Raw genomic sequence first — 63,503 nt, forward strand, 5'->3', positions numbered from 1 at the left:
TTAAAAGCACCACCGATTATCCAACACAATATCTACAAACATATATGAATGTCTTTCAGATTTTTGTTTTGGGAAATTAAAATATAGATAAAAACAAAATTATTTAAATGGTAAAAAAGAAAGAATTCTTACTACGGCACGAAGAATTTTGTGTACCCTTGCAGAACGCAATTTGATCAATACTAATAAATATAATATTATATAAATTATATATATATCTATATGTATTGATCTTATAAAAAAGGAAGAAATGCCTACTTTCATCATATTCACCGATACATACTATATTTACAGTTTACATTCACAGTGTTTGCATTTTCCTCTTCATTTAACGATCGCTTATATGGCAGCCACATGATACAGTCGTTCGATTTTCATAAAATTAAAACCGAAATTCTGGAATAATACAAATGACTCAATTATATAATAATATGTAGAAAACTTAATAAGCTATAATTTTTATTTTACAAATTTTCCGATCGTTCCTACTTCCGACTTATATACGAGTGGAGTATAAAGGAGACAAACTGCACAGTTTTATTCAGATATGTAGCTTTAAAAATGAGAGAATATAGTTTGCTAGATCAACTAGGCTGTTGATTCTGCATAGTCAACATAAAAAACAAAAGTCGATAGAGGCGTTTGCATAAGCAGCGGTATAAAATATGCAATATAAAATAAGTTTTATAAATGAGTCAAGAGCTTACTTTTGCAATCGAATTGTCTTCAGGAAAAAGTAACTAAAAGAAATTACGGAAGCTAGTTCAAACCCAAAGCTTTGTCGCTCTTACATATATGTATCTTAATTTTGATTTTTGGCTGTATGCTCGTTGTGGTCCATGTCGGCCATGTGCTTCTGGGCTTATGGGGAGCAAAAAGCTGACGCACAGATACATACATATGTACATATGTGGTTAGAACGCTTGCGGATAAGAGAAATGCGCTTAGTTTGTGTTATGTAGGCTTTAGGCATTTTGTTTATGGCTGGAATGCTCTTAAATCATCAAACTTCCGTCCTTTCGTTCTCTTCTATGGCCCGTGTGGGCGGTCCAGACTGCGAGCTTCTGCCTGAGACGGGCCACTATTTCATGTTCCGGAAATTGAAACATTTTTTTGACTATGTGAGTGTTTCTAAATCAAACTAACTTATTTTTTTATTAAGATACATTATGGGAAATCTCACAGAAGTCCACATATTATATATATTATATATAAAAGCATAACGACTTAAAATGTTATTTTTCTTCGTTAACCCTCTACCGCATTCAAAGCCATATATGCCTTTTCATTTTAAATCATTTTTGGTTCTGATAAAATAGCACATACGATTAACCTATTATTATTTAAATATTATATTTTAACTATTTAATTTCTTTCTATAATAAACTGTTCGAATTGCATTTTTTGAAATTTTTTGGATTGCCTTATCGCAAGTTTTAATAAATTTGGTGCATGCGTTTCAATTTGTTCTAAACTTAAAATTAAGTTATCTCCATGAAATTTGACAAAAAAATAATAATATAATATAATAATATAAAATGGCTATACCTCAAATTTGATGAAAATCTGTTGAAAACTTAAAAAAGTTATAATTTTTAATTAATAATTAATTAATTAAAAATTAATTAATTTCTCGATCGTTCCTATGGGAGCTGTATGATATAGTAGTCCGATTTTCATAAAATTTTACACAAAATTGACTGACATGGCTAGATCGACTCGGATGTTGATCCTGATCAAGAATATATATACTTTATATGGTCGGAGGTGCCTCCTTCACTGCGATGCAAACTTCTGACTGAAATTATAATTCCCTGCAAGGGTATAAAAATTGGGAAACCATAACTTTTTTCGTTCAAAACAATTCAAAATTCATTTTGTTTAGAAAATAGAATAAAATGTATAAATAATATAGTAAAGCAGAATACACGAATCAAATCAGCAATTTAAATCAGGCAGATAAACAATCAGAAAAAAGCAAAGAAAACTAGCTTAATGCATGACGTATGGTCAGTTTTTGATGATTTAAACATTCTAAGCCTTCAAGCTTTAGCTTCCGGAAGTCTGTTAATGTTATGTTTCACTATCTATTCCCCCTATTGGAACCCAACTTCATTCATTTCTCTAGTAGCATCTTTTCAGAAATATTTTTCTTGTAGTTAGTAATTAATTACTGAATAATTTGAAACCACTCACCAGTTCCGCTGCAGATTTAATCATTGCGGAGGTAGCTTCAGTCCTAGTTTCCTCACTTTTCTGCGATGAGCAGCAAAATCTTGTTCATCAGGTCGTTGGCCACTGTATCTTGTAAGGTGTTCAGTCGGGCTGAGAGAAAGTCGCCGAACTTTATGTAGAGCATCTCTCTGGGACTGGGCACCTGGCGAGACTGCGAATGCATGCGCCCGAGTCCTCGGCCCCCGACCGCGCCTACTCCAGTGTAGCTGCTGCCAGCCGAGAGCCGGCCATCGATGCCCATCATGTCTGCGTCCACTGCAGGCGAGCAGTGTCCAGTGCCATCTTCATCTTCATCGAAGTCATCTAGATCCTCGTCCAGATCTCCGGCGTCAGCGTCGATCAGTTCGTTGTTGGCATTGATGATCAGGTGGGGCGGCGACGTTGCATACACCGTTGAGTTCTTGGACAGGGGTATCTGCAGACGAGCCTTGAGCTGTTGCTTGGTCTGGGGCCGAATAGTAGCTAGCTTTTTTCTAGCCACCTCTGGAACGTTTTCGGAAGCATCCCCATTTTCTCCACCCACTGGGGAGCCCGGTTCATCCTTAATATAAATGGAAGGCGATGAGCTGCAGGAGCGCGAGCTGGACAATACTTGGGCGGGCGAGGCGTGATGTACAGACGTTGCCGTGGGCGTAATCATGCGTTGGGGACTACCTGGAGGCTGGCTCTGGCTCTGGAGCGCGCTTATGGAGGTCAGCGTCACGTCCGGCTGCAGCTGAAGCGCCTGAAGGTGTTGAGCCTGCTGCTGAAGAGCGGTGGGCAACTGGCTGAGGCTAAGACCCGGCTTGGGAATGTTCGCAGCAGTCGGGTTGCTCTTTGCCGTTGACTTGTGACTTTGGACCGAGACCTGTGACTGTGGCTGATTATTCGGGTTGTTGGGGTCGCTGGGTGCAAAGTACTGATACTCATCCAGAGCCGTGGTATTGCTGTTATTGTTGCTGCTATTGCGACTCATATTATTGTTGTTGCCCGATGAGGCGGGAGCGGTATCTAAGGATCCTGGTTTGATGCGCTCTCGGGATCTGAAAGGAGCAATGTAGAAATTGTTGTTAAGACAAACGTTTATTGACACCCTGAGGATTAGGTATGCCATTGTTTCAAAAGAACAATTTCTTAATAAAAAAAATTGTTTTGCAGGTTATCTTATCTTAAATGGATAAGGTTTTAAGGAATAATTTCTTAATAAAAAAAATTGTTTTGCAGGTTATGTTATCTTAAATGGATAAGGTTTTAAGGTGTAGTCTGTCTCAGGGTCTGCGGATTTTATTTTCTTTTCCAATATATACTAATACTGATATTGAAGCTATTGGGAAATATAGACGAAACCAGATTATGACATCAAAAAGGCCGCAAAAAACTAAGTGATTTGAATAACATTTTGTGGAATGTAAATTAAAAAATTATAGAAGATTGCTATTACTCACTATAAAAATAAATAGATTTTCATAAATTAAAATTTAAAAATTATGTTAAAAATTGTATCATCATCAAAAACTGTTTAAAAAAAAATTCATTAATTAAATAACTATAGATCTAAAATTTTATGAAATTTATGGGTTGCTGGCTTAATTCCCTATGAGTACCGTAAAAAAATAAAAATAAACACGCTGGTAAATTTTACTTAGGGAACTGTAAATATTTACTTTGTTACTTTTAATTGGTACTAATGTAAAAATTAAGAAGTCTTTAATTAATATACTCTATATTGGTTTAGTACTATGATTCCATAAATTCTTTTAAGAAAATAAAATAAATGCATTTAAGGTTGAAAAGATGACTAAACTAAAAATCTAATAGTGATGTTACTTGCGCTCCCGAATGACCTCCTTTAAGAAGCCCATTGCGTCGTAGTACTCCCATTTGGACTTGAAGCGCGTGGTGCCCAGCATCTTCTCATGGTTCAACTCGCGACGGAAGATCTCGCGAAGCGATGTAAAGGTGCGCTGCACCCGTTCACCATTTACGTTAAAGAGTCGCCCCAGCTCATTCCACTTGATGGCCTTCTTTTTATCGGAGCGCTTGTAGTGGGGCAGGCGGCAATCCCAGAGGATGGGATTCAAGCGCACTAGCTCGATGAGTCGGCGCTTCTCGATGTTGTGCCGTGAGAAGGCCATGTCGTGCGGAATGGAATGGCTCCTGCAAGTCAGTTGTCCTGCTAACTCGGTTTCGCTCTTACGGTTTGTTGGCCAAGCCGCTGTTGCCACTACCAAAGGTGCCACTGCGCATGTCCCTCCTGCCCAAGATGTTGAGTGTTGGCCCTCTGCTGCTGTACGTTTGATGCTGCTGGATGCTGCAAGGAAGTGAAGTGATGTGAGAAAATCGTTAATATAATTTTATGCCTTGATGGTCGTGCGACTGTTGCATACATTTCGGCGCTAGTTGGTCAAGGGTTGGGGGCTGTTTCGGTGGGCAGCCAACCCCACATAGCGGCAGGTAGAAAGTTCACTGACCCCTGTGGTTTTAGGTGGGGCGCGCTAGTATTTATTTCTCAAATCACAAATGCGAATAAAATTCCATTACTTCTGCGGGAGACGATAAGCAGTAGCAGGGGACAATGCAAACATGAAACTGATTATGGGTGCTGCCTGCGGCCGATCCCCATGCCATCGCCAACAAATGCGAATCGTATACACTTCCTTTGTATACAAGTGCGAGTTCGCTTAAGTAGCTGTTAGCTAAACAAGAATCGCATGGCATAAACAATGCCGTTCTGGGAAGCCCAGTAATTCTGACTCGGCGAGAAAGTACATATGTATGTATTTATTTATTGTCCGTCCGATCGTGCGAGTGATTTTGTGTGGCATGGAAGGTAAAGGGGTTTTCGGTCCTACCATGACGCAACTATGTACATACATACTTATGTATGTATGTTTATAAGGATCTCTATTGTGAAAACGGTCTTGCTATTGCTATCAATTCCTAAAGCTGGCTTCTTTGAGAGCGGACTGAGAGAGCTAAAAATTTTAAACGTCCCCAACAAAGCTGTCGAGACCACCTTGTGTAGTTGAATCATAGATCCTACCAAACTCTCCCTCACTCTTTCTCTCTCTTTTAGTTCAGCCCCTTCCAATTGGACCGACTGAAGGGCACCGTTTCAGCAACACACTCGCGTCTAAAAATAAAAGCCAGCGTCGCTTTGACACTCTAATACCAACATCTGGGAAATCCAATGATTCGCTCGATTTTTAGCACTAAACTTCAGTGGCTGTAATACTGTTTTGTTGGCCATGCATTCGCTAAACAAACCTTTATATTGACGCCTGCGGCGGTACTAAAACCACATTTTTTCACTGTTTTGTTTACGCTGCTTGTTGCTGCTGACTGCCGCTGCCTGCACTGCTCTTTATTAACAATATGAGCAGAACAGTCGAGGAATTTATATCAATTTATTTCAATTAACAACAAACGGTGCTGCTGTTGTGCGTCGCAGTTGCTGCCACTTATTGGGGATGCGACGCTGTTGTTGCCCTTTGTTATGTACGTATGTATGTATGTGTGTATTGTGGTGATATGGTGTGTTGTGTGTAGCTCGGAGGCCTTGCAACAACTAACTATTGGCTGTCACGGCGGACACTCAACGAAATTTCAAACGGATGCTCGGCAAAAAGGCAAATTTTACCACTCACACAGTTGTCAGTTGTGAGTGTGTCCGTATACACATTATTTAAGCGGGCGGACGCGGCGAGAGAGGCAACAACAATAGCGACAACAACACCAACAAGCCAGCCCGAAAACACAAATTTATTGCATTGAGAGCAAAAGTTTAACTACGACCATCTAACTAATCGCACGTTTGCCGCGTTATTAACATTTTGGTACTTCAGTTGCCACTTGTCACCTCCATTGGCCCATTGGCAGCTTCCTGGCGGAGAGCAGTGCGCCGTTGTTCTTCTCGTCGATTTTCACAATTGTAAACGAACTTAATTTTCTTGCAAATTGGCAGCGCGCAGCAGCCGCCGCTCGCAAGAGAGTCAGTCGCCAGAGTCGGCAGAGCGGCAGAGAGTAACAGCGGCAGCTTTGCTCTCGCCTTCCACCGCGTGCCCAAAGAGTATGAAAGTATGAGTATGGTATAAAAAAGAGAGGATGCGATGCCATTCCGCCTTCGCTGATGTAAACAATTGCTATGGCTGCTGCGCTGCTGAGCTGCTGCCACAGAGTAAGCGCTATTGGAGAGAACTCCTCGCTTATCGCCACTCAAGCAAGTAGCAAGTGAGTAATACTGATAACAATGTTGTGGCAAGTACGTGTGAGCACTATCTTTGATTATTCACTCGCTTCAAGCTCCCAAGCAGCAGCACAGATAAAGCCCACTCTTGGCAGCATTCACGACATGGCCAAGCAGAGGGCGAGGCGGAGCAACAATTGGAAGTGAAGCAACAGCTGAACGCGACAAAACAGCTCACAAGGGTTGGATGTTAGGTAGGATTTTGGTAGCAAGCAAGGCTAACAATTGTCTGGTGGTGGCGAGGAAGAGAGGCTGCAGAGACTTGCTCGCTCACTACCGTTAACAATGGTCGGCTGCCGAGCTCTCTGCGCTCTCTTTTCTCATCTCGTGTTGATGCTTCTGCTAACGCTGATGCGGACATTTAACAATGCGAACAAACACAAACAGAGGCGGATGACACACACGCACACAGAATTAAATTTGCAACTGCCTGCAATGAACTTTGTTTCCCTGTTGTGGCTGTTCTTGTTTGCTCGTTGTTGCCTCCCAGTTGGTCATTTGAAAAATAAGCTTTAAAAACGCTCTCGCATTTATCAATCACTGTCCGATTTGATGCGACTTATCAATACGCGCGGTCCATAGCTCAAATTAAATCAGTTGTGTACATACACATGTGTACATAGAGGCGTACTGCGATGTAAATGTGTGACAAATACACATTCGTACATACCAATTCGAGAGGCATCAAGAATAAAATCGAGCTAGCCGATAAGATCTGCGAGAATTCCAGTTGTTATTTGGCACCTTTTCCGTAGGATAACTAGTGATGGTCGTACACATATGATCATATAAATACTCACACATAACATCTCCGGTTTTATTCAATTAAATTTCAATTTTGGTTATGGATAGCCACACGAATTATACCAAAATATTATACCCTGCAAGGCTATAAATACATGCATATGTACATAATTTGTATGGTAAGAAAATGTTCGATTTTCGGTATTTTGTACATGCTTACGAAAGTTAATGTTAAGTCTTAGTATAATTAGTCTATAAGCAGGTTATTTCGGAATATTTAATTGCATATGCATCTGTGCCGATCATCGCTAATCGTGCATCGTGCTTTCGCGATTTATGAGATTTGTGGCAATCAGAAATATCCCCTTCTTTTCATCGTGAGACCAATATCTTCCATCAAGTTAGCAGGGAAATTTCGGAACATTAACAATTTGGTAAAACTAAATAAATTTGTTAAAAATTTTTTTTGTTCTTTCTAAATTAAATTAATTTATGTGGCTTGATAATTTAATATTAGGAAACCTAAATGTTTCCGAATTGATTTTAATCACAATTTTCCGATAAAAATTTATTTAATATTAATTTTATTTTAGTAAAAACCTTGTTTTGTTAAAACATTTTAAAATTTATTTCATCATGACAACGACCCCATGCAAACGGCACATAATAAATATTATATATTATATTTAACTATATCAACGAAGTAATGTATTTTTTTATTATGTTTACAGTTTTAGTTTATATTTTCCCCTAATAGTAGTCCGATATGTCCCGTTCGGGCTTACGGATAGCTTTCAAACTGAGGGACTAGTTCGCGCAGAAACGGACGGACTGTTGATATTTGCGCTTATATAAAAGTCTTATGCAAAGCTATTTTTTTCGCTTTTTTTACTCTTCTATATACTCTTACTCCTATATACTCCTATATAAGTAAGTCGGAACGGGCTGGATCCGACGACTATATCATATAGCTGCCATAGGACTGATCGGACAATTTTTACAAAAAAAAATTTATAACATTTTCAGTTTTCAACAGAATTTAATCAAATTTGAGATATATGTACATACATATGTACATAGCTATTTTATATTGCTTTACAATTTTGTGTAATATTTTATGAAAATGGGACTACTATATCCTACAGCTCCCATAGGAACGATCGAGAAATTAATACAACTAAAATTAATAACTCTCAGTTTCAACAGATTTTCATCAAATATGTTTATACTATTCTAAAATTTTGTGTAAAATTTCATGAAAATCGAACGACTATATCATACATATATCATATATATGTATGTACGTACATATGTGCATATGTACATACATATGTAGGTAGGTGCCATACAAACGATCGTAAGATATAGAGGAATAATGCAATTCTGTGAATGTAAAACTGTAAATATAATACATATGAATAGGTGAATGAAATGAAAGCAGGTATTACTTCTTTCTTTTTTTAACATAAATACATACATATATGTTTGTATATAATTTATATTGTATTGATTCCTAGTCTTCGAAATTCTATCTGCAAGGGTATATAAACATCGGCGTGCCGAAGTTAGCTTCCTTTCTTGTTTTTTTTTTTTTCAATTTGCAGATCGTTCCTATGGCAGCTGTGTACATGTAATACATACATACTTACATAGTTGGTATCTTCATATCTTTACCTCGTTCGGATTATTTGCATGTTTCATCTTGCAACGGATGCCGTTCCGCGATTAATTTGGCTTAGCGGTAATCGGATTCTGACATACTTGTAAGCAATCGATCGAGACTGCATCTTAATGCGACTTTAATGAAAACAATTGGTGAACGAAAAAATTCAGCAATTTATTTTTTGACAAATTAAAAAACAATTGATATATGTACATATGTACATAGGTCGCGAAATTCGCAATAAATCTGACCTAAAGGCAGCGCTACAAGAGGAGTGGAACAAAATGGACCAATCATATTTGGAAACTTTAGTTTCATCCATCCCAAGACGACTTAAGGAAGTGATTAAAATGAAGGGATACCCCACAAAATTTTAAATTTAATTTAAACTGTTAAATTAACTAATAAGCTAACCTTTATAGCGGTGACTTTTGTGGAATAAAAAGTTACGAATTTTTTAGTTTTTTGTAATTTGTAAGTAAACTAAAAGAAAATGTTGTAATTTATATTTTTTTAAATATTAAGGAAACTAAAACAAACAACATGTCATTTCTATTTTTCCAATTAAAGTTTAATAAAGGGGTATTTTTTAAGTTTAGTTAAATTTGTCTGCTGTATCATCACTTTAGTGGCACTCAAAAGACCATATTTTAAATATTTTATAAGTTCATGCTGACCTCGGTATTCCTAAGTTTAAAATAGGAAGGTTAAAATAGGACTATACAGATTAGATCCCTTTTTAGTAAAAAAAAAGATAATAATTGAAGATACAACATTTCATTTTGTTTCTGTGGCAGCTATGTTATGTTTATGATTATAATCATCCATTTTCAAAAAGTTAAAACTGAAATTCTAATGTAATAAAATATGGTCATTACTAAAATAAGATGAACATATTTTTGAAACTGTATAAGTTATAAATTGTTTTCAAAATAATTTAAGATCGTTCCTATTGCAGCTACTGCCGGCACCCTCTTATATACTAGTAGGAGTATATAAAAGACTAACTGCAAAATTTCTTAATAATAGCTTCAAAACAAAGAGACTAGCGGAAAAACCATTTAAATTTTTTTTATATATACATATATAATAAAATTATGTAAGCTTTTAATATGAGTAAAAAAAACCAGAAAGAAAGCTAACTTCGGCTCGCCGAAGTTTTTATACCCTTGAAGATAGCACTTCTATGAATAGGAATCCATACAATATAAATTATGTATATTTGTGTTAAAAAAACAATGAAGTAATACCTGCTTTCATTTCATTTACCTATACATATTATATTTGCATTTTTACATTCACAGATTTGCATTTTTCCTCTTCATCGTTTTTCCACCGATCGTTTGTATGGCACCTAAAAGATATAGTCGTCCGATTTTCATGAAATTTTACACAAAATTTAAGACTAATATAAAATGGCTATACCTTAAATTTGATGAAAATCAGTTGAAAACTGAAGAAGTTATAATCTTTAATTTTATTAATTTCTTTTATTTCTTATAAAATGGCTATGTATCAAATTTGATGAAAATCTGTTGAAAACTGAAAATGTTATACTTTTTAATTGAATTAATTTCTCGATCGTTCCTATGGGAGCTATATGTTATAGTAGTCCGATTTTCATAAAATTTTATGCAAAAATGTAGAGTATAGTAAAATGGGTCTATTTCAAATTTGATCCAATTCTATTGAAAACTGAAAAAGTTAAAATTTTTTTTGTAAAACTTTTCCGATCATTCCTATGGCAGCTATGATATAGTAATCTGATCCGGCCCGTTCCGACATACATACATATATACGAGTGAGAGTATATAGAAGGATAACTACGAAGTTTCATTCAGAAAGCTTCAAAACTGAGAGACTAGTTTGCGTAGAAACGGACAGACGGACAGTCGGACATGGCTAGAACGACTCGGCTGTTGATCATGATCAAGAATATACATATGTACATACATACATATGTACATACATATATACATACTTTATATGGTCGGAGGTGCCTCCTTCATTGCGTTGCAAACTTCTGACTGAAATTATAATACCTTGAAAGGGTATAATAACATATTTCACAACGTAAAATAACAAAAACAAAATAACCGTACGTTTTCAGCTGTCAAATAATTCTTTGCAAAATCCAAACACGAGTTAAAGAGATTCCTAGAATTAAGCAACGCAAAGTTAATTACGAGGAAAATGAAAGCGTGCTACTTTACTTCTTAGTGGTCTTTACTTTTATTTTCTTGAAGAATTTCGTTGGGAACAGTTTGCGTTTGATCGAGTCCAATATTTTAACCATGCCCGACAAACGAATTGACTATAAAAACATACAATTGGTTTATTTTAACCTTACAAAGGCAAATCGGCCTCGGAACTTTCAGAAATGTTTACTTTTAAGTTAAGAACAATTTATTATATAATAAAACGAGCTGAAAAGGAAAATAGACTCCACCTGAACAATTCTACAGGCAGATCACCAAAGCTCTCCAGACGCGATCAGTAATTGACACACCTGCGCAAAGCCTAGATTTAAATCCCATTGAAAAATTGTGGTCTTTATTAAAAAAGAAGGTGGATAAACGGGCTCCAACAAACAAGATGGCTTTAATAAAAGCCATACAGGAGGAATGGGAGAAAATCTCAGACTATTACGACTTGAACGGGCTAATAAAGTCTGTGTTACGTCGCCTGCATGCCGTAATAGATGGAAAGGGACTCCACACAAAATATTAACGCCGCAGCTACATGCGTTATACAGTCGAATCCCGATAATTCGTACCCCGCTAAATCGAAAATCGCGATAATTCGTAAAAAATTCTGTCCCCTTGAAAAAAAACTCGGTAATTCGTAAAAATTACATACATTTTGGTCCCCTCGTTAATTCGTAGTATTTGGCGAAAAGCAAAGAATATTGAATCTCTTATAAATCCTACTTTTGATTCGAAACCTCTTATAAATCGTAATGCGATGCGAAATTTTTTGTAGTTAAAGCGACTTTAGGTTTTGCTGACAGCAGAACGGAGAAGAAATTTTATAGAATTTACAAACCTGAGCATTAATTCCTAAACTTAAACATTATTTTTTGAATCATGATGTGCCAAATAGTGTGTTTGACAACCTAATAGGTTTAGAAAACGCAATGAAAAAAATAAAAGAAAAAAACACGAAGCAATCAAAAATTACCAAATATTTTGGTTTTTTTTATAATTTAATGTTTCTGCTTAATTTTGTTTGTTAATTTTTTGCTTAATTTTCCTTTAATTTAAAAAACGTACAAATGAATGTACATATTTATACTGTTTGCTTAATTTTAATAAAGTTAAATACATATGTATGTATACATGATGTGAAATGTAAAAACCCCGTTTATTCGACTCTTTCATTTTTGAGCCCCGTTAAATAGAAATCTCGATAAATCGAATTCCCGTCTAATTCTTAAAAAAAAAGTGATCCCCTTGCCACTTCGAATTATCGGGACTCGACTGTAGTTTTAAAGTTATCGTTATTAAACTACAACGTCTTTGCAAATTGCAAAGAATTAATTGACAGCATACAAATTGCAATGTTTTTTTTTTTACTATGTTTTAAGATGGAATATTTAAGTTTTTTATTTTATATTCATAGATTAAAGTTATCCTAGTAATATTATAAAAGAAATTTTGAAAAATTCTATTATTTGTTAATAAGTTTTCAGTTTAAGCCCAAAATTGCAACGGATTTTTCGTTTTGCCAAGAATTACTTGACAAACTATACTTTGTCTGGCCGAAACGATATTAGTAGTTGTTATATGCATGTATGTATGTATGTATGTCTTTAAATTTTCTGACCCCACCTCATATTTGACAAAAACAAAAAATGTAATCATACATTTCATAATTTGCAATGATTTCAAATCTGCATCCCAAATAATTTTGTGACCATTCAAAGTTGAACGTTTTTTTCTTTTTTTGCAAAAAAAAAATAAAGGAAGCTAACTTTGGAACGTCGGAATTTATATACATATGTACATACCCTTGCACATAGAACTTAGATCACTAGGAATTAATACAATATAAATTATATAAATAAAAAAGTTATAATTTGTAATTGTATTAATTTCTTGATCCTTCCTATGGCTCAGCTATATGATATAGTAATCTGATCCGGCCCATTCCGTCATATATAGCAGACTAACTGCTAAGTTTCATTTAGATTTCTTAAAAACTGAGAGACTAGTTTGCGTAGAAACGGACTGACGGACATGGCAAGATCGACTCGGCGGTTGATGCTGATCAAGAATATATTTTCTATTTATGGTAGGAGTTGAATCCTTCATTGCGTTCCAACTTCTGACTGAAATTATAAAACCCTGCAACCCTGTATGTATAATATATGCATTTTCCAACTGTCAAGCGCCGTTTACATTTTTCGATTCTTATTTTGTTCTGAAGCTGTTTTTTGCAACGTAAAATGAAAAAATGCGCCACTGTGCGTCGGCAACAAGAAATTTTGTTTTGTTGCCAGACTGTTTTATTACCAAGCAGTCGGCTTTTTTTTATTATTTATTTATAATTTTTATATTCATTGTATGTACAGGAGAAAATTGAATAACTTTTTCAGTTGTTGACATATATTAATTTAATTTAAACGATTTTGTATTATCCTAGAATATTGGTTTAAAATTTATGAAAATCAATCGAGAAACTAATACATCAAAAATTATAACTTTGATGTCTTTAAAAATATTTCGATTATATCATAGAAACGATTCTTTATGGAGAGGAAAATGCGGAACTGTGATTGTAAAACTGTAAGTGTTGAACTGAAAATTTAGTATCTATAGATAAATGTAACGGAAATAGGCATTACTTCATTATTTTTAAAATAAATAAATATTATTTTTTTGATCTTATTGCAATCTCAACGGCATAAAGCTTTAGCATGTATAAGTTAGCTACCTTTCTTGTTACAGTCCTTTTTGACCAATTATGGCCGTGGAAAAATTGCATCATGATCCGTGATCATACGCGGTCAGCAGAATGATCTTACAAAATCCATTATGTGGTTCTGCTGAACGCCACCATTTCCTTATTGTATTTACAAGGTCCATAACACAGTCACGTTTATTCTTTGTTTCACCAATTTTATTATCACTATCACTATTTTTATTAGTAATATTTATTACGTCATCTACAATGTCCATTTCTATTATTATTGTTTCCATATCCTTCTTTTGTGTTTGTATGTGTGTTTGCGGCTGCATAATTCAACCTCTCAGAATTTTTATTATTATTTTTTTTTATTTTAGTCAGTAAGTTAGTTAATTAGTTTAGTTAGTTTTTAATCTATTGCTGCAGTATTGTTGTTTATTTATTTTGCGATTTGGTTTATTATATTTACACTTGAATTAGGTAGCGCTCATCTTTAGTGAAATTCCCTGACACGCATTTTTAATCTGCTCACTTAAAAAATACAGAAACGTAGTCACAATTAATTACATTTTCTTCTGACACTTAAATGACAATCGTTCAGTGTTACCAGAACCGCATGCAAATGAAAAGAAAAATACTGTTACTATGTATCAAGTAGGCTTAACGATTCACAGGTGGCGCTATTGGCTATTGTTGTGAACATTTGTACATATGTATATAAGTATGTGGTAGGACCTGCAATGTGGGTCGAGAAAGCGCCATCTACTGGTTATTCTTTAGGGAAAAGGCAAAGCAAATATAAATAGAGGAAAATGTAAGCCTTACTGATGTAATTATAGTTTTACTAAAATTAATTCATTAATAAAAGATAAGAAGGTTATTTCGGTGTGCCTTGCAGATTGCAATTAGATTATTTATAATATATATCAGTACTAAAAAACAACGAAATTATTCCTACTTTCATTACAGTCTCCTATATCTATTATGATATTTACAGTTTTACAGTAACAGTTTGGCATGTTCCCTTACATTTAACGATACTGTCTATGGAAACTATTCGACATAGTCTTCCAATTTTCATAAAATTAAAACCGAAATTTTAGAATATTATATTATATTATATTTACAGTTTTACAGTAACAGTTTGGCATGTTCCCTTACATTCTATGGAAACTATTCGACATAGTCTCCCAATTTTCATAAAATTAAAACCAAAATTTTAGAATATTATACAATGGTATATCTCAAATGTGATGAAAATATGTTGAAAACTGAAATTGTAATAGTTAATAGGACTACTATATCATATAGCTCTCATAGAAACGATCGAGAAATTAATACAATTAAATATAAATATATATAATTTATATTGTATGGATTCCTAGTCATCGAAGTTCTACCTGCACGGGTATATAAACTTCGGCGTGCCGAAGTTAGCTTCCTTTCTTGTTTTTTTCCTTGCTGTCCCACCGTCATATTTCTGGCCCCTATCTGCCCGGCTTAGGCCACCGGGGTTGTTGTGTTTTGGGATTCATTATGGTTTTGTTTAATCTTAACCTAGAATTCAATAGCCTTTTCGTTTGTTTATTTCAATTTCGTGCATTTTTCTATTCATGTAGACTTACCGCTATTTAAGGAACAACGATTTTTGAGATACACAAACTTCGAAAATGCAACATAATGTTAGGCTCCAAAATACCTTTTACATATATATATTTTTTGAATTTCAAAACCGATGTTTGATTCCAGGTATAAGCTACCTAACGGGTGTTTTCTATAAATCTTTCAGAGATCTTTACAAAAATTTTTAAAAAATTTTTCGGTGCAATGGCAGCTATATGATATAGTCTTCCGATCCGATGGGCAACTTGTATAGCTGAGGAAATTTAAACAACATTAAATACAGTTTTGTTTAGTAGGATTTGGCATTTTTAAGGTATTTCATTATTTTTAAATACTATAAAAACTAAAAAAAAAAATAAGAAAGGAAGCTAACTTTGGCACGCCGAATTTTATATATCCTTGCAGATAGAACTTCGATGACTAGGAATCCATACAATATAAATTATATATATTACTGTTATAAAACAATGAAGTAATACCTGCTTTCATATCATCCACCTATACATATTATATTTAAAGTTTTACATTCACAGATTTGCATTTTTCCTCTATATCTAACTATCGTTTGTATGTGATATAATCGTCCGGTTTTCATAAAATTTGACACAAAATTTATGACTAATGGCTAAAATGGCTCTCTGCCAAATGTGATCGTTTGATCAATTTCTCGGTCGTTCCTATGGGAGCTATATGATATAGTAGTCCGATTGTCATAAAATTGTAAAGTAATATACAATGGCTATATCTCAAATTTGATTAAATTCTGTTGAAAACTGAAAATATTTTAATTTTTTTGTAAGTATTTTCCGATCATTCCTATTGCAGCTATATGATATAGTCGTCCAATGCGGCCTGTTCCTACATATATACGAGTGAGAGTATATAGAAGACCAACTACAAAGATAGATTTAAATCTGAGACAGTAATTTGCGCAGAAACGGACAGACGGACAGAAAAACAGACGGACATGCATTGGTCCTGATCAAGAATATATATACTTTTTATGGTCGGAGGTGCCTCCTTCAGTGCGTTGCAAACTTCTGACTGAAATTATAATACCCTGCGAGGGTATATAAATACAGGCTTTTTTAGTGCAAATAAATTGAAATTAATACACGCCCAAGCCATGATACTACCGCTTCCGTGTTGACTGTAGGTTTCTCCTTGGGAGCTCTGTACTTGGTTGAAGCCAAACATTCTGAATTCCGTCCCTCTGCAGCTAAAACAAAGGTAGCCAATTTTGTTTAAATTTAATATAGACTCCAAAATAATTTTGAGTCTAATTTTAAGCTTTCCGAAATTTTATAAATTAAAAAAAAACGACATATTTTTTGTTGGCATGTTTTCATAAAAAAAAGAAACAGTCACCGAAAAGAGCATCTAAAATTTTGACATATAGAACTGCAATGACATCCATTTGGTGAAATGGGAAAATATTAATGATACTGCTAAACTTTGGATCATTTCTTAAAGTGGCATCTGATGCCCTACAAATTTTGTCCAACTGAGAAGTTTATCGGGTATTTGGTCAACTTAATTTGGTCAAATCTGAGCTAAGAAACTTAATGCTTCAGCGGACAACTAATAGCATTCTTAGCATAAGGTGCTAAATTTAGTAAATATATAGACTGGGAAGATGCTGCTTTTATTATGAATTTCCTCCTAAATAATTAAGAATGATCGCGAAAACGGTGGTACTCAACAGGAATTAGAAAATTCTTTTTAACAGTTCTTAATATAAGAAAATATTATTTGATCATAATCCATCCATATTTAATGGACTTCTTTTGACGATAGTTTAAATATATTTTTTTGATTCAAATGTTCTTGTCGGTGAAAGTTTGACCGTTCACTGCAAAATATTAACAATATGGAAGTTGCCAAAGTTAAAAGTTTGCCCTAGAAACTTGTCGGTGTGTTCTGGAACATTCTTGCTCATGCATGCGCCGAATAGTTAATATTAAATATTAAATATTAAATAAAATATTAAATATTTAATTAGTATTTTTAACATGGCTACACTAAAAAATGGTCAGATTAATCAAGATAAAACGAATTTTGCATTTCCCAAAGTAAATTTCCAAATAAACGATTGCAAACTCGCGTAAACGCAATTCGTGTTATATTGATGAAAAAAAGTCGTAAAAAATACAAGTTTCGTTTTGATTCCAATCTCTTATACAGATGCATTTAGCTTTGACTTGTGCATTCTAAAATCACGCAGAGAATGCAGAGTCGAAATGAAGTCCAAAAGGCCTTATGCGATTACCAATATCCGTACAGTTTTAATTTGAATTATCGCTTTCTAAACTGTGTCGTGCGAATTTACTTTAAATGGAATAAAAAAACACGCAAATTTTCCAAAAACTATTTTTAAGAGGCATCAGTGGCTAGACGTTAAAAATTGTTTTCATTAAAACATTGCCTCTGGACCAAAGAAATTGGTGTTTGAATTGGTCGAGCCCAAAAGTCACTTCCGTTTTTTATCCTGTGCGAATAACCTTTTAATTAACTTAAAAATGACACATCAACCAAAATCCATTTTTGGACAAATAAAAGAGCTAATAAAGCGCTATATGTTAAGCCTTATTTCCGAAAAAAAACGTTTCTTTTGAACTTTTACTTTGCGTACGAATGTTTTTGAAAATGCCTGTACGATCTTTGTTGGCAAACTAATTCAAGAATCTCAAATTTTCCGTATTCTAATTCAGTTTAATATAGTGTCATTTAAATCTGCCGCAATCTGCGACAATCTAAAAAGTAAAAAAAATTGTTCATTCGACAATATTTTCTTTCTTGATTAGCTGTTATCGCAGGGGAACGATTTTTACATTTCCCAAAAGTTACATTACTGTTTTTCTACAAAAAATATATTTAACTGTATTTAAAACGAAATTTGTCAGCCGGTTTTTAAATCAATAAATGTTAATTTTTATGTTACATTTGCCGATACACCTACGCAAGTAATTTTATAAATAAACAAAACAAGAGAGCCTTATTTTCCGAGCTTAAAAAATCTTTATATCAATTTTTTTCAACTACAGCAAGCTATTTTAAGCGAAACTCTTATCAATTTTCTTACCTTCTTGAATTACCTTAGAAGAATTTGATCAGTTACATCAGGTTAAAAGTTAAATTCTAAACATACATAAGTATGTATTGAGAGCCTTGGAAATATGCTAAATACCAGTTTGGCTTATTTGGCCATCGTACTTTTAATTAAACGTAAAAATGCATATTTAGTAAGCTCTATTATTATTTTTCACAGACTAAGAACTTTTCCTACCTGAAAGTTACTATAGGAATATCCATTCAACTTTAACTAGTTGATAACTTTTGTTCGGACGGACAGCTACCAAAAGCCAAGAGCTCAATTACGTAATTTTATTTTTGGAGCACAAAAAATGCTTTATTTACTCTTTTCTCGCTCCCGCTGCCATTGGGGCTGGTCCCGGGTTGTCAGCCAAGGACCAAGAACCAAGGGCAGGACCAGAACAGCCACAATATTGTAATTTGGCTTCCAGTCAGCAAGAAAAACCCAGAAAAAAAAACAAAGAAATCAGCGGAAAAATCTACTTTGTGCAAATAAATGCAAAATAATATTACGAAAAGTTGACCGTAAAAAGATGCCGGCCCAGTCGAGCAAGCGGAGATTGCAAGGAGTCAGTGCACTCCGACTGGATGGTCCTCCTGCTCTCCTCCTTCGAACTCCTCCTCCCCCTCCAGCTGTGCCTAAGGGAACGCACTTCATTTCTAAATGGAATTTGGTCCTTTTGGCGAGGGCCAGAAGTTTTTTGCTTGCTTTTGCCTGTTACTTGGCCATTGATTTCAATTTCATTTCGCCTATTTGCCTTGGCTTCGCGTGGCTCCGGCCTTTTCCCAAGGATATTATTTAATGTGCAATTCGTAAAATATGCAAATTTTTTGTTTCTAAATTGGCAACTTGAAAAATATGCTTCAGGTCTCAATTGAATTTTCGTGAATAAATTTTATTATTCCATATGCAGCGACTTCTGATGGTCTAAGTATTAGGGGAAGCTAAGAGGAGTGCCGGCTATGGGCCGATTCTACTCCCACGTGTACTTTCAGGATCAATTTGGCTCAATGTGGCTAAGTCAGAGAATCTAGTGGCGGTGGCGGTATCGCAGGCGACGCACGGTCTTGTAACGGTATCCGTCCTTGGCCAATTCGGTTCCCTCCTCGGCGGCCTTTGGCTCGGCCTCGGCAGGAGCAGGAGCGGCGGCCTCGGCGGGTGGCAGGTATTCGCCATTGGGAGCGCTCTCGGCGGCGGCAGCAGCCTCCTCAGCGGCGGCTTCGCGACGATGACGGCGCAGCTTCAGGCGACGCACAGTCTTGTAGCGGTACCCATCGTCTCCCAGGATGGTCTTCAGCTCGGGGGCCAGGGCAACCTCTACGGGCGGCAGGTACTCGTTGCTGGGCTCGGCGATCTCGGAGACATCACGGCGGTGGCGTGCGCGGAACTTGAGCTTGCGCACAGTCTTGTAGCGATAGCCATCATCGGCCACCTTGGTGTCCCCTATGGCGGCGGCATCCACTGGCGGCAGGTACTCCTGGCTGGGGGCGTTGTCCACGGGTGGCAGATACTCCTGGCTGGGCACCTCACGGCGGTGGCGCAGCTTTAGCCGGCGCACGGTTTTGTAACGGTAGCCGTTCTCGGAGAGCTGGGCGGCCTCCGCCTCTCCAACCGGCGGCAAGTACTCAGCGGACGGCTCCAAGGCGGCAGGATCTGCCGATTGGGAGGCGACAAGGGCCACGAGGCAAAGGGTGAGGGCGCCGATGAAAAGTTTCTGCATAAAAGTCAATCAATGAGTCCTTTTTATTAGCAATATGAACCTTAACAATGAACCTTAATTATTAATAAGAGCAGAGTTTGGTCACTTGTTTTAGTTTTTAAAGGTGGCGAATGCATTGCAATGCAAACTCCAATGCTAACTTAAAGGATATTCAGATTGATTTGAGACCATACCCTTTTTGGTTTTGTGCTACGCATAACTTACCATTCTGAAGCTATTAACTATTCTGGCAGGGACTCGTAAAATTCTCGAGCTGACCAAATGTGCTGCTGTGTCGAAGGTATTGAACCCAATGATACCTTGCTTCAACTTGGCTCGCACATTTATAGCCAGACTCCGTTCGGCCGAAATCAGGTTTTCATTACCAATCTCGGTGGTAGCTTGAACTCCGCACAGAATGAAATCAGAAGCAAGACAAGTACACATCAGACCTCCGAGATCCGACTCAAATAACCACTTGAACGATGACGGTGGCGAAGACTCTAGCCGGCTGGCCAAATTTGTTGGGTTGTGAGCTGATCGTGAAAGTCCGCCTACGATCCCCTATTGGCCACGCTCTCGAAAGTATAATTTTGTATTTTTGTATATGGTTTTCGCTGTGAAGGGTCTTGCCCAATTGGGAGGAAGCTTTGATTGGGGATAGAAACATTCTGATGGCAATAAGCCAGAGCAACTTATTTAATATTGATACAAACTTTTCGCTTAAAGATTCATCATCCATGGTCAGTATTTCGATCACTTATCTTGGCCACTTAGCGAGTTCTCAGCTTGAGCATCTCAATGAAGCACTTTAGATATTCTCTGACCTTGGGCACTGCTACAATTTCGGCAAATCTGTTTCCCGCTTTCTCGAGAGCCTCTTGAGGTGCTTTTGATCGAGGGTCCATTTTAATAATAGAAATGTTGAACATGTTGGTTGTCTTTGGAGTTACCTAAGCGAAGCGATGACGGAATATTTCGCCAGTTGCGCGAAGATCCTCGTTCAGAGTATATTTTTGGCAGCTTTAGAACTATTTATAAAGCACATCGCCACGACGACTGATAGGAAACACAAGCATTTTGGGAACTGGTGCATCTGTTGTACTACAACAGTCGACAAGCCCAGTCAACAGGCAAACACAAATGATGACAACGACAATTGGCCGTAACAATAACATGCAATTTGGCCAAAAATTATACATTAAGCAGGTTTCTGGCATTCATTTGTCTCTGTGCCACCGTCCTCTCCTTCGCAATTATTTGATTGCCGGATAAAGCGAAATTGTTTGCGCTCCGCATAAGGACAATGCCTGCGGCGTTCGCTCTGCAATGAGAAGGACGGACACTTTCATAGGATATGAGGTGCATTAAAATGAAATTAAATGGATGCGGCTACATTGTTGTTGCCTCTGTTGATACTGTCATTGCTGTAAAAAGCGATGCTCCTGCTGAATATTTTATCACCAGTCATCATATGTGACGAGGGAAGGTAGCTCTGCCATTTCGCCTCTCAAAGGCAATTTTAAGCGCTTTAAGGGTTTTCCTGCAGTAAGTAATAAAAAAGAAAATTATATTTTTCGTTGTTCTCTTAAAGTCTAAGAACATTTTGTAACTATTTATATTAAGCAGTTTCATAGAAATTTTAAAGAGAGCTCTCAGTTTAACTCAGTTTTAACTTTGTTGTCCAATAATAAATTGAGAAATAAATGCAATTTTAAATCTACTGAAGCAGATCGTTTCATCTATAGCGACTTGCTAGATTGCCTATGTGTTCGGCAGCAGGGCGTTGTGGGTTGCACAGGACTATGTAGGTATGTATGTACCTACTTTTGCCTTTGACAACGCTGCCAGTCATGATAATATGTCATTATATTAAAAGCCTTGCAAACACAGCCTCAGACCCACTCAACGTGGCGGCGCCTGGGCTGGAAATTTCATTAGCGTTTCTGCTTCGTGGCCGTGTTGTGTTTGCCCATAAAACTAAGACGCCACTGGGAATTCAAAAACATACATACACGTGTATGAATGTGCTTATGTCTGTGCCCATCCTTCAGCGAGTCTGTGTGTGTGTGAGCGTTCAAGTGTTCCCAGTTCCCGGTAAAGTAGGCAATTAATTTGTTAATTGGCGTGAATATTGTTAGCAAAATTGATGGCAGTTGACGAACAGGACCCACTGCAGAACGAGCTATTTCCGGACCAAATTGAGTTTTCGCACTGGACAGCCGAGCAACAGAGTAATTTGGTCAGCTGAGTGGATTGCGAACAGTCGAGGTCAACATTGGATTAATAAATGGCTGGGCTTTAGTAGTTATTGAATTCCGTCCCGATTTGCGTTTGCCATCAGCGTCCGTTCTAGGGAAATCTGTTCTTCACTCATATGCACAACATAATTCATTTTAAGGTCCTTTTGTCCCTGATGCAAAATTGGTCAGCCCTTCTCAACCCCTTTATAAAGTTAAAACATGTTCATATTTTGTGTTTCGATTTTATACTTGCCACATGTCGGCTATTCTTTTATGACTGCCCATTGAGCCAATTTTATGAGCTTTTGATCTTATCATTATGGCTACCAAAAAATAAACAGCCTTTACCACACGGTTCATTTATTCCGTCGATTTGATTTATTTACCATGACCATGCTTACCGCTCGCATATTTTTGAATAACGCGAATGTTGCCCGGCTTCATTGCGTATGATAAATTTGGTTAAGTAGCTCGATGAAACAATGCGTTGGGCCGTAAATAAAATGTACTTTAACTGCATCTCCAAGTGAATCCTTTTTAATTCATGCATCATCAGGTGCCTGCTGTCCGTAAAATGTTGTTATTTTCTTTATGTTTTGAGTAAACTAAAAAAAAAAGTAAGTATCTATGTTGCTAAGCACTTGTATATGTTTCTGGACTTGGGGGGCAAGAAACGGTATCCAGATAACCTAATTGTGTAAATGCCACGTTTTGTCTGGTTATCCTTCATCTATGTATTTCAAACATCCGCAATGAAAAAAGCCTCTTCTGTTTCTACCCCGATTAGCATATGAAAAAAAGAATGGACCGCTAAAATATTAAAACCCTTTTAATGCCCTTCCACGTTTTTTTGTGGTATATATTTCCCCTGCTCGGTCAAAGCTAACAAAACATTCAGATACTAGTCGAATTCACGTTAATGACCGGATTATTTTCCAAAATGATGTGGATAGTTCTATTATGTGCACATGGCCCCACCACCTGAGAACTATGCACGGTTTATGCAGAAAATGTAATATTTAAAAACTATTCCCTGGCTCTGCGGTTATAGAAAATTTATTCGCGCCAAAAGTTAATTTCATTTTGTTGACCGCATGTAAAAATTTTGAACTTTCTGACTTTGACAAAATTCGTGATGTATTTAAATTGCATTCGACAAAGGCATGGTCAGGGTGGTGGGCGCTGGGTGACCAGAATCATTAGCAATTTTGGTTTTTATTCTATTTACCCGATGGACATTTTCAGTTAATTGGTCGGAAGGGTGCGAGAGTGTACAATGGACAAACTGAAGCAAGTGAAGCTCGAGTGGCAAATGGAAACGCATTCAAACCATAAATAGGCAATCTCTCAGATGGACGCACTAATTAAAAACAAATATGTACATTCATACAAATAAAGAAAGCCATCAGTGTGACCGGAACTCCGCTAACTCGCCCGATTTGGTGATAGGCTTATGAAAAATGCATGTCATGCTCAATGCCCGACAACTCCTGGCACGATGCGCTTCCTGTTAAACTTTACAGGATTAAGCACTTAACAGCAATTTTACGCACGCATTTTAAATGAATTATGCATTATTTATAACTAAATGAAATGCACACGCATCGAAAACTTTGTAAATGAGGGGCGGTCCTCCGCTGAATCCCGCGGTCCGTCAAGCTCCCTTGGGTGTCCTGGCTGGGCCATGTGGTGTTGAAAGCCGCAGGACGAACATGTTGCGCTTAAAATACTTTGCTAATTTTTCGCTAATATTTGCTAGGTGGACTGATGCCAGGGGAATCCCCTGCATCGCCCTTGTTCATCTATGTATGTATGTCTGTTGTTGTTTCCCTTGATGCTGCTGCTGTTGTTGTCTCTGGTCGTTTGGTTTGTCAGCTTGTCGGAAATAACAAATATTTAAACGTATTTAATTAAAACTCACAAATGAAACCACAAACGCAGCGTGCGCGCAATAAACGGCCGAAATGCAGAAGCCCCGCTGCAGCCCGGTGCCTCTTGGCCCTAATCCTATATAGCCCATCTCAGGCATTTATTGTTTATTTATTTACCTTTACTGCAGCTCACAGCTCTCTACTTTTGGCCGGAAATTTTATGTGAGCCCTTGTGTAGCGCGAGCGAACCGTGTTGCATATTTGGATGCGCACACGGCGGGCGTGGGCGGTTCGGTGAATCGATAAAATGAAAATTGCATCCGCAAAACCAGCGTAACATGCCCATTTAATCTCGCTATCTACTTACACACGTCAGCATTTTTAAAGGAGACACACACACCATCGAATCTGGCCATATACGAAGTGCCAATCTCTGGCAGATACGCGTCCCATGTTTACAGTGTCTTCTGGGCATTAAATCCATGCCATACATTTAGGATTGCTCTCTGTGCGGCCGCTCATATAAACCAAGTAGCATACTTTCAGGCATTCTGTATTCGGAGTTGTACGACTTATATACATGCATTGTGTACTTTTGACATCTACCATTTCCTTAAAATAAAATATATGTAAATAATCTCAGAACAATTTTATAATATAACGCAAATAGAAAAAATACATTTATATTCCGTTGTAATTCGATTATTATCGAATTGGTATTATACTACTGTAAAAAACGTATTTTATTCTGTTCCAAGTATTCATATTCTTTCGAATAGGTTCTAGTTATGGTAAATGTTTAGTATATGTTCTTTAGTTGTTTTGTAAATGTTCCAAATAAGTTGCTTTTGCATTAGTAGAATTTATAAATTAGTTTAGAATATTAGTTAATTTCCCCTTCAGAACAATTAGTTCAAAAACTCACATTTCCAAAATAAAAAGCTTATTTTTAAATTCATTAATGCGTAAAAAAAAATTATACAAATAGGAGATATTGTTGTTTAAATTGTTAAAAAAAACACTGCAAAAAGTTTAAAGTTTAAAAGAATACTGGTCAATCACTGTACATATGTACAAAAATGTATATATTTTATATACATATGTACATATATAAGAAAACAAAGGCGCCAAAATCAAATTTTGACGCGGGTAAAAGAGAAATGAAGGCAATCTCGTAGAAAGGCTTATGTTCGCAATGGCATTGCAATGGAAGCATGTGAAAAATAGCATTTTTCCGCATATGTGCACTGAAAAGACACAAAAGTCAAATTACAATTCCGTCGCAATATCCTCTTTACTCGCCTGGTCCCTGGTCCTATCCCTCCACCTTCTTCGCTTTTAAAATGCATAAATTAGTGCTGGAGAGAGATTGAAATAGAAGGGGTTAAGGAAAAATCCGGGCAAAACAATTGTATTTTCCCATCGGACGCCTTTGTTGACCATCCAGCGATGGTATGAAGCTCTACACTTGGCATATTCAGGATCCCGGCGTCCTATCCATTCACATGTGATTGCAACTGTGTGTTTGTTTGCATTATCCAAGCAACTTTTGTCTGGCTTTTTGGCTCCGAGTTTGCGATTTTTTCGGCTCGACCCAACCCGCCCCGACTATTTACTCTTGAAGTTTCCCAAGGCTTAGAAATTAGAGTGGAAAATGAAGAAAAAAAATAGACGGGGAAGCAAGAATACGGGGAAAAGGGACTACATTCTTTGCCATTTAACTAAGCCGGTTAGCAAAAAGGAGTGGATTCTGGACTCGGAACAGCACGACCCACGAAATAGCCAAAGGAGCACATAGCGGGTCTTCACAATCCTTAAGCAGGAGCTTTGGCTCTGGGTGATCCAACTGAGCGCACAACGAATAAAATATATAGCTCGAGTATCAGATAAATACATATTTATGAGGACAGTGTTCATATTTGTATACCTCCCAAATATAGAGGCTCGTTACGAAATAACGTTTCAATTAAAACTCCAAGATACTTTAGATCAATGCATTTTTTATTAATCAAGCAAAGAGCGAAATTCGTTTCTTTTTTGGCTGGTAATAACAATTGTGGAGGCTTAGCAACTAAGAAGCTTAAACACTAGATGCGCCTTGGGTTCGACATAAAATATTATGATACAAAATTCCATTTACATTACGATAACAATTGTGACAAATATACAAATACTACTCGATCAGTAAAATCTACATATATAAGTATATTTACAAATATCACAAAAAACGGGGCATTGCAAAAGAATCGGTTGGCGGTTGAATGTTATTTTAAAATACAGTAAAATGATAGAGCGAGGGTGAAATGGTAAAATAGAGTCTGTTGTGAACTCTCTGTAGAAGTCCTGAGGCGCATAGAAATAACAGATCCGCACGGTGGGGCACGCAGGACACGCTGGCAAAGTGCGGATCCATTTAATTTCAGTGCGCAATCTATTCATCTCTCTCACATAAACGTGCTAGCTAAGAAGGCAGAGGAGTCTTTGTTCTATTCAGGGAAAGATGCGAAATTGAATGGAGTGTTAGCGCGTTAAAGCAGTGTGTTCGGGTAATGGATCTATAATACTTTGGCTACAATCGCGCTTACAGCTTCTCGGAGAACTCGTACGGAGGCGGCAGGCGGCCGTTGTCCACCTTGGAGTCCGGCTCGAAGGCGGGATTCTCGTGTTGCCCCATGTTCTGGTCTCGCAAGGCATTGGACGCAGCCTCGGCGTGGTTGCGAGCCCGGGTGATTTGTGTGGAGTTTCGCATTCCGTAGCAGAAGTAGATCACGTATCCGATCACAATCCAGATGAGGAATCGAATCCAGGTGTTCAGGTCCAGCTGAAACATCAGGTACAAGTTCGCGAAAACGCTAAGGCAGGGCACAAACGGCACCAGCGGGACCTTGAAGGTGAGTTCGATTGTGGATACGGGCTGCATGCCGATCACGATGCAGATGAGGATCAGCAACGCTCCCACCAGGCTCAGAGCGACGATCCCGCCGGTGCTGTCCAGGTCAAACACCTTCTGAAATGAGCACCACACCAGGCAGACTATGGCGAATAGCACAATGCCCACCTTGGTAATAGCCGAGGTCATCGAATTGGGCTCCCGGTAGGAGTTGCCGTTAAAGAACTGCCGGATGACATTTGGGGCTTTCACGGACACCACCTTGGTCATTTCCTCATCCTGGTAGCGCAGCACCAGCACACAAATAGCCACGATGGTGTAGGCGAGCAGTGTGCCAATGGACATCATATCCACGAGCTGGTCCAAATTGAAGAGCAGGGCCATAATAGCTAAGAGGAAAGGGAAAAGTCAGAAGTTGTGCAACGCGAAAACGTATGTGAGAGACAACTTACAGGCAAATATACCGGATACTACGGTGGCCAGGAGCGGAGTTTTTGTGTAGTTGTGCACCTTGGACAGCTTTTTGAAGAGGATACCGTCATTTCCCATGGCGTAAAGGATGCGGGGCAGTGGGAACATGGCGCCCAACAGACTGGTGCAGAGCGCGAATACTGCTCCGATTGTTACTATCCACTTGATGGTGTACCACTCCACGGCGTCGAAGGCGTGTGGAAAGGGGGCGTCCTTATCCTGCCGGTAGTAGGGCAGCATCATGGTCAGCACCGTGGATACGCCGAAGTAAGACAGGAAGATAATAATCAGCGATACAACGATCGAGAGCGGGATATTTCTCTTGGGATTGATGGCCTCCTCGCCCGTGGTCGCGATGCAGTCGAAGCCAACAAAACCGTAGAAGCACTTTGCGGCACCAGCCATGACTCCGGCAATTCCGAAGGGCATAAAACCGCCGGTTCCGAAACCCTCTGGCACATCCTTCGCCGGAATGCGCCAGTTGTCGACGTTGGCGTTCATGGCTCCAGCTACTAGGACAATGACGATTGTCACCAGGTTAACTGTAGTAAAGATGTTGTTCAAAAAGCTGGACTCCTTGGCACCGAAGGCCAATATGCCCGCCAGCAGCAGCACCATGCCGAAGGATAAAAAGTCCGGATAGTCACCCAGGAAGTCAACATCAATGTGCAGCGACTCATTCAGAGCCTTCGACATATCGTTGTTGATCAGAGAGTCGAAGTAACCGCTCAATCCGCGCGCCACAGAGGCCGTACCAATCACGTACTCCAGGATAAGGTTCCATCCGATGGTGAAGGCCACAAACTCCCCAATGGTTACGTAGCTATACACGTAAGCGCTTCCCGCCTTGGGGACACGGGCAGCGAACTCCGCATAGCAGATGCCAGCGAAAGCGGATGCCACGGCCGCAATCAGGAAGGAAATGGTCACAGCCGGACCGGCTATATTATAGGCCACTTGACCGGCCAGAACGTAGACGCCGAGGCCCAATGTACTGCCCACTCCCAGGGCCGTCAGATCGAAAAGATTGAGGACTCTTGCCAGCTTAGACTCGCCCTCGTTAACGTCGTCCGTCTTGCGACGGGTAAGTGCCTTCCAGAAATTGGTCATGGCTGGAATCGAGTTGAATACGAAAATAAATATTTTAAAATTTCTTTAGACAATTTCACCATTATCATTAAAATTATGTATATAACCAAGCTAATTCGTATTTCCTTAATTTCTGTAATTTAAGGATTCAAGTTGAGTTTAAAATGTCAAGCTTTAAACCTGGCAAAAACACCACCCTTAAAAAATTTGCGAGCAAATCGAAACGAAAGCCCGGCGACACGGAATGGATGATTTATTTTTGGAAACAATATACTTCACAGCACTCGGTTATCTCAAGATTAACTCATTTGAGTCGATAAGTTCGGCTGTGACACCAAGGCACAGTTGGAGCTTCTATCCGTCTCATTTACCGATTTCATATTATTAATATTCAAACACACAGCTAAGTCAGTAGCGATCATCCGAGAAATGAAAGCAGGCTGTGGGAGAACTATGATAATCCTGATTCACTCTCCCTTAGAAGACTTGATTTATCTTTGATTTGTTGTGCATGAAGGAACTCGTTACGCTAAACGTGTTCATCACAGGTCAATAACATCTCCATATGTACATATGTACATATAATAAATAAACGTTGAATACAGCCACTGTCATCAATTCGAAACCGCGCTCTAAGCTTTTTCTTATTTTGCATATTTCAGTTAATACACGGAAACAATAGGCATGGATTTTGAATAGATTTAAACACAAATTTTACATAACGAAAGGAATTAATTATTTTAAAATTAATTTTTTAAGTTTTTTTTGATAAGAAATAAAAAAATTTACCGTGGGTTCTGGTTTAATACTTCTAATTTAAAGTGATTCTTTTTTTGGCCTTTAGAGAATGTAATACAATTTCGGACAGGAATTTGTAACCGTTCCGGTCTATGTAGATGTATTTTTTATTTGAAAATCTGGATAGTCAGTTCAGCTAGCTTCCTTTCTGTTTTACATAATAATAGTAGGACATATTTTTTCATTTTTTTTTATATGCATTATTTTAAGGTATAATACCTTTTTATTCTATGGGCAGCTTAGCAACAGATATTTTCCTTCGCAAACATTTTAAATGAATTTTAAAAGAACAAAGCTGAATATTCTTTAGATACTAATAAAGAACAGGTGCGTTTTGTCGTGTGCTGCTAGTATCTTTGAAACGAATGAAGGTGTGCAAACTTAGTCGATTGTTGCACCATTAAATGATTGCCAGTTGATAACTTGTTCGGGAATACTGAGTAATAATTTGAAAATTTACAACTTTCGCTCTAATCAGACTAATCAGCTAACCATTCTACAGTCATTTCACCTTCTTTGGCTTTACTAACCCCCACAGGTCGATAAGCCGCCTCAGGGGACACAGAAACACGCGCCTGGCTTTATCTTATCGGGAATGGTTCAATGATGGAAGTCCAGATTAGCCCATGAAATCGGTGTAAAACTGCGGAACACTTGAGTATGCGTTCAAGAGCACAGCAGATTTAAGACGGTTCTGGGCGATTTCAAGGGTGCCAAGCGAAAGTCATTATACCCTCGATAGCAAACTCCCAACTGTCTGTTTGTGAAGTAATTACAATTGAATTAATAATGGAAACCTGTTTTTGCTATCTTACATTTCTATCGGACGATGGTTGGCAAGTTGTCTATATAAAAACAAGAGTGTATCCCTGAGTTTTATTTGATTGAATCATTGAATCATCTATGCGAAGGTCGCCCCTCAAACTGTATTCATTCCGCTATGGTATAGGTCATTAAAGCCCAATTAATTTCAACCTGTCACTAGAACACGAAGTTTGCTATACACCAAGGCAAAAAGCACAATAAAACCGCGGAACCATATACATCTGAGTTTAAAAGGCAACAAACCAATTCGGAATTTGTCCCCAAAACAACGAATTGTTTCTTGAGCATGCAAAGCGAGCGTGACTTCTTTTAGTGTTTTTATAATTTTTAATTTTTATGTTAATATTTGCAGGCTTTCTTTGATAAAAGCTCACGTTGAGGAGCGTTGCAATTGTAAATTACACAATTTTATTAGCAGGGCAATAGCTCATCAAGCATTCTCTTTGCTTAGGCTTTTGGTCGGATTGGGGATTAGCCATGCAGATAACAGAATTAACCGCGATTCGCCACTCTTAACTCGTCTGTTTGTTTGACTTGACAAGGGGAAGAGTCCTTGCTAAAGTTAACAGTGTCCTTGCTCTAGTTCAAATCGACATACTTTTCCTCCTGTTTTATTTTTAGCCGCGGAATCCAGTCAAATCGAATTACTCGCCGTTTCACTCACTCGCAGAAAGCTGACAAAAATAACTGCCGATCAAGTAACCGCGCGCGACGCGCTCTAAAGTGCTTGTGATCGTGGGCCGCTAGCGGCGGATCGGTTAAAGCTTTGGTTTTCGCTTTTGTCCCGCAGCTGGCCGACGCGTCGGCAGATTGTTAACAACTTTTTCCCAACGAAACGAAAGCAGCTGCGACGCCGTCGCCCTGGGTTTCCGGTTCAATCCGATTCACGCCCGAGGGCACTTTCGAAACGATCGGTTCGGCCGACAATCGAGAACCGAGAGACCGAAGATTCACACTTGAAGCCGAATGTTGAACTCGGCCAACAACAACTGCCACTTACAGAAGTACGGCGGCGCTTGATAGCCTGCATTAGCAGGTGTAAACGGCTAATCGCTCTGACGTCACTGCGATAAGGCGCTTTCGGCCGTCGCTTTATGGCCCTAGTCGGGACCGCCAGCGCTCGTGCCATTGATTAGCCATTAACAATCGGCCCGGACCCACATCCAACTGGGTCTTTTGGGCACACACTCATCGCCCCAGCTCCCACGCTGCCAATGACTCTCCTGATAACCGGACAGACGCCTTGGGCATGCAGGCACGTCCACGTCCGTCCGCCGAAAAATGCGCTGAACGAGCTTTGCCCCTCGCCGACCATTAGCCATGATTTTCAGTAGCTAACTCGTTGTAAACCAAATACTTGTAACTCGCTTAGAATTCAGGCGATTGCACTCATGTGGCAATGATCACCATCGCCCGGCGAGCAGCGACCTTGACCAAGTTGGCCGGGCAAAGCACCATCCTCGGCGGCTCAGGCCGAAAGATACGGCTAGAAGTCGGGAAACAGTTGGCAGCTGCTACTGAGTGTGCTCAGCTGAGTCCGAACCGCGTATACATACATATGTGTTATTTTCCATAACGTAGCTGGGATTAGACGCTTTCTCAGCCGATTGCGAATAGTTCATTTGTCAAATATTAATCAGTTACACAGGAAAAAAAGATGTACAAACATGATACAATTAACCTTTTTAGGTGTTATTTAAAAGTTGACACTTTATATCAGGAAACATAGAATACTGTCGCGGAAACGGATTGATATCATTTATTCATTTGTTTTCAAGTGAAGATTTTTGAAGCTCCATCAACTTGATTCTTTATACATATAACATAAGTGTTTCCTATGCGTTTTATTCAGTTTAAATCAACTTAATTAAACGAAGATTATATTGCTAAGAAAGAATTCCAGGTCTGCAAGCTTAAGGTAAACAAGGTTCCAAAAACAAAAGCTTTTTTAATGTTTCTAGACCTATTACACCTATATATTTTGAAGCACTACCACTACCTTATATAAAATTATTTTCATCTTAAGAGATGCACCAAAATAAATATTTGTAATATCGAAATATGTGTACCAAAGAATACCTTAAAGTAACATAATTGTATTCGTTGCCATTAAAGATACATAAACATTTTACCAAAATGAAAATACCTTTAAATAGGGACTCACTTCTAATAAGATTAAGCAATTGTTGATGTGTACATTTAAGCAGTATTGCTAAACAAGGTTGCTGTTTTTTCTATTGACATGGCTTTGTTATCTCTACGGACGAGTTGTAAAACGGTACAGAGTGTTAAAGAGAGCCAACGTTTAGTTCTGCGGGATGCAATCACTTTAGCTTGGAAATAGGCATGCAGATTGTGATTTGTTATTATTTTCCAATCAGCAATCAGCACGGTTTGCTGCGTAATTAAGTCACATATTGGCCTAGAGCTTGTCAACTCGATATCGAGTGCTTTGTTTTCCGTGTAGAGTTGATTGCTCCGAAATCATTATAAATTCCTAGCTCCAGCCAGAGCCACAGACCAGGGCAAGACCAATGACTTGTCAAAATACTTCTCGAATGCCAAGCCTGGGCCAAAAGAGACCCGCTCGCAGACTATGAACAGCCGAGACCGATAGACCGGCTCTCAGAGGGACGGAGGCAGGGAAGGCAGGGACGGAGTTGGTGCTGGTGTCGGTGTCGGGTGCGAATATGCTAGTAAAACTTGAAAAACAAATCACGCAGCGCCGCAAAATATCTGAAAATCTCGTTTGCTGTCCAAAGGCCTAGTTAGCTGCAACGTGAATCCCCAGCGAGACATCGGAGCTGCGATTACATACATATGTACATATGTATGTACATACATATGTTCATGTGTGTGCGGATGTGTGCCAATGCAATGTGATGGGGTGGGCGGGAATTAATCGAATGTTGACTGCGGTGACTCCGTCACGACTTCTTTATTTGGAGTTTTATTGACATCCGTACCACTCTCCGCAGTTCCTCGACGCGACACTTTGACGTCAGATGGTCGTGGTATTACGGCTCTTCTGGTCGCTAAACGATGCCAATCAAAGATGGCCTAATTGATCGCTGCTAACTCAATCTGATTGCCTGCCAATATTTAAACTATCCATTGACTGGATAAATATTTTCGCACCTCTGCTAAACGTCTGTGGCAGCTACAGTGGTATAATTTATTCTACAGAGGAAAACAGACTTGAGTATTACTCCCTGAAGCTATTGGCTGATATCATAAAAATTGACATAATTTCTTATTTTCAACAACCAAACATATCGGGTTTATTTTTATTGTATTGTATTTGTAAAACATAATAAAATTTAATTTTTAGTTTTCTTGTTAACACATTTATAGGTATCCATATGTTGCCACCTTAAGTACTCTAATTTATTAATAGTTACAACCATATAAAATTAATTATTAATAATAATATTTACAATTATAACATTCATTTTAATGGTTTCATTGATTTAACATTATAGTTACATATGTAAAATATGTTAAAAACAATAATACAAAAAAACTAAACAAAAGGCTAGGAAATTATTAAATTCCCACTCGTCAACTATTATTGGAGTTTAAGTAAAAGGACTTTGTCGAAAAAGTAAAAAATTATCCAGTAATAAAATTTTACCTAAAAACGAAGAGATATATGCGGATCTAGAATATATATCCGGCGGTTATTCTTGAATAGTAGCATGCCTGCTGGCGTTTAAAGTTTTATAAATACTTTTTAACAAATTTAGTGAGGACAGTACTTGACGCGTCCAAATACATTTTATTTTCATGCAGAAGTTGTCACCAAATTTGGGGGCTCTGGCTGTTTTAGTCTCTGAGATCTTATGTTTCAATCGGACAAAGGAACATGTCTAAATCGGCTCGCCTAGTAATACAAATCCTTTTGCCTAATTCATACATTATCTTTTAGCACTACTTAATATATTGACTGTAAAAGTGTAAGATGACTATAATACATAACAATTGTAAGTTCTCGTGTTCAAATAATTTATTATTATTCTACAAAAAAAACCTTTTTTCTATCTCCCTCCCAATCACACTTGGGGTCGCCACAGATTGTTAGTCTCATCTCGCTCTTTTGCATCGATGTATGACATGCATGACTAGATAATGACGACCGGGAAATCATCACGGCAAGGCGTCTCTCCGTGTCTCTTCGCGTAATGGAGCAACTGTCAGGCGATATCGTCGGATTGTAAAGTACCCAGTCGATTTACGATGCACACAATATATTTGCTCTTTAATTTATGATACTTCAATGGGGTCTGGGTTTTACGATCTATATACGATTGAACGATCTAGAACACGGCCTGCTCCCGCCTACGTAGCTACGCTAACACTTTCCTAATCGAAATACCAGTTTCAAAAATTCGTCCATTGAGGACTTCACATGGACATTTTATGCCCCGCAATTAACGAAAAAGGATTATAAATATTTTCTCAATTTTATTTGATTTTTCCTTTTCCACTAGAGAGGATTAGGTCACGTTTATAGCTTCTCCCAGACGGACTATAAAACTTAGTCAAATTGTATAATCCCGCAAATTTTGGAGCTTACGTACATACATTATCTTTCTCCGGTCGCCAGACGTTTGCAGATTAATCGCCGGAGAATTCTCGGGCTAAGAGGCACTCATGCGTTGGCTTAGTGCAAAGTCGGCCTCTGCTCCGTCGGCGGAGCCATATAATTTCATTCGCCTAATATCTGATGCAATTAAAGTAGGCCCTCATCCATTTGGCAAGACTCGCGATAAAGATAACTGCACTCAATATGTGTGACAGCTTGCCGCGCTCGTGAGTTCACCTCCCAATGGAAAGTGAGAATGTAGTCCGGGTCTACTTGGCATTATCTTCTCCCCATGCGGCATTATCTGGCATTATCTATCTAGCTGTGTTGACACTTGGAATGAACATTGAGTTAGATTTTGCGCTGAGGTTCGGAGACCCATTTATGTACATACATATGTCCCTGCTTTACTCTCACTCGGTGCCCCAAGAGTTCTGGCCGTGTCTTATAGACATGTATAATGTATAACAGCTTTGAATTTTGTATGAAAACTTAAACCAAATTGAGAACGTAGGCGTGTTCATTTATTTGAATGCTAAGGATTGTCTTTAAGAACCCCCCAAATATCTTAATTAACATAACTAGACCAAGAATCCCTATAAAAATTCAAAGGGAGGGATGTTCAGCACACAATTGATTGTAATCATTAATACTGACTTATGTTTTAAGACAATTATAGACCTGAATTCGCCGTATCTCTCTCGATCGACTCTGATTACAATGTAAGGGGGCGCCGTTTAAAATTTATTGCATTTATTTTTGCTTATCTCACATAGCTGAATTCTGAGAACCCACTCAAGATAGGCAGCTTAAATTATTGATAGAAATCTGGCATTGCGGACAAAAACGTATCACTCATAGTCCTGCAATGATTATTTTATCAGTTGGCTTAATCAACTTCTGTGTCCAGGGTAGTTGCCATGGGTTCGTTTTCCCTGAAAGTTATCAACTAGTCATTTTTTAAATGTGCCCCGCTAATATTAGTTCGACCCGGAAAGAAAACAGCTTTTGGGAAAAGGACTTGAGACACCTACAGCAAACCGCCGCTGGCAAACCAGAAATATGTAATATAGTTGTGACCCTCACTGTTATTAATAACCAGTCAATGACTACATAATTCAAATCAAAACCCTTTTTTCTTTATTTCACTCCAATTAAAAACACAAAAACATCCCACTGTGAAACATTACAAAAAAAAAAAACGAGAAAACAAATGTATAGCTGAATTAATCGACTGCGAGACACCCAGTATTTAAAATTCTCCATTACGTATTATTTATCTTAATCAATATTGTTTAATAGCAGAGCAAATATAAATAAATATATAAATATTTTTATAATTACTATTTACTTCCTCTACTTTTTTACAGTTAAAAGCTTTGAGTAACACTCACAATTTAAATCAAATTCTCCCAAAAATTATTTAGAAGTTCGATTAAATTAAAATGAATTATATTTATATTACATTCCAATTTTCCGATAATACCAATTATTATTCTTATTATTATTATTAATTTTTTATTTTCCACCAATAAAGGTCTTAAATACCCCTGAACTCTCCCAGTACGGGATATAACCAGACGCCAAAATAATTATATGCTAGCAGCCGATGATTAATATACACATGTAAAAATACCAATTGTTATATATGTTTTTATTTGTACATATACATATATATTCGCACATATACAACTAAATATTCAATTTCTGATTACTTGTGAAGCTTTAAAATAATTATATTCTCTTACCAAGGGCAGTGAGAGCGAAAACGAAATATTAGTGATCATCATCAGCAGTTATAATTATACGTAACTATAACTATAACTACAAAAATTCCTGGTTTTTCCTTCCTCTCTGATATATGCCCATATATGAATACAGGCATAGATTTTATAAAAATCATATTCGTCCGATTTACGTACGCATATATTATGAAGAACGACAAACCTTCGATGTTTTTGAACATAAACGGATATGGGTCAGAATAAAATTGTTAAGTATGAATTCTATAACTGGGTCAAATTGTAAACTGCAAGGGTATATGAACTTCGGCTTTCTAAAGTTAGCTTCCTTTCGTTTAAGGCATCTACAAGTTACTATATTATTGGGGGCCTAATTAATTTTTCGAAACTATAAATATGAGAAAGCTTCTCGGGAAAACTACAAAATACCCAGTTAACATCGAAATCACAAGTACTTGTACATACATACATATATACAGAGTAATAACAAAATAAAAAAAATCCCCGAGCCGCAATAAAAGCTCAGAACAATGGAGAAATGAGGCAAACGAAAGCGGAATTACCGTTATAGTAAAACTTTTTGGATTTCAGCTCCAATATGTATAACTTTTGGGCGATGGGAAGCAACTCGGATTAAGATTACAGCGAACGACGCGCACGAGATGACACTTTAATCGAAATATTTCGCGTAAATTATCCGCGCTTTTATTTTATACCTTACGCTTGATTCGAATTAAGGGACAACAAACCACACTAATTAATTAAAGTCTCGCTCTCTCAAGCGCTTCTTAGCGACCCGTATTAACCTAAAGACGATGTAAAATATACTGAAGACGCATACCTGAACCGCAAATGGTGATAGCAAAAAGATAAAGCAGGGGCTTGATGATCGTAGAAGAAAGAAACGCGACAATACAGTAGGCATTCAATAGGCCACATTCACGAAATAGGAGAGAAAAAAATATTAACTAGGAGGAACTAGGAATTAATATTGATCTAAAATGAAATCTTTAGACACATAAAATGATCTCGAGTAATTGTAGTTAGATCAATGCATAGTGTTATTTTATGTACAACTTTAAGGTAAACCAATTTTTTATGAAAGTAATTTTTAATTGTATCTTCAAGCTGCATAATTTGTTTAAGTCATGTACAGCAGAACTGCGGGGATTGCTCCGAGGGGTGGGAGTTCCCTAGTGCGACCGGCCACGCTCCACGGAAAACAGGTTAAGGCTGTCACGTGCCGCCGCATACTGCAACAAACCAAGTTCGCTTCAACGAAGTCTCAGTAAAAAATTGCCCTCTTAAAATATGTTCGTGCAAGGCATCTGGTGATTTGTATTAGCAGTATTTAAAATCAGCTGTGTAACTTTTATAGTAGAAATAATTACGTTGCCGAAGAAGTATTTCCATATTTCGAATTATTTTTTTTAATTCGCTTTTAAATTTGGATTTACCTAAAGGCATCTTAGCCTGGAGTACAAAAGAGAGTCAAAACGGGAAAGATGATCAAAAAGTAATTTCATCTATTTATAAACAGTTTAAAAGACATTAATATAATTAGGAAGCAATTTAAAAACCAAAAATGTTCACTCGAAACTGCTAATAAACCTCAATCAACACCCTTTTCGACAGTCCATTTAGCAATACTTAAAATAAACCAAACCAAAATGGGCTCGAATCAGCCCGCGCCCATCCCACAAAAAATAATTACACTGCTAATGAATCTTACATGCCTTCCGTTTCACGAATTAATGTGTTTTTTTTTTTTATTATTTTAGCCTGCACTGCGACTACCATAAAATTCATCACTTCAAGTCTATTTTCTAACATCGTTATATTTTAATCAAGAAAGCCTTTCCTTTTTAATCAACAAATCGACAAAGAACTTTCAAACAACGAATATTGCGTTGCCATAAGGCATACCATCTATGGAAAATTATCTATCTTGAGTCAGCCTCCTTCAAGGAAGAACAGTCATTCAAAAATATGTAACTTAACAAGTGATTAGCCGCATAAACTTTTCCTCTTCAAAGTCTGAGTAGCCTCCCCATCGCATCCCCTGCACATTTTCTTCTCTTTAGCCACAAATTTTGGCGCTGTTTCCGCCTAATATTTCGCTTCGCTCAGCCTTTGAATCTATTTTCCAGAAGGAATTTGCCTTGGCAATTATCCCAACTTAAGCTCTTGTATTTCTTGATGCATAAGGTCCCAAACAAGATTCGCCTTCATTTTGCGACAATTCCGTACGTATTTAGGCACATTTAACTTAAGACACATATTTATGTACAATTTACATACATTGTTCATATTTATTATCCGATTCTTTCTACTTTCACATTTAGATTTTTCGCTTTTTGTGCACATGGGGCACGATGCGGAAACGTCTTTTTATTGCACAAATGCATACACTAGGTCTAAAATGAATGTAACCTCACACTTGTACACGCTGCTGAGCTAGTCAGTAATTAACGAGATCATTTAAACTGTCTGACCGTCGTTTGACTGTGATTTGCGTTCTAAACCGACGTCAATGAACAAATATTTTTTAAACACCTGCAAGAGAGTACAATAAAATGGAATACAATTTAATCATCTGGTTTCCCACCGCAAACTTGTAATAGGGTTATATCTAGTTCAAATAACTAGATATAAACTTCGGCACTCCGACATTCTTGCAGATTGTAATTCGATCATTACTAATTAATACTATATTATTTATAAATATTTATGTTAAAAAAGAAAAACCACGAAGTAATGATGTACAGTTACAGTTTTACATTCACAGTTTTGCATAGCAGCATGATTTAGTCGTCTGATTTGTACAAGACGAACTGCAAACATATTTTAATTTTGACAGCTTTATTTCTGAGGGACTAGATTGCATATAATCAGACGGACACGACTAGATCGAGTCGCCTTTTTATGCTGATCTATTTACTTTGTATTTATTTGTATATTTATTTGTATATATACGTATATATAGTTTATAGGGTCGAAAATGACTCCAATTTTGAGTTGCAAACTTCTGACAAAAATTATTATACCTCGCAAGGGCATATATAAGCGGTTTCTTTTTAAATTTTATTTTCATAATGTATTTTATTCAAGTCAAAAAATTGTAATCCCATTTTTATACCCTTGTAGGGTATTATAATTTCAGTCAGAAGTTTGCAACGCAGTGAAGGAGGCACCTCCGACTATATAAAGTATATATATTCTTGATCAGGATCAACAGCCGAGTCGATCTAGCCATGTCCGTCTGTCCGTCTGTCCGTTTCTACGCAAACTAGTCTCTCAGTTTTGAAGCTATCTAAATGAAACTTTGCAGTTAGTCTTCTATATACTCTCACTCGTATATATGTCGGAACGGGCCGGATCGGACGACTATATCATATAGCTGTCATAGGAATGATCGGAAAAGTTTTACAAAAAAAATTATACAATTTTTAGTTTTCAACAGAATTTGATCAAATTTGAGATATAGCCATTTCATATTATTCTACAATTTTGTGTAAAATTTTATGAAAATCGGACGACTATATCATATAGCTCCCATAGGAACGATCGAGAAATTAATTCAATTAATAAGTATAACATTTTCAGTTTTCAGCAGATTTTCATAAAATTTGAGATATAGCCGTTTCATATTATTCTACAATTTTGTATAAAATTTTATGAAAATCGGACTAATATATCATATAGCTCCCATAGGAACGATCGAGAAATTTGAGAGGAATGAGAATGGCGGTGGCTGTTGTCGGATGACTGACAATCGCGGTGGCGATAACATTTTTAGTTTTCAACAGAATTTAATCAAATTTGAAATATAGCCATTTCATATTATTCTAAAATTTTGTGTAAAATTTTATGAAAATCGGACTACTATATCATATAGCTCCCATAGGAACGATCGAGAAATTAATTCAATTAAATTTATAACTTTTTTAGTTTTCAGCTGATTTTCATCAAATTTGAGGTATAGCCATTTTATATAAGTCTTAAATTGTGGCAAATTTCATAAAAATCGGACGACTATATCATATAGGTGCCATACAAACGATCGTTTGATGTAGAGGAAAAATGCAAATCTGTGAATGTAAAACTGCAAATATAATATGTATAGGTGAATGAAATGAAAGCAGCAAATATATATAATTTATATTGTATGGATTCCTATTCATAGAAGTTCTATCTGCAAGGGTATATAAACTTCGGCGTGCCGAAGTTAGCTTCCTTTCTTGTTTAGTATACATTTTTTGCACAGGCAATAAGACAACATAACCTATAACTTGATGGAAGCATTTTATATAGTGTTAATTTTAAAAAAATAACAAGTAATCAAATAAAAAGAATTTAAAAGCAAGAAAGTAAGCTAACTACGGCACGCCGAAGTTTATATTCACAGATTTGCATTTTTGCTCCAAATCTAACGATCGTTTGTATGGCACCTATATGATGTAGTCGTCCGATTTTCATAAAATTTAAAACAAAATTGTAGAATAATTTGAAATGGCTATATCTCAAATTTGATTAAATTATGTTAAAAACTGAAAATGTTATAATTTTTTTTGTAAAAATTGTCCGATCATTCCTATGGCAGCTATATGATATAGTAGTCCGATCCGGCCTGTTCCGACGAGTGAGAGTATATAGAAGACTAACTACAAAGTTTTATTCAGATAGCTTTTAAATTGAGAGACTAGTTTGCGTAGAAACGGACAGACGGACATGGCTAGATCGACTCGGCTGTTGATCCTGATCAAGAATATATTTACTTTATATAGTCGGAGGTGCCTCCTTCACTGCGTTGCAATCTTCTGGCTGAAACTATAATACCCTGCAAGGGTATAATAACGTCTATCAATGAATAAATTATTTAATTAATTTAAAAATAAGTTTCAAATACTTTACATAACTTCAACAACATCTTTGTTCTTTATTATTTTTCATAATATTAAAGATATAATTGATAATAATGTGTTGTTTTCTAGCATTTATAAAAATTCATATTAAATTACTTTTCCGTACAAGAGATCAAAAATTATATAAGTTTCTCAAATATGTTCATACATATTTATATATAATACAAATGTATTCTGTGATTTATTGGTATTCAAAACTCTCCAATTAAATTGTTAACATCTCATAAAGTCATTAATATCAGTGGCAGTTTAGCTGGGCTAAAACTAGTTTCATACTAGATTGAAGCAGCGTCGTTTCGATGAGTATTCTATACGGAGTACCTACTCTAGCCCGCTCCAATACGAAGTGAAGTGATCTCTCGTTCTTGGCTCGCTCTTCGAATTTTGCACACCAAGTCCGTCGACGTGGAAAAGAGATCTCGAAATCTTTGGAATCGAGTCGGAACTACAAAAAATTACGACCGAATGCGGCAAGCGCTAACTATAAACTCAAGAGGGCTTTATACATAAGACTACCAAGCTGGCATCGATAGGCATTGCGAGACACAGAGAACACAATGAACGAATGCACAGTTCGTAGGCGAGCAAGACAATCAGACCACAGCCACGACAACTATAGTAACAATACTCCGCTCACCTTCGAAATTATTATACACAGTACCGTACCGTATTTAAATTGATACAACTCACAAGCACCGGAATGAATTGAACTGAATCGATTTCTAAGCGTAATTCGGGGTTTTTATTATCTAAGTATCAAAAGCTAGTCAGTGCACAGTGTACTGTTAAATGCCGAACTGGACTCGCTGCTTTGAGCTACCCGGATGCGTATCGTCCTCTCCGGATTTGGTGCACTGCTGGTAGATCAGGCCGTCTACGCCGGGAATTGTGTTGCAGCCAACGCAGGCGTGCAGGGTCTCATGGATAAAGACATCGCAGTCGGTGCAGAAGAACTGCTTACAAAAACTGCACTTATAAACAATTTTGTCGACGACAGGTGCGAGGGCCTTGGCACACGCGTAGCAGTCTTTGATCCCACCGTCGCGGTCGTGATCTGAAGAACCCGCAGAGGCCGGCATTGACTCAAATGGCAGCTCCTCAAAGTTAGGCACTGGGAACAAATGGTGGTAGGATCGGGCGAGATGCGGCGCCGAGACTAAAGTCAGGCCACAGGACTGACACTCCACCGGTAGTTCGCAGTACTTGCTGTTGCACTGCGGACAGTGATGTCCGGTGGTGGAAAGCTCACTAGGCTCCTCCAAGTTCTCTATGTGACACATGCACATGGACAGAGGAGCATCCTTGCCCTCCACCTCGCTTTTGGTGTGCGGAAAGCCCATTCTTATGAGCGAATTGTGCTGAGTCTTTGCTGCGGGTGGGGGATCCACCTGTGACATCAGCTGATCCCTGAAGTGGGCATCATCTAGCACAGCACCGAATGTACCCATCGTCTGCTGTGTAAGGTAGCGGGCAACGCGGATCTCAGCCGACAGCGAAATAACCGAGCAACGTATGCCCTCCTTTTTCAGCTCATCAATGGTAACATTAATATCCACGGGATCGCAGGTAGTCAGGGAGCCAATGATAACAACGATCTCTCGCGACGCGTGTGGGGGAACGACTTTGAGCGTTTTTAACGCTAGATCCAAGCCGTTCTGGAGTGATGGTTCGCTGGTCAGAGAGACGTTCGCCAAGCTGAAATAAAGCGTCTCTTAATTTTTTCTGATATGAATTGCCATCTCCGTCCACCAACCCCTCCAAAGCCTTAAGGTGTACACGAGAGGTGCCGGTGAGGTCCGTCACCTTTTCGGCCCGCTTTGCCTTGAGCGCGATAATGCCGAGCTGACTAATAGGGTTCTGGTCGAAGAACTCTTCGATGAACACCTCAAGCAGCTTGACGGTACAGCGCAATCGCGTGGGCTTTAAGTCCGGCACACTCATGGACTCGGAGCAGTCTAGCACTATAAACAGGTGGCGCATCATGCCAAGGCGGTTTTGTTTCGCTTTCTGCGCCAGGCGCTGGCGCTTGGCCTTCTGGATGATCTCCGCGATGGCTCCATCCAGCAACCCGTCCTCATCATCCTTGATGGCTTCCCTTAAGTTTTCAAAATTGAGTTGAGACGACGTCCCACCAGAAGTAGCGTACGCTTACCATGTTTTCTCATAGCCCGTTTCCCAGCGGTACTCCTTCTGCTCTTCGTGCTCATCTTCGGCCATTTTGCGTTTTTGTTGCTTAAAATGCTTATTTTGTGTTAAACAATTTGCTAATGAAATGCACCGGAAAATCAAAAAGTGTGTACACACCAGGGCAAGGAATGGTCATCTAAACAGGGCTGCCAGATAAATCAAATTCTCAATATTTGAAAAAAGGAAATTGTTGCTAAACTTTGCGTATAATTAAAAATAACTGATATTTTATCACTTTGCTAATACATATTGCTAAAATAGTTCTTGATTTCATATTTTAGTGACGCTGTAGAGACCGCAAAGTTACCACATCGCTGGACATTTTCACCACGTTCTGTGATTGGCTTACAAAGTGCACCGCCACGCGGGCGAACGAAATATGGCGCTACAGTCCCAGTACGGGCATTTAAGTTAAATAATTGTACAAACAATTCTCAATTTACGTGAAATAGTTCTTACAAACAACGGGTTTAAGTGAAACTTGCTAGCCAAAAATCGGCAAACAATATTTTTCAGTCGAAAGGTCCTAATGTGTGTTATATATATATAGCACGTATGACACATAGCGCATACAAACGCCGGGCTAACCGAAACCAAATTATCACTGGCCCGATTCTTGTGCTGTCGAATGAATTTGCTTTTGGCATTCAGAATTCGCGCGAACAATTGTGAGCAGTAGCGGCACCGCTGTGCGTGTTGAAGAATCGAAAAAACAGTTAAATTAAAACAATTACTTGAAAACAATATTAATTTTGTTTTGAAAGAGAATTTGTTTATGAAGGTGCGTTCAATGCAGTGTGATTCAGTTAATTAGTTTGTGAGAGACAGGATCAAACGTGAAATACTGGCATTTGCACTTATAGTAGCGATGTACAGGTTTTAGCGGGCAACATAAAATTGTCAAAAATAGTTGAGAAGTGTATGTTTATAATATAATATTCCCTAACTTTTTAGTTTACTCGCGACGAGGTACCGATTCTTCTTATAAATTTGTATCAGCAAAATGTGGCATATAGTTTTAGATCAATAATTAAATTAATAGAAAAAATTGTGTTTTTTTGATAAGTATTACGCTCATGATCTACTTCACACCTTCAGACGCTTTGTGATTGGTTCCTTTAGTTTTTAATTGAGTGTTTATTGTTATTTTTTTTGCCATTAATGTGCCGCTGCATTTCTGCCCGTTGCAGATGTGTGGGGAATTCACCACGCTGGGCACACACCGCAGACATCGAAGCTGCCACTAGGTTCAAGTTATTGCAAACACACCACGGCACTGTACTTTTTTCTGGGCCTGTAGAGGTTTTTGAAATGGAAAGCAAGGGACAAACAGCCAAAACAGAAGCACTCATCTCAAATATCTAAATTAAATCCACAGAGGATTAGGCGCTGGTGTCGTATATAATGTTGGCACAGGAGATTGCACCGACGGAGATTGGCAAACACGCAAACATCATCAGAGGTGAGTGTGGCGGAAAATAAAGGAGTAAAAATAGTGTACATTTTGTTGCCTTTCAGCTGCACAGGAAGACCTGGCCAACATGGACGTGCTTGTGTGTGGACGCTGTCTGAGAGCCTACAATTTTGTTGAGGAATTCCAGGCTCACAAGGAGGACGCCTGCGAGAAGGAGAATGCCAATATGAAGGAGTCAATTGACACTAAGCCGACCATTTGGGCATTTACACTCTGGAAGGCCACGCAACAACACTTGCGAAAGGATGCCAATTCTGGAAACTCGTGGGCCCTGTATCAGCACTGGGTGAAACTGGAGGAGAGCGTGCGCGAGCCGTGGATCGTGGCCGGAAAGACAATTCAATCCTTTGGGAAGATTGCTCACGGACAGCTTCAGGATATGCCAGTGCGCATTACCAAGACTGTCGTCAATCCCAACAACAACAATACCTCTAATAGTAACAAAAACACGAGCGTCTCCCCCGCCAAAAGTAATAAAAGAAAACAATATAATAAAATCCCTTGATTTATATTTAATTACTCTTATGTTCATTTCCAGAGTCGCCTTCCGGCAAGCTACCAACGTTGGCTAATCAGCTGAAGGACACGGAAAACGAACGCCCCAAGTCAAAGCCGGGAACGCCAACGCTTCCAACAGGGCCTTCCGGCGGCGCAGTCAAGGCAAATAACCGGATAGCCATTCGCGTCGATTCCAAGACTGAGCAGCGAACAGAAGAACCCGTAGAGAAAATAGTTGCTAAGCGTTTCAATCCCCGTCGCAAGACCCACGAGTATTTGGTGAAATGGGTGGATCGCTCGCACCACGAGAACACTTGGGAGGTTATGGCCAACCTTGAGCGAGTTCCTTACTTTCTGCAAATGTTCGAAAAGCAATTGGCGCGCCAAAAACTTACAAGAGAGAAGGGTCTTGATGCTTTGAAACGCTTGCAAACGCCTGGTACGTCCTCAAAACCGGATACTCCTGCCCCGCTAAGTCCAGTCCCAGCTCCAACGCAGATATCGCCAACATCACGTCCCTCGCGCACTTCTAAAACAAAGGCCATGGACTCGTTCAAGCAGTGGGTCAATGAAACTGGGGGTGGTGATGGTTCCTCTTCTCCATCCTCAGCGAACGATGATGAATCTGCAACTGAACAGGAATGGCCACCGGCAACTGGGCCGAGCGGAGGAAAACGTAAGCTCGACCATACCGACTCCAGCTTGGAGGGAAGTGGGCTGAACGACTCGATGGAACTTGAGGACCTCGAGGAGGATTTACCCTCGCACACCGTGAAGCGTTTAAAAAACGGTGGAAGCTCCGTGCAGTTGAACAAGCCAAGAGTTCAGCCCACGGAAAAGCAGCAAACTAAAATCAATGGCAACTCAAGCGTCGTCAACACATCCGTCACTGAAAAGAAGATGGGTGAAATCATCTACACAGAGGACAGCACTAGCTCTGGAATGTTTCGCAAGCCTGAGATGCCCAACACTCTCCAAATGGTAAATAATGTCAATAATGTTCTGGAGAATCAGAAATTTACTAACTATCCTCGTCCTCCTTTCCAGAAAAAAGAGAAAACCGAGTGCCCTGTACGTTACCTGTCGCGCTCAGAAGTGGCCAGCAATACAAGAGGAGTTTTTCGGGTGGATAATACGGAGACGCCGCCTGCTTCTGCCTCGCCTGCAGGTCCAACGTTGCCTCAGAAGATAAGCTCTATGACTGTGAGCGGTGGTATTACCAAGCGCCTACCCGTTTCCCGGCCAACAAATTCTCCAATTACGGTGGGTCAGCGTCAGCAAGTGCTGCGAACGCCCGGTCAGGGCCCGACGACGATCCAGCGCCGGCCTATCGTGGGTGGCACTTCACAGGTGCGACAAAACCAGCAGCTGACACCGGCCCGGGCTCATCCAGGTGGCCGGGTCCTAGCGCGCGCTGGAACGCCTCAGCAGCGACATCAGGTGACAACGCAGCACGGTGGAAAGGCAGTGACTCCCGAACAAAAGATCCTTCAGCTATCGAAATCGGGGGATCTGAAAGTCACTCGAAAAGTGGTCACGCGAGAGGAGATGATAGCACAGCGTGCTGCTCAGGCCCGACAGCAGCGGCAAGTGCACGCCCAGCAGCAGCAGTCCTCTCAGGTGCAAATACAGAAAGTGGCCGCAGGCCGTCAGAGGGTAGCTCCAAAAGTAAATATCCAGCCGACACCACTCCAGATGGAGATAGAGGAGGAAGTGCAACAGCACCAGGCTCAACTATGCCCGATTACCGGAAAGCTAATTGGCCAGGAAGAGACCCAGCTACAAATGGAGCAGGAACAGCAGCAAGAACAACAACGTGAGCAGTTAGAGGCCGCGGCTCAGGCGCTATTAGGAGACCAATCAGTTCTTACTAATGAAGATGGATCGGCTTTGCTGGTGCGGGGCGAGGACGGTACAGTATACCAAGTTGCCGGGAAAAATGCGGAGGGCCAGACCATACTGGTGACTCAAGGTCCGGATGGCGAGCAACAGTTTGCTTATGTCGCTGCCGCTGAGGGGGACGATCAGGACGTTCTCTCTTTAGATCATGCGGTAGCCGAGGCAGTGCAGTCTGGCGAGGTTGAAGCGCACGGAGCAGCAGGAGCAGCAGCAGACGAGCAGATTCTAGTCTCTATGACAGAGGAGGAATTGGCGCAGCACCAAGCGGCAGCGCTCCAGCATGCAGAGGCATCTGCAACTGGCACAGGAACCCCGGCTACGGCCCAGATTCATATAACAACATCCGACAGCGATGGCACGGAAGCCCAGATACCGGCCGAAGTTGTCCAGGCGGACCTTCCCTCACCTGGTGAGTTGAGATTTTGAAATGCGATATAAGTGTTTTATTTATAACAATGCATTTCGATAATATTTACAGGTGGCACCCGTCGCGTCGTTTTACTGCTACAGGACGGCACTTTTATGATGACTGAGATGCACGAGGAACAGTTCAAGACGCTCAACATCCCGACGTAAAGATATATTAATATATAAATAGCTCTAGCCGATTACTATACTTTAAGTCGATAATATTGAAGACACTTGGCTGTTTGTGGGTCAATGGTCCCACCTTCAGTTTAGCTTAGCCTAAGTCACATACTCTAGACCGCAATCCGGATCGTTCTGGTAGTTGAGTATATTGGAGATTACAGAGCTGTCCTTCTAGCCGAACGGGTAATTGTCTTGGAGGCTAGTCGGGGTAAATAAATGATGGGAGTACATAAAACCCTAAACGCACGTCAATCATGGGGAAGGTATTTGAACGGTTTTGCTTTGAAATCGGCTGCATATTCGCATAAACAAATACAATAACACAATTCAAAATAATTGTAAGGAAATATAATAAATTAAAGTAAAAACGTCAATAGTTCAATGTTGTAAGAACTTTGCGGGCTTGCGTTTTCAAATTAACAAATAAGGAAAGACAAACCGACATAGATGTAACTCAAGTTTCAAATAGAAATGAATTGTAAATTATTTAAGTACTTTTAATCTAGAAAGGTAACAAAATATTTGTATGTTTATTCCTCTAAGTCGGATTTTCCAGATTGCAAATTCCCATTTCATAGTTTCCAGTCATAGTTGGAAAGTGGGCATTAATATTTTGTTCAGCGCGTGCTAATACCAGTTGACCGTTTTCTGTCCTTTGATCTACTCATTTCATGAAAATTTCAACTATATTTATTTTTTCGCTCTCTTAGAAGAAGCCAGTCGTTTTTTTTCCATACATAACCAAACGCTTAGCAAATGATTATAACAAAAAATAACCACTGAGGGAAAACCGATTCATACAAGAGAGCATGTGAACGGTTAATCTCAGACTCTTAGCTCAAAGAGTCCGAATCAGTCGTATTTTGTAAGAGCATTAGAGCATTTCCTTGAATCATTCAGACTTCACACACATATATACATACATATATGCGTAGATCTAACGAGAACCATCGACATTTATTACAAATCAAACTCAAGAAGCCCCATCACCGGAGCTGCTTAAGTAGAAAACTATAATAAATCGAATAAAATTAATGAATACAGCAATAAGTCATTCAACTTTATGAAACTTGGCAATAAAAAAGCCGACTGATTCGAAACCATCTTCCTCGCAGGGCCCGGGTCCGGGTCCGAATCGTTGAAGCAACCGTGACTTGGATTCATCCAAATCCGGAAGTGAGAGTCCAAAACCGCCCCAGCGTGGTGTTGCATCCACCAATCTTAGCTCGGGGAATTTCTTCAGTGCCCAGGCCACTATGCACTCGCACTCTGCCTCCGTGACGGTGCATGTACTGTAGACGAGAATGCCGCCTGGACGCAGGAGTTTGACCGCCTGCACGAATAGACGCCGCTGAACATGAGGGTAGGACTGCAGTACCTTAGCCCGCTTGATGTTGCTAGACAGCTGGGGCCGATTACCCAAGCCACTGCACGGGGCGTCCAACAAGACGCGATCGAAGCTAGCGCTAGGAAATGGCGGCTCCGAAAGTGTACTGACTGTCGGTAAAAGATCTAAGGCAACTGCTTTTGTTGAATCAAATACGTGTGTCGTAATGCTTTGGTAACTGCATAACTTAGGTCTCATGCTGCGCACACGGCTTGCCGAGTTGTCTAAGGCCACCACAGAGCCGTGGTCGTTCATCATCTCGGCTATGTGGGATGTTTTATTACCGGGTGCCGCGCACATGTCCAACACGCGTTCGCCTGGCTGAGGAGCCAATACATGGACGCATACAATGGAGGGCAGGTTCTGCAGTAGGATGTCGGGACAGCTCAGATCCCCTAGCGCAGGTACCCCACTGACGTTCGACTGCATCTCGACGGCGACACCGGTTGCTGGCTTGTCACTGTTGTTGAATAGCTGGTACCGCTGCATTAGAGTCCTGCCCTGCCCCACGAAGATCTTTTGGGAGCTGTCATAGCGGACGGTTGACCCACGCTTGCATTTTCCAGACAAATCTGCGAAGACGTTGACCATTTCATTGAGTTGAGTGTTTGACTCCATCGCGAGGACACCGGGGGCGTATATATGGGCTCCACGAAGCAAAGCAGCCCCACAGGTGGCGTCCACAATCACCTCCCTAAGGCTGGAATCAGGGGGAGTATTTTGGAGGTTCGCCTGGGCATCCAATGGGTCTATGCATAACACTTCCGTCAGCTTGCTCAGGGCGTATACCCTTGGAGCTTGTTGGCCGTAGATAGATGCCAGTTTTTCCACAAGCGTTCGCCTGCATTCTTCGACGCAGGTGCGAAGAGTGTTAACCCGGTACGTGGTGACCCGGGGCGTCAGGCAGAGCCATTCCAGAAGCGGAGCCAGGCGGGCAGCCTAGACGGAACAGGTACAGTTTTACGGTTTTAAGAAACAGTGTTTCCCACAATATTACATTTATTTTCAGGATCTCATCTTCCAGCCCAGGATTTCCTAGGAACGGAGATTTCGGGTAACGCATGTCAGAAGTGCTGCTACTTTAGCAATTTAGTGGCCAAATCCAGCCACTTAAAAGGTGAAACATGTATTTCTTATATGCTGATACCGAAATTTAGCGAATTAATGTTTTCTCTTTTATATTTTAGGAACTGTATAACAAATATTATTTTTAAATTTTTATTTAGATCTTTTGATATTGGATATAAGTTCTTAAATTAAAGGTTTATTAAAGGTCATGATTTTTAGTTGAAAGATTTTAATTTTAATCAATTCGTTACCATAACGCAAAAACTCTAAAGATCAAAAATAAAAGAAGAACAAGCAGACATTTCTTCTTTCAAATAATTATATTTTTTTTGTATTTTTTAACAATTTTCAAATAATTGGTTGCATTCTTTAATATACATATATTTTCGAAATCTAGCAAATTTTGATTGATATTCTGGCAGCACTGCAAGTCGTCGGTCGTTAGTTTGAATCTTCTAGTGTTGACAATTTAGCTATTATCTACGCTAAAGCCTAGTACAAACACGCAGAACTACATATATCGACGAAATAAAATTTTTAAATAAATCGTCATATAAAAAAGGAACATACCGTGCAAGAAGCTTGCTAGTTTTTCTTTGGGCGAAAAAATATTTTGCAAGAGTTGGAAAACGCCACTTTAACGACAACACTATGTTATCGAATCATGTTTGACCGAGACGTGGCAGCATTTCGCATCTTATTCACCCTACCACTGCAACCTACTGCCATCCCACTCTAGCCCATTGCCGGTCAAGCGGTGCCTGCGCTCATCTCTATCGGCAGTTTGGTGGTGAGTTTGCAGTTTTCTTAACGGCAATAGTATTCTCGGTCAAGTTTTATTTTGCTCTGTGATTTTCGACATTTCCAAGCAGAAATTTTAAAAATTTCCGCTCAAATACGTGTGCATTTGATTCAAGTACTTGGTGCGTATGTGACTTCAAGAAAAATCAAGGCCTAATATCAATGAGCACATTTATACATTTAAGAGCTTGTTCCGCAGCAATGTGGACGAAGCTTATGTGTTTGTATTGGTGTGCACTAAGACGCACACTTGCGACGGTGTCTGAGGGGAATAGTGTCAATTCCAGTGTTGAAAACTTCCGAAATATATCGTCATCGTATGGTTTTTCCTATTTAATCATTTGAACATAATTTATACTCTGTTTTTTCATGCCCTTTTGGAAAAAATATCTACAATATGCGTTATATAAATAATTACCATTTTCAAAACATGGGGTTCTGAAAAGGGAGTGCTTATCGGCTATCGTACGAATCTGCTATCGATAAGTTTTTCTTCATTATCTTTCTCTTCGCAATTCGGTGTGTGGTGTGTTTGGTAGCAGAGAAAATTTAATCAAAGAAAAATTTATAAAAGAAGCTCAATTAGTCGGTGAACAGAGTAAAGTGTTGTTAAACAGACAGAACCATATTCCCAGTTCATAGATTCTCGATTAATAGTAATAAAGATTTCGTTAATGTCGACAAAACAAGGGCCAGCCGCCCTTGCATTTCACCAACCTGGAAGACAGAAAAAAAGGCATACGTCACGTCACTAACACAGACACAGGGAAACCACGTATAGCAGTTGTCCGATCGGAATCCGGGGTCAGTTAAAGCGCAATATATTGGCCAAGAGCATTTGCCACGATAAGGAGATACAACCTGGCTTCAGTGTTGATTCCGTGGGCCTAAATATTGCGACAGACAGACCATGTTAGTGGCTCCTCGGCTCCTCATCGCGAAGTAGTAGGCAACTCTAGACGGCTGTGACAGTGGGTGTGTGCGTGTGAAGGGTGTTGGTGTGTTAGTGTGATTGCTCCGCTTCCCTCGCAGCAGCTTGGCAAATAAAAGTAGCTACGTGTAGTTTTCGGCTTATGCCAGCCAAACTATCAGCGCTCTAGTGCAGAGAAAAGCTTCGGATGCGTTCTTCAAAACGCAGGATATAGACATTGGCGATGGATTTATTGTTGTCCCTTCATTTGCGCATTATGTTTCGTTGGCAACGCGTTACTTGCTTTCCTGCTGCTAGCGGCGGCGTAGTTATAACGGGTGTAGGGCGGGGGCATCGTCTTTCTTTTCCGATTAAATCTAAAAGCAGGCAGACTGCAAATTCGAACCTACGGGCAAATTTGCGCGCTGACTCACTGCATAATTTGAAATTCAGTCGCCCCGCCCCGCTGAAATCAGTAAGTTCCTACACCTGTATGCTGCCTGTATCGCTCGCCTAAGCGTTTCCCGGTCCGCACGTTTCTTAAATGGAGAAGCGGGGGAGTGTTGGACGCATATCGCCGTCACTGCTATATACTATAAATCGATATCTTATCAGAGTGAACAAGCTACGTTCGGAGCAGAAAGTCTCTCACACATCCTCCCCGCATTACGGCTATTAATTTAGCAATTAATTACATAAACAACTTTTGCGACTAGCTCTAATTAGTTTAGTTTGTTAAATCTCTTTTAAAAACAAAGCGTACTATTGCATTAAACACAGCGATATTTCGTTAGCCTGTTCCGTTTTACATGTTTTTGGGTTTTTACTGTGACTCAGCTGTGGTGACTACCAACACGTCAGAGTCGGAGTCGACATCGGTGATCGCGGAAGGCAAGCAGAGCCGACGTTAGATCCACGCAAATCTAAACAACAATCAGAACATCAACACCTTTGATATTGATGTCACTCACTTCGTTTACGGAGAACTGGGCTTAATCCATATGCTACAAAATAAATTCGCGACTGTAACCTATCTCTACCTTATTGTTTTTTTTTTTTTTTTTCAGATTCTCCTGGTCCAAGAACATAAATCCGGAGGGTGCATAGTTCAATCGGCAGTGCAGAAACTCGGATTTGAACTTGTTAAAAATAATTCCAGCCAGTCAGTCTAGCATCAAAGCAGGCAAATCCGAGATTCGAATTCCATCTCCTCCTGAGCATCCGAAAGACAACAGCAGTCGCTATGGGAAATGTATTTGCTAACTTATTTAAAGGCCTCTTCGGCAAAAAGGAAATGAGAATATTGATGGTCGGTTTGGATGCCGCTGGTAAAACCACAATTCTGTACAAACTCAAATTAGGCGAAATTGTTACAACGATACCTACCATTGGTGAGTAAATGTGAATGTGATTGTGGAGCAGCCCATTTGTCTTATCTTGAAGTAGAGTCTCATATATACATTTGTGTTTTTTTGATTTGTAGGTTTCAATGTGGAGACTGTAGAATACAAGAATATTAGCTTTACAGTGTGGGATGTGGGCGGCCAAGATAAAATTCGTCCCCTGTGGAGGCACTACTTCCAGAATACACAAGTAAGTGGTTGCAATAGCTGCTAGAAAGGCCCCAGTCGCTTCATAATGATGTTAATAACTTGTAATGAGAAACATTGTGATTATTCAAAGTTTATTTTGTTTCAAGACGGGACTGAATTTCGATCACAGAACCAACTATTGTTAGCCGATAGTTGCACGATTTGAGTAACGGTTACTTATGGCTTCTTGCAGGGTCTTATCTTCGTCGTTGACAGCAATGACCGAGAACGTATTGGAGAGGCGAGAGAGGAGTTAATGCGTATGCTGGCGGAGGATGAGCTGAGGGATGCAGTTTTACTAATCTTCGCCAACAAACAGGTAATACTATGGCTCATGGAACCACATATTAAGCACCAGATCGGTTAACGGTTGCGCACTTATCTGTTAACAATGCCATTTCCGAATTCTAAAACAAAAGCTATTCAATTTCTCATGTTTAATGTAGGATCTGCCACAAGCAATGAACGCGGCCGAAATCACCGACAAGCTCGGCTTGCACTCACTCAGAAACCGCAACTGGTACATTCAGGCGACGTGTGCAACTAGCGGCGATGGGCTCTACGAGGGGCTCGACTGGTTGTCCAATCAGTTAAAGAATGCCAATCGCTAATTAATTACACTAAAAATACAATAGAAACCACAACAATTTGAATAAAACAATATGATTTCAAGGAAGCCGGACGTGGCAAAAACCAGCAAACACCAACAGCAAACCAATCCGAAACCGTGGCTGAGGAACATCAAAAAGACGGCATCATATGTAATTACTACAACAATTACAACAACAGCAGCAAAAACACCAACAACAAGAGCAGCAGCATCTTCGCATAACTTAAAAGGACGCCTCCTGTCCGTATTTCCAAACAAGATACTGAACTGTTTATTGTGTACCGTGCAAAAGCAAAATTTTTGCAAACAACATATAAAAACGCTATATAATTTAATTTAAATTCATACATAATTATTGGATGTTTAAATGCAAAACGAGTAAAAGAGAATCCCCCAACCAATCACAGAAAAAAGAAAACTAAAGTATATGGTATAAACAATGTCTTTTTAAGTTATTTTTCTCCTCCCTCCTCTAAACCCCACGCCCCCTCATCAATATATCTTTCTTTTTAATTTTATAAATATAAAAGTAATATTAATGAGAAAAACGAAACTGTAATTGTAATTGCTCTTTAAAAATACAACAAACCCTTTTAATTTTTAACACTTTCGTTTCGTGACGTCGCTTGGCCAAGCAAAATAAAAAGAAATTTATGCATATATATAAAACCATATAAAAAAGGACAGTACTACTTGAGAGGTAATTCAAAATAAAAATTAAATACTAATTGAAATATGTCTGGCGTTTATTCCTAAGCAGTTTCAAAGAATTCGCCTCAGACTTATCGATGTTATCGATAGAGCTGCCATTTGCCTACAGTTGCTTGTCGAAATTGTGCAACACTGTTAAAACGCCGTCCTTCGACGTTTCTCACACTAAGCCACGACCAATTAATGCTTGTTTTGTGAAAAATTTTATTTAGTAAAATATCCAGATATATTAAATAAAATAACATACCAGAATGTCCGCAAAGCAAAATTCGAAGAAGTACAAGTGGGCTCTGGACTTCAACGTCAGGTAACGGGTAGAGTGCACTTGGAAAGAATTGACACCCTCTCATACATACTTTTATTTTCGGTTCAGCAAAAACGCTGACATGCCCTCGCCATTGGGATATAATCCGTCTGCTCTAGTTAACCAGAGCGAGGTGGTTCGTGACCAGCGCCTGGTTATCAAGAAGTCGTGGGATCTGGCCCTCGGGCCTCTGAAAAATGTAAGTACAGACTTTGACCTGGGCCGCAGCATTCAGGGGATCTAACCTTTGGATTCCTTGCAGATACCCATGAACCTCTTCATCATGTACATGTCCGGCAACTCGATTTCAATTTTTCCCATTATGATGGTGGGCATGATGCTGATACGCCCCATTAAGGCCATGTTCACCACACAGGTGACATCGAAGATGGCCGAGGGCGCCCAGGGCACGGGTCAGCGCATAGTATACTTCCTCGGCAACCTGGCCAACGTTGCTCTGGCCCTCTACAAGTGTCACAGCATGGGCCTGCTGCCCACACACGCCTCCGACTGGCTGGCTTTTGTCCAGCCGCAGACACGTCTTGAATATTACGGCGGAGGGATATCTTTCGTTTAGTTCTAATCTTGTAACACAATTTTATTTGATTATAGATACATTTATTTAAACAGAGCGTCTTTAATTATTGCACTTGTCAGTCCTTCATTATTTTCTTGGCCTCCTTTTTAATGTCGTCTGCTAGTTGTTCGGGGAGCGATCTGTGAAAAGTGTGGGTTTGTTAATTACATGGTTCTTATTTGAAACATGAATTAAAGAGTTTACGTCCTTGAAACTAATTAATACAGCAGCTAAATATACTGCGAAAATTGGTAAAGTCCATTATATGTACCAGTACCGTGCGTTTTGATGCCTAATAGGCGTAATGACTCTAACTTTAAGGTGGTCATACACAATTTCTTTGACAAATATTTGGTTTTATGTTCTTTCCGATTGGTGGCTACATAACATATGTAGTTCTTAAAATAATTCATTGCTGTTTAAAGATATGTTTTTACGAGCATCAAAATTTACGGAACTAAAGTTATTCCAAATAATATGCATCTGACTTGATAACAAAAGTTTGATATAACTCCCAGATAGCACGCTAAAACTGTGGATTGATTACATTCGGGACTACAAGATTTATCGATACCCTTGAATAATTTGTAACTTCACTAAATAGCTCGAAAGATTTATTTTGAATTTAGTGACTTTGCTTTCCACGTAAAAATAACTACCAAATGTCGATTACTTTTTCTTGGTTTGGTCCATCAGCTCCTTCACTTTTTCATTAACTCGTTCCATCAATTTTTGCGGGTCGTCTACACGTGGGACCTGTGTGATACGACAATCCAAATATATGTAAGGATGTCAGGAAGTCACTATGTTGCAAGATGTGGCTCACCTCATAGTTCTGCGAGACGTAAATGCCCGTGTAGACCCCGGCGCCAAACGTCAGCTGGAAGGTAGAAAAAAAAACGAATATTAAAGCGGGTAATGACGGATATTCAGAGGGATGATAGAGTTGGCGGTGAAGCTGTTGACCGTATGCTGACCGTGGAAAAGCTCAGTATGCGCTTGAATGTCCAAAATCGTTTTTTTGGGCAGCACGGCTGAGGCACCTTTAATTCCGCCGGGCAGCATGTGTTGGCCGAGCGGTTCTGCCCGGCAGCCCTGAGTCTCAATACGTTTGCCCCAAGTCCGAGGAGTTTCATTCTGGCTTACAGTTAAACGTTAAATAAAAACTATTGATTTGGTGAGCTTCGTGTTCGGGAACTTTTTGACAATACTGTTGAAATCTAACCTTTGACACGACGTTATTCCCAATGAGAAGCTGATTTGTTTAGTTTCCAAACTGTTGGGGCTGTCTGGGCGTCTTATATAACTCTGAACTCTGTGTCACACGGCCAGCAAACAAATTGTTTGGCCAACCAGCCAGTAGCGTCATCGCCGTAAAAAGCTGTCCCATCGCAAGCGAAGGCGGATGTACTCATGTATGAATGCGTGTATGCATAAATGTTGTCAATAATTCCATTTCGAAAGACGACTGGAGATCGCAGTGGAGACCAGAACTTACCATGAACTTACCAAAAACTTAAGCATTGTTGAGTAGTTGAAAGTGCCTTTGTCGCCTGCACCCGCCAGCGTAAGAGTTTTTACTGAGAGAAAGTTGGAAATGTACAAAAGAGACGCGGGAGCGTACGAGCGATAGTCTGACAACAGCTGACGGCACACTGGGATTCTCTGTCGCTCTTTCGCAAGCGTTAGATAATCGATGATAGGTTTTGATAACTGCGTAAACTGACTGGAAAGCTGCTCAGATAAGGAATATTCGATCTTGTTTGTACGACTATCTTCTAACTTTGCAGTTTAGGGCTGCGAACGAACGAATAGGCGAAATTAAAACAAAGACAATGGCCACGAAATGTACCCTGAAGTATAAAATAGCCAAAAATAAAACTAGTTGTCTTGCTTGTCGACGGATCCGGGGAAAGGAACGGCGAACCTTAAATACATACATATTTAATAGCCCAGCTGTTTTTCGTTTTTGTTTTTAAATATTTTGAAACGTCTAAATAGCGCCGCACTGAAACAATGTTAGTCAACACTGCTACCCAATTTTAGCCAGCAAAATTGCCTATTGCTGGACGAAACACAATTTATTTATTTTACAATTAAAGCTATATGCGTGCACGGTTAACAACAATTGCATTGCACTCCCCACAAATGTGGCTCTTAATTTACAACTTAGGGCTAGTACTCCAATCATTTCCGATCATGCAAGAACCGCGGGTCGCGTTTTCATGTAGACGAACATCACCAGAAGAAGCGCCAACACACCAACCGCTGGAAGCACCACGGTGCGAATCTTGGCCTGTATCTCTAAGTTGTCCAGCTTGCGTTCCTGCTTCTGCTTTCGTGTCTCCTTGACCTTACCCTTCAGTTGGCGCATTTTCGCTGCAGGTTTAAGCTATGAGCGTGCAAGCACTGTTCTACGATGACCGCCTGGTTTGATGACGTGGGTAATCCGGTGCGTGCGTAGAAATGTGTGATAGCTCTTTCTGACACTCAACAAGTAGTTTCTCGATGCTGAAGAAGAAGCAGAACCGAAGAAAGTAGGTTGGTTGCAGTGTTGCCGGTTCAGCTTACTTTAGGCTATGTACATATATGACATATGTACATGTATGTAATTTGAAAAGCTTATTAAAAACGTTTTCCAATTATTTAAGATAAATATAGATATTATTTCGTCTACGTTTGTTTTTTAATAAGAAATACAAATATACAGTCTCTATATATGGACATGGTTTATTTACATCTATATTAATATTTAAAAAACGTTTTAAGTCAAGCAAGGAGAGGAAAATGTTAATAAACTTTTCGTTTTATTGTTTTGTATATAAAAAAAAATTAAAAATAAAAAATACTATTAATGTCAAATTCACAGATTTTAACTCTTCCTACTACTTCAAAACGGTTTGGATTAGACCGGAAAGTTTCTTTTGTAAATATTGGTCATTAAAATTCAATTTCTAACTATGAGCAAATGGCATTTTCTATATAACGCTTTATTAAATTAATATATTAATAATTTAGGGTATTATAAATTTAGTCAGAACTTTGCCCTAAAAGAACCTTTTCCGACTCTAAAAAAAATATTCTATGTCAGTATCAACCGTCGAATCGATCTAGCCATGTCCGTGTGTCCGAAAACTAATCAGTTTTAAAGATATGGGAATGAAACAATTAGTTATTCTCCTATATACTCGTATATAAGTCGGAGCGGGACCGATTGGACGACTATATCATAGCTGCCATAGGAAATATTCCAGCTTTTAACAGATTTTGGTAAAATTTGAGATATAGCCATAATTCTAGAATCTTATGAAAATTTTACTACTATATCATATATAAAAGTGCCTAACTGTGAATTTAAAACTGTAACAGTAAATATAATAATTATAGGTGACTTTAATCAAAGAAGAAATTGCTTCGTTATTTAAAAACAAATATATATTGTATTAATTATTAATGATCGAATTACACTCTGCAAGGATATAAAAAGCTTCAGCGTGCCGAAGTTAACTTCCTTTCTTGTTTATTTTTAATCTTTATTATTAATCTAAATCCAATTTAAGTATTTGTCATTAGCGTAAGCTGGCTCACAAAAGTCTAAACATGATAACTACAATTTTCACTACTTAAATGTTTAATGTAAGTCGATATTTCACAAGTTTTGGTCAAAAATTACTGTTACTCTACAGTGCAATTGCATAAGCATGTGGTCCTCCCAAAACTTTAAATTACTGCATACGCTCTTAAAAAACGTTGATAAAAAGTTAAATGGTTTACAGGATAACGATCTCAAATGGGAATGTAAGGGATAGTGTAAAATTTGGGATGTAAATAAAACGTTCAGTTAATCAGACTTCTGTCGTGAGTCACTCACGGTGAGTGATCAAATACATGAGTGAGTACGAGAGCGAGCCGAGCAGAGAGAGCAACAACTGTGATGCCGCGGCCACAACCTGCGTTGCTCTAGATATTTTTTACCCAAGAAATATCGAGTTTTTTAATTTCCAAATTGACAACACTGGTTTGTTGTCTGTGGCCGCTGTTGCTATTACCGTAAGAAGTTTTGCCGCCCAGTGCTGAAAAACAAGCCGACAACAATGCTGCCCAATTTTGAATACTGAGGCGCGTGATTCAATTTGATTTGTCTTAAGGTGGGAAGGGGTAACTCCGTAGTAATACGAAAAGCAAAAGCCAATAGGAAAATTGTAATCTAATTTAATATTAGTTATAAAGTACAAAATAATTGTAGAATTTGTTAAATAGTGGAAATACATTATATATGTATGTATCATAAGAGTGTGGGAAGGGGTAACTCCGTAGTAATACCAAAAGCAAAAGCCAATAGGAAAATTGTAATCTAATTATAATATTAGTTATAAAGTACAAAATAATTGTAGAATTTTTTAAATAGTGGAAATACATTATATATGTATGTATCATAAGAGTGTTTTTTAACGATATGCTCGGACTTACATTAAATGGGCAGAAGCAAGGATAGGTATCTTAACAAATGTTGTACATTAAAATCTAAGGACAATTCAATATGTAACAAAAAAAAGTAATCAATAGAGCATAAGACGCGGAGTGGATCGTTTACCTCGAAGTTCGTCTTACACACATCCAGAGTTATCGGCCTAAGGAAAAGAGAAGGTCTTACAGGGAGTGAGAGCGTTAAGTTATTTAACAGATAATTGGAAGAAACATGTCTATTAATTAATTTTTGAAGGAACATAACAACATGACATGTTCGACGATCCTTAAGGGTGGGAATGTACAGAAGGCGCAGTCTGTCGATGTATGAACGCAGCCGACGATGTCAAAAGGAATTGCTTCTGGACAGATTTTATAACTTACAACCAAATGATTTGTATGGAAAATAATTTAAAATTAAAATTAGTAGTTAAAATTAAAGAAATCACAAGAATTATAAAATCATATGTTAATTTTACACAAACGATTACTTAATGCATGTACAAGAGAATTTTCTACTCCGTACTCATGGGGTACAAGGACATTAGAGCTCAGTGCCAATCGAAAGTATATGTTTGGAGCAGGCAGAAGGAGGCTTCTCTGACCACAAAATGCATCGCCAGCCATATCTATTTAGTCACGTCCGTTTGTCCGTCTTTCCGTCCGTATAAAGATACAGATCTGAGGGAAAATAAGAACTTGATTTGCTGAAAACTTCATATCTGCTGTACGCATATGTATATGTTATGGCATAACTCATCTCACAGCTCTTGCAAAATTTACGTCTGTGTTGGCAGCGTCAGTGGATGTTCTTAAAATTTTCCTTTATTTGGGTGTGCGCAAAACGTTATTATACCCTTGCAGGGTATTATAATTTCAGTCAGAAGTTTGCAACGCAGTGAAGGAGGCACCTCCGACTATATAAAGTATATATATTCTTGATCAGGATCAACAGCCGAGTCGATCTAGCCATGTCCGTCTGTCCGTCTGTCCTTCTGTCCGTCTGTCCGTCTGTCTGTCTGTCCGTCTGTCCGTTTCTACGCAAACTAGTCTCTCAGTTTTGAAGCTATCTGAGTGAAACTTTGTAGTTAGCCTTCTATATACTCTCACTCGTATATACGTCGGAACGGGCCGGATCGGACGACTATATCATATAGCTGCCATAGGAATGATCGGAAAATTTTTACAAAAAAATTTTTAACTTTTTCAGTTTTCAATAGAATTTGATCAAATTTGAGATATAGCCATTTTACTATACTCTACAATTTTGCATACAATTTTATGAAAATCGGACTACTATATCATATAGCTCCCATAGGAACGATTGAGAAATTAATACAATTAAAAATTATAACTTTTTCGGTTTTCAACAGATTTTCATAAAATTTGAGGTATAGCCATTTTATATCAGTTTTAAATTTAGTGTCAAATTTCATGAAAATCGGACGACTATATCATATAGGTGCCATACAAGCGATCGTTTGATGTAGAGGAAAAATGCAAATCTGTGAATGTAAAACTGCAAATATAATATGTATAGGTGAATGAAGTGATAGCAGGTATTACTTCATTGTTTTTTAACACAAATATATATAATTTTTATTGTATGGATTCCTATTCATAGAAGTTCTATCTGCCAGGGTATATAAACTTCGGCCTGCCGAAGCTAGCTTCCTTTCTTGTTTTTCTTTCATTTTACCATAATCTTAACCACACTTTACTGTAGCTTTCCATTTTGCTTATTTAAATTTTTTGTTGATTGTGAACTTTTTATACATAAATCAAATGCCGGTTTTAGTTGTTTCATTTCACTTTGCTACTTCCAAAAGAACGTTTTTAAATCTCTACCTCTCATTGCAAAAGCAAAAATATTTCCTAAAACTGAGAAGAGGTTATACCAACTTCTATTTGTTTATATTTTTATTCAAGCTTATTTGAATATATCGCTAATTGATCGGATATTTTCTATTAATTTGTGGTTTTTGGAACATATTTTTATATTTATTGTATAAAAGAAGCTACTCAGTTAAAATTTATTTGGAAATTATTTAAAGTTTGCGTAAAGTTGGTCCCTTCTCAACAATCTGCAAGTGACCGTCTTAAAAACAATCTTGTGTCCGTAATATAACATATATGGAGATATCTCAGAAATGTAGTACTATTATTTTATTCTAGGGTGACATCTTAGAAAAATTAAAACCCTTTAAATGTCTTTGAAACATTTATACTTACATACAATTTCGATACTATTAATATCAGTATCTTCCATTTTAAAAACATTAAAAAAAAGACATATAAATGCGCACGTTAAAAATATTGCCTTTAAAACTTCTGTAGAAGAAGATATATATTTTTACTGTTACAGAATTTTCGGCCAGCACTGTTATTTGTAATGGGTCAAAAAAAAAAAAAAACAATTCCTGTTCATTCATTAAAGTTTAACTATAAGCCATTTACTTCTTTCATGCAACTTTCTCTAGGACTTGAATATGACCTTTGACCCGGTGCTGTTCACAAACCTAACCCATATTCCCCTTTAATTAGCCGCTGCACAGTGGGCTCTCTAGCAAGAGTTCGCATTTTCACAGGAGTAATATTTTGAGTATCCATAAACTTCTTACTTATTGTTCCAAGCTTACATATAATAAATATTTTTAATCTAAAAAAAAATAAAATTTTTTAGCAATGTGTTTAATGTTCCAGGAGGAATCGTAATTGTTTTGTTGGTTTATATATTTTAATTCTATGAGAAATACAATATTTGACAGAATACAGTTTTGAGAAATAAGTACCCTTT

The 63,503-nt window shown here is 38.7% G+C and overlaps 10 protein-coding genes across 42 annotated transcripts in view; 3 read left to right on the forward strand and 7 right to left on the reverse strand.

Annotated features, from left to right (window-relative positions):
- LOC110190150 (uncharacterized) overlaps positions 1 to 6,938 on the reverse strand; it is a 16,084-nt gene extending 9,146 nt beyond the window's left edge. For 2 of the 9 annotated variants that reach the window (XM_020960480.2, XM_086841140.1), the window contains exons 1-3: positions 5,482 to 6,938; positions 4,042 to 4,525; positions 2,197 to 3,257 (exon numbers count right to left, since the gene is read on the reverse strand). In XM_020960480.2, coding sequence (XP_020816139.2) covers positions 2,249 to 3,257; positions 4,042 to 4,349 — 1,317 coding nt within the window. In that variant the 5' untranslated portion in view covers positions 4,350 to 4,525; positions 5,482 to 6,938 and the 3' untranslated portion in view covers positions 2,197 to 2,248. Of the gene's footprint in view, positions 397 to 2,196; positions 3,258 to 4,018; positions 4,526 to 4,601 lie in introns of all 9 variants that reach the window. The other 7 variants (XM_020960483.2, XM_086841141.1, XM_020960482.2 and 4 more) reach the window with 7 other exon arrangements.
- Positions 6,939 to 19,522: 12,584 nt separating this feature from the next.
- LOC110190017 (uncharacterized) lies at positions 19,523 to 20,638 on the reverse strand. Its single transcript, XM_020960315.2, has 2 exons — positions 20,417 to 20,638; positions 19,523 to 20,206 (listed from the first exon to the last, which is right to left on the reverse strand). The coding sequence occupies exons 1-2, from the start codon at positions 20,636 to 20,638 to the stop codon at positions 19,523 to 19,525; spliced, it is 906 nt and encodes a 301-aa protein (XP_020815974.2).
- Positions 20,639 to 26,288: 5,650 nt separating this feature from the next.
- On the reverse strand, positions 26,289 to 42,151 carry slif (cationic amino acid transporter slimfast). 5 transcript variants are annotated; one of them, XM_086841148.1, is made up of 3 exons: positions 41,956 to 42,151; positions 27,648 to 28,778; positions 26,289 to 27,584 (listed from the first exon to the last, which is right to left on the reverse strand). In XM_086841148.1, the coding sequence occupies exons 2-3, from the start codon at positions 28,774 to 28,776 to the stop codon at positions 26,887 to 26,889; spliced, it is 1,827 nt and encodes a 608-aa protein (XP_086697274.1). In that variant the 5' UTR covers positions 28,777 to 28,778; positions 41,956 to 42,151; the 3' UTR covers positions 26,289 to 26,886. The 5 variants fall into 5 exon arrangements, with proteins under 5 accessions (XP_086697274.1, XP_020816415.1, XP_086697275.1 ...); XM_020960756.2 differs by lacking the exon at positions 41,956 to 42,151 and adding an exon at positions 37,269 to 37,534; XM_086841149.1 differs by lacking the exon at positions 41,956 to 42,151 and adding an exon at positions 31,043 to 31,196.
- A 198-nt stretch (positions 42,152 to 42,349) lies between these two features.
- Positions 42,350 to 44,126, reverse strand: Ssl1 (general transcription factor IIH subunit 2 Ssl1). 2 transcript variants are annotated; one of them, XM_020960759.2, is made up of 3 exons: positions 43,783 to 44,126; positions 43,384 to 43,725; positions 42,350 to 43,325 (listed from the first exon to the last, which is right to left on the reverse strand). In XM_020960759.2, the coding sequence occupies exons 1-3, from the start codon at positions 43,845 to 43,847 to the stop codon at positions 42,416 to 42,418; spliced, it is 1,317 nt and encodes a 438-aa protein (XP_020816418.1). In that variant the 5' UTR covers positions 43,848 to 44,126; the 3' UTR covers positions 42,350 to 42,415. The 2 variants fall into 2 exon arrangements, with proteins under 2 accessions (XP_020816418.1, XP_020816419.1); XM_020960760.2 differs by lacking the exon at positions 43,384 to 43,725 and having other exon boundaries at positions 43,783 to 43,966.
- Chro (chromodomain-containing protein chromator) lies at positions 44,104 to 49,326 on the forward strand. Of its 4 annotated transcripts, none has more exons than XM_086841147.1 (6): positions 44,104 to 44,213; positions 45,008 to 45,279; positions 45,336 to 45,761; positions 45,830 to 46,770; positions 46,837 to 48,097; positions 48,167 to 49,326. In XM_086841147.1, exons 2-6 carry the CDS (start codon positions 45,222 to 45,224, stop codon positions 48,262 to 48,264), a joined length of 2,784 nt encoding a protein of 927 aa, XP_086697273.1. In that variant the 5' UTR covers positions 44,104 to 44,213; positions 45,008 to 45,221; the 3' UTR covers positions 48,265 to 49,326. The 4 variants fall into 4 exon arrangements, with proteins under 4 accessions (XP_086697273.1, XP_086697271.1, XP_086697270.1 ...); XM_086841145.1 differs by having other exon boundaries at positions 44,202 to 44,598; positions 45,196 to 45,279; XM_086841144.1 differs by lacking the exon at positions 44,104 to 44,213 and adding an exon at positions 44,255 to 44,598.
- LOC110190353 (tRNA (cytosine(72)-C(5))-methyltransferase NSUN6) lies at positions 49,218 to 50,822 on the reverse strand. The gene is made up of 2 exons (XM_020960758.2): positions 50,664 to 50,822; positions 49,218 to 50,605 (listed from the first exon to the last, which is right to left on the reverse strand). The coding sequence occupies exons 1-2, from the start codon at positions 50,727 to 50,729 to the stop codon at positions 49,331 to 49,333; spliced, it is 1,341 nt and encodes a 446-aa protein (XP_020816417.2). The 5' UTR covers positions 50,730 to 50,822; the 3' UTR covers positions 49,218 to 49,330.
- A 592-nt stretch (positions 50,823 to 51,414) lies between these two features.
- Positions 51,415 to 55,381, forward strand: Arf1 (ADP-ribosylation factor 1). Of its 15 annotated transcripts, none has more exons than XM_020960878.2 (5): positions 51,415 to 51,657; positions 53,513 to 53,836; positions 53,929 to 54,038; positions 54,231 to 54,356; positions 54,484 to 55,381. In XM_020960878.2, exons 2-5 carry the CDS (start codon positions 53,689 to 53,691, stop codon positions 54,646 to 54,648), a joined length of 549 nt encoding a protein of 182 aa, XP_020816537.1. In that variant the 5' UTR covers positions 51,415 to 51,657; positions 53,513 to 53,688; the 3' UTR covers positions 54,649 to 55,381. The 15 variants fall into 15 exon arrangements, with proteins under 15 accessions (XP_020816537.1, XP_086697280.1, XP_086697288.1 ...); XM_086841154.1 differs by lacking the exon at positions 51,415 to 51,657 and adding an exon at positions 51,821 to 52,054; XM_086841162.1 differs by lacking the exon at positions 51,415 to 51,657 and adding an exon at positions 51,847 to 52,000.
- EMC4 (ER membrane protein complex subunit 4) lies at positions 54,714 to 56,289 on the forward strand. The gene is made up of 4 exons (XM_086841163.1): positions 54,714 to 55,347; positions 55,408 to 55,665; positions 55,732 to 55,861; positions 55,925 to 56,289. Exons 2-4 carry the CDS (start codon positions 55,610 to 55,612, stop codon positions 56,237 to 56,239), a joined length of 501 nt encoding a protein of 166 aa, XP_086697289.1. The 5' UTR covers positions 54,714 to 55,347; positions 55,408 to 55,609; the 3' UTR covers positions 56,240 to 56,289.
- LOC110190416 (uncharacterized) lies at positions 56,243 to 58,440 on the reverse strand. Of its 3 annotated transcripts, none has more exons than XM_020960885.2 (4): positions 57,749 to 58,440; positions 57,066 to 57,119; positions 56,913 to 56,995; positions 56,243 to 56,379 (listed from the first exon to the last, which is right to left on the reverse strand). In XM_020960885.2, the coding sequence occupies exons 1-4, from the start codon at positions 57,761 to 57,763 to the stop codon at positions 56,316 to 56,318; spliced, it is 216 nt and encodes a 71-aa protein (XP_020816544.1). In that variant the 5' UTR covers positions 57,764 to 58,440; the 3' UTR covers positions 56,243 to 56,315. The 3 variants fall into 3 exon arrangements, with proteins under 3 accessions (XP_020816544.1, XP_020816545.1, XP_020816542.1); XM_020960886.2 differs by having other exon boundaries at positions 57,738 to 58,256; XM_020960883.2 differs by lacking the exon at positions 57,749 to 58,440 and adding an exon at positions 57,217 to 57,500.
- Positions 58,280 to 59,089, reverse strand: LOC110190417 (single-pass membrane and coiled-coil domain-containing protein 4 homolog). Its single transcript, XM_020960887.2, has one exon. It carries the CDS (start codon positions 58,611 to 58,613, stop codon positions 58,437 to 58,439), a length of 177 nt encoding a protein of 58 aa, XP_020816546.1. The 5' UTR covers positions 58,614 to 59,089; the 3' UTR covers positions 58,280 to 58,436.
- Positions 59,090 to 63,503: the final 4,414 nt, after the last annotated feature.

The sequence above is a fragment of the Drosophila serrata genome, unplaced genomic scaffold (assembly GCF_035046125.1).
Source record: "Drosophila serrata isolate PLE 108 unplaced genomic scaffold, ASM3504612v1 contig_106, whole genome shotgun sequence".
Lineage (NCBI taxonomy): Eukaryota > Metazoa > Arthropoda > Insecta > Diptera > Drosophilidae > Drosophila > Drosophila serrata.

Coding starts and splice junctions, on each gene's coding strand:
- LOC110190017 (XM_020960315.2), bottom strand. CDS start 20,638: ATGTGTACTTGTCTTGCTTCTGATTTCATTCTGTGCGGAGTTCAAGCT. Junction 20,207..20,416: donor TAGTTAATAGCTTCAGAATG/GTAAGTTATGCG, acceptor ACTTTTATGCAG/AAACTTTTCATCGGCGCCCT.
- slif (XM_086841148.1), bottom strand. CDS start 28,776: ATGACCAATTTCTGGAAGGCACTTACCCGTCGCAAGACGGACGACGTT. Junction 27,585..27,647: donor AGTATCCGGTATATTTGCCT/GTAAGTTGTCTC, acceptor CTTTCCTCTTAG/CTATTATGGCCCTGCTCTTC.
- Ssl1 (XM_020960759.2), bottom strand. CDS start 43,847: ATGGCCGAAGATGAGCACGAAGAGCAGAAGGAGTACCGCTGGGAAACG. Junction 43,726..43,782: donor ACGGGCTATGAGAAAACATG/GTAAGCGTACGC, acceptor TGAAAACTTAAG/GGAAGCCATCAAGGATGATG. Junction 43,326..43,383: donor CACCTTAAGGCTTTGGAGGG/GTTGGTGGACGG, acceptor GCTTTATTTCAG/CTTGGCGAACGTCTCTCTGA.
- Chro (XM_086841147.1), top strand. CDS start 45,222: ATGTTGGCACAGGAGATTGCACCGACGGAGATTGGCAAACACGCAAAC. Junction 45,762..45,829: donor GAGCGTCTCCCCCGCCAAAA/GTAATAAAAGAA, acceptor GTTCATTTCCAG/AGTCGCCTTCCGGCAAGCTA. Junction 48,098..48,166: donor GGCGGACCTTCCCTCACCTG/GTGAGTTGAGAT, acceptor TAATATTTACAG/GTGGCACCCGTCGCGTCGTT.
- LOC110190353 (XM_020960758.2), bottom strand. CDS start 50,729: ATGCGTTACCCGAAATCTCCGTTCCTAGGAAATCCTGGGCTGGAAGAT. Junction 50,606..50,663: donor ATGAGATCCTGAAAATAAAT/GTAATATTGTGG, acceptor TGTTCCGTCTAG/GCTGCCCGCCTGGCTCCGCT.
- Arf1 (XM_020960878.2), top strand. CDS start 53,689: ATGGGAAATGTATTTGCTAACTTATTTAAAGGCCTCTTCGGCAAAAAG. Junction 53,837..53,928: donor TACAACGATACCTACCATTG/GTGAGTAAATGT, acceptor TTTGATTTGTAG/GTTTCAATGTGGAGACTGTA. Junction 54,039..54,230: donor ACTACTTCCAGAATACACAA/GTAAGTGGTTGC, acceptor GGCTTCTTGCAG/GGTCTTATCTTCGTCGTTGA.
- EMC4 (XM_086841163.1), top strand. CDS start 55,610: ATGTCCGCAAAGCAAAATTCGAAGAAGTACAAGTGGGCTCTGGACTTC. Junction 55,666..55,731: donor GCTCTGGACTTCAACGTCAG/GTAACGGGTAGA, acceptor TTTTCGGTTCAG/CAAAAACGCTGACATGCCCT. Junction 55,862..55,924: donor CCCTCGGGCCTCTGAAAAAT/GTAAGTACAGAC, acceptor GATTCCTTGCAG/ATACCCATGAACCTCTTCAT.
- LOC110190416 (XM_020960883.2), bottom strand. CDS start 57,375: ATGAAACTCCTCGGACTTGGGGCAAACGTATTGAGACTCAGGGCTGCC. Junction 57,120..57,216: donor GCATACTGAGCTTTTCCACG/GTCAGCATACGG, acceptor TCTACCTTCCAG/CTGACGTTTGGCGCCGGGGT. Junction 56,996..57,065: donor ACGTCTCGCAGAACTATGAG/GTGAGCCACATC, acceptor CGTATCACACAG/GTCCCACGTGTAGACGACCC.
- LOC110190417 (XM_020960887.2), bottom strand. CDS start 58,613: ATGCGCCAACTGAAGGGTAAGGTCAAGGAGACACGAAAGCAGAAGCAG.